The following is a 72,089-nucleotide window of genomic DNA, read 5'->3' as shown; positions in this document are numbered from 1 at the left end:
TTAATATGTACTTCATGTTTTCATGCAATACAAATTATCTACCCCACAAATATATATATTATTGTTCAAATTAAATAAAATGTTTTTATTGGATTTAGTATGATTGGTAATTATTATAGACTTTTAATAGTTTATGATAGATATTGTGAGACTTAATATATTATAGATATATAAAATAAAACAATCATATGAATAGTCCATTGTTAGGGTCTTATTTTGACCTTCTTCCTTTAGGCATTTAGTACTTAATCAATTAATGTTTGGGGTCATTTACCCATTAGGTGTATTTTAGTTGGTTTCATTGGGGTTTAGTCCCTACCAAGTCTCAAGTTTAAACCTCATGGGGAGGGGTTGATGTTGGGTCCTTCAATTTTGAAAGGATAATAGTTGTGAAGGACATTTTGGATGAAACTGTCAGAAACAAAGCATCGGAAAACCAAAATGGCAGTAAGATGGCTTGGATCTCACACAGCAGAAAATAAGGGAGCGTGCTAAAGAACTAGGAGTCGATTTTTATATTTTGATACAGTCAAACGGAAAACCAGAATGATGGCCCTAGGTATTGAAAACCATGGATCAAGCAATATAGGTGTCAAAGAAAGTGAGTGTGGTTATAAAAGAAGAAAGAAGGTAGCCAGAAACAAGTTTTAGATAGTGTCACATCAAGCCTGAAGAATAGATTGTGCTGTGCGTCCAGAGTTGTTTAGCTCTGAGATCTAGATTTGTAATGTTTTGCTTATGTACTACCTGTAGATTTCGATACTGCGTGAAAATTTGTAACTGTCCCAAGTTTTAAAGAAGTTGAATGTAATGAATTGTTTCTGCTAATGACTAATAGGAATTTTGGCATTTACCTATGTAATTTATGGGGCCCTTTAAAATTTTCTGCATTGGTTGAATTTCATGTTGAATGTATAACATGAATGGTTAAGAATGAATGTTGTGGTAGTTGCACAAGTTGTATAATTGGAAGATCTTAATCCCCCTTATCCTTCCATGGTTCTCGCTCGCCTCGAGTGAGAATCTTCTTCTTTTTGAAGGAGTGAAAATGTCGGCGAAGTGCTAGACTACGCGTTAATTTTGTTGAAACCCTCGGTCGAACCCTATGTCAGTTTCAAAGTAAATTTTTCTTCCAACAAATGGTTCTGTTTTCGGGGCCTTGAGTTTCTTGAAAGGGGGTTTAGATCATGCGACCCAAGTATGTTCGTCAAAATATCCAAACATGGTGGCATGAAAAGGTTGACTACTTTATTGTGCAATAGGCAGAGCTACGGTAGAAGAATCTGAATTGGGTCAAATAAGAAACGTTGTATGCTAAACCTGCATGTGAGCAGTACGAGATCTTTTGGTGCGAGTTTCCGAAGAATACATAAAATTGGTTGACTCAATATCACCATAAATCAAGGGTTCCCATACAGCCGAGATTGCGTAAGAATTGGACAACACCAGATCTAGACGATCTTCATTAGCTGGATACAGAAGTAACAAGAGTCGTTGATTTTTGGGTTAACGCAATGCTTGAAGGATATATTATTGAGTTTGCGGCTGAAAAGCATTATTCATTTTCACACCGAGAGGCTATATTGAAATTTATAATATGAGGATGGTTGTTGAAGGAAATCCCACTTTGGATTAAGATATTATTAGTCGAAGCGAACATGTTATAGTTTCAGCCAAATCAAAGGGTATCTTAAGTTACTTGTACTGGGGGAATGGATTAGGGGAAAGGGAGGTTGTGTCATTGCGGGAGGATGAAGGAATTCCTATAATGAATCAAGAAGAGTTGCGAAAGGAAAGGGAGTTTAGGGTGTTCTAGAGGGCAAGAATCATTGAAGAGTGGCATGAGAATAAGTTGCGAGAACTTAGAGCTAGACGAAGGGAACTATAGCACGTAGATGATACTGTGAGGAGTTCGACAAAGCACAAGAGAGAAATAGAGACTCTGGAGCTAAGGAAAGGGAGTGAGGGAGAGAGTTTTTTTTCTAGCATGATGGAAGCAGCCAGTGGAAGTAGAGCAGAAGTGGAGTGAAGGGATTAGGAGCATTACTCTGATGCATGAGGATGTATAAGGATTTCAGACACCTAAGTCAGGTGTCTAACTAACCAGGGCACCAGAAGATGATACGCCAGTAGATGATGATTTACATTTTGTAATGAGGCAACCTTTCTTTGAATATGAATCAACACCAGAATGTAGAATCATGCAGCATAGCATCACGACTATTCCTCCTCCACCTGACCTTCCCCTAGTGCTATATCAAAGTCCATATTTTCTCTTTTCAAAGGTATGCAAGTTTATTAAAGTCTAGTCGTCGCTTCAAGGTAAAAGTAGTTCTCGTGGTGTTATTCAATCAAGTTCAGTTAGTTATTCTCAATCAGTTTCACAAGGGTTCATACTTATTTCTACAACACAACAAACCATGGATAGGGTTACAACTAGGTCACTTACAAGATACCCTGAGTTTGCAGGAAGGGGCAGAGAATATTTTGAGTAGCACCGATATTTGTGTGAAGTTGTTCGGAGAAATAGTTAGACCCCTGATGCTACCAATCTCATTGAGTTCCAGACCACATTGCGAGATAGGGCTTTGAGGTGGTTCATAAAGTGGATTGATGCTAGCCCCAATTGTGGTATTGACCAGGTTAAGAAGAAATTTATTCAGGAGTTTGAGTTACTACAATCAAATCAATAGGGATTGGCATAGTTGTTGGACATTCGCCAAAGAGAGGGGGAATCAGCCTGGCAATGCATGCAATGATTCAAGGATTCTATTAGTAAATTATATTACCCTATTGGCTCTCATCACTATAGAGATTGTTTTATCATGGCCTTGTTACCAATGACCCGGATTCTATTATCTTAGCAAAAGGTTAAGGTTGGCACACTGCAAGATGCCCTGGAGACAAGCAATGCAAATAGAGGCTATGGTTGGTTATCCACAAGATCACAGATTTGGGGGATCTTAGACCTATCCTACTATTATGGGCCTCCAAAATCAAATTGCTATATTTACAGAAAGGCTAAAAGATCTAGTGCCCACATGTCCAGCAAGACCTCATGTTTGGTTTACCCACTGTTAGGTCGAAGGACACCATGCTACAGAATTCCCACGACTCAGAGGAATGGGATTGTGCAATGTGCACATGGGACCTCAACCGCCATAGACTCTAGGAGTTGCGCAAATCTCATCTACACCTCCTTATCTAAGTCATACTCAATTCCAGTTGTTTCTCAATCTGCCAGGTATGTCTACAAATGATTACTGTGAAATATGTCAAAGCTTTGGGAATCAACCTCGCATGTGTCCTATTTTATAGAAGTATTCAAATGTTCTGAATAACCTATGTTTTGAATTTTGTGGATCCCCTAATCATAATACCACCTACCACCATCTCTTTGATCTTCATGAAGCAATGCAGTAATATCATTTCCTAGACTGGGAAATTTGTCTTCCTTATGATTCGTCCTCAGTGCAAGAAAAATGTTGTGGCCACATCCACAACATCCAGATAGGGCTCCTCTGCATGGCAACAGCAAATGGATAAGGTCGTGGAAGAGTACAGGGACATCTTCACCTCCCCCACAGGGTTACCCATACACTGTTAGGTCAAGCACCCCATTGATCTGACCCTGGGCGCACCACTACCCAATTGATCAATCTATCGATGCTCTATTTTGGGGAACAATGAAATTAAGAGGAAGCTTTCGGAGTTGTTCCCGAATAATCATCATCAAAGATGGTCCACATGTCTGCAACAATTCCATCTCAACATCAAGTACAAGAAGAGTAGCACCAATAATGTTGCAGAATATCTCAGCCAACCACCAATTATGGTGCTGACCACTGTGTTTGAATCTTGTGGACACAAGACTTCGGGGTGGACGCATCTTTACAAGAGCGATCCAAAATTCGGCAACACATATCATATGCTCCTGGAAGGCAAGAAAATTCCTAATTTTCACCTCCAGGGTGCACTATTATTCCACTTAGGACACCTTTGTGTTCATTCAAGCGAGTGTGCCAAGATGATTTTGGAGGCACACTACAGTCAGGTCATTGGCCATTTTGGAGTGGAGAAAATAGTGGCAGTGCTACAGAAGTATTTTTATTAGCCAAACCTTCGACAGGATGTTAGGAAGTACATCAGATCATGCATTGCCTGTGCCATTTCCAAACCAACCATCAAGAAGAAAGGCCTATATACTCCTCTTCCTACTCCTAGTTGGCCTTTGGAATCCATCTACATGGATTACATGTTGGGCCTTCCTTCTACTAAGCATGGCAATGACCGCGTTTTCGTGGTCGTCGATAGATTCTCTAAGATGGTCATTTAGGCGGCCTATAAGAAAAGTATCATAGCATAAGACATTGTTAAGCTCTTCTTTGAATGAGTGTGGGTACACTTTGGGATCCCACAGTCCATTATCTCATATCGGGACAGCAGGCTCCTAAGTACATTTTTGTCAACCCTCTGGTCGATGCTGGATACCAAGCTCACTAAGTCCACATCCTTCCAGCCCAAACTGATGGTAAAATGGAGGTTTCCAACATGATGATCGGGAACATTGTACGCATGTACAACTCTAAGCATTTACACGCATGGGATGAAAGCCTCTCTTATGTCCATCATAGTTATAACAGAGATCTCCATAGCTCAACTAGCCATAGCCCATTTCAGATGGGATTGGGATTCCATCCACTATGTCCCATTGATGTGGCCATACCATTTGCAGCTACTCAGGTAGATTATGCTCATGTCCAGGCTGAAACTGACAGGACTAACAACTTCTTTGAGAGAATTCAGCACACCCCCCAACATGTCCATTACATATTGAACAGAGCCAATGCTAAGTACAAGCAGCGTCATGATCAACATCGAGTGCCACACAGGTTCTAGGTGGGCGATAAAGTTTGGTTACATTTGCAGAATGAGCATCTCGTTGGGGCCCACCACAAGCTTCGCCCACTTCGATATGGGTCTTACACTATCGCTAAGGTTGTGGGATACAATGCTTTTGAGCTCAGCATTCCCCCATTCCTTGGCCTGCACCTAGTGTTCAATGTGGACCACCTTCAGCCATAATTTCCACCATTACTGGACACATCAGACATTGTAGAACAACTCACCCCCATAGAGCTAAACCCAGACTGCATTGAACAGGCCACAATTGGTCGGCTCATGGACACAATCAAGAACACTTTCTAGTAGAAGATCCAATTGTATCAGGTTGTCAAAGCTAGTCAACTCCTCCAATAAGGCAAGTGGCTCACCAAGGACCAAGTTTAGTAGAAGTTTCCCCATCTCATGGAGGCACTCAACACAATGGGGACCATTCCTTCCTAAGGGGGGAGGATTAATCCATGTGGATATTGGTGGCCACCCACCTATTCCACTTGGATCCCCACTGTTGTTTATTTTCAATTTCCTTAATTGTAGCACAACTTACTATTGTTAGTTGTTTTTCGGGTCCTAAACTTCTAGAGCCATTTTGAGGGACTAAAAGACGCTTTTAGGGAGAACGGAGAGCCCATAAAAGCACTAGACCAATTTACTCTTTAGTTTTGTGCGTCCTCTTTGACATCTTTGAAAAAAGGTATTATGATAGCCAAATGGAGATTGTATGCCAAAGTTACGACCCCGGGAAGTTGACGTTCCAACTTACCCCAACAGGGCCCACAAGCTTTTGGCGCCTCATCTACTAGGGTTAGGTTTTTAGATGTTTAGGGTTTCTCATTATTTCTTAATGATAAAAAGATCATCAAGCCTCATTGTAACAGAGTTCAGAGGCATGTAGCCACCACATCTCTTCTTAGAGATAACCGACCATCACCCGAGCTAGTTTATTTCCATTTTGTATGTAAGCATATTTAAGCTCTTTGATATTAATGAAATGAAGTTTTATTTTTGCTCCATCTCTGTGTTTATGTTTATATTTGTATTTTATTGTGTTCGTGCATTAGTTTGGATCAGTGATATCAGAGTGGTCTGCTCTTTCTCTTTTTTTCTTTGCATGTCCCCAACAAGGTCAAGGTATAAATAGTTAGGGCTCGAACTGGTTGAACCTTTGCAAGACCAGTCTTGCAAACCCCGACGGTCTCCCATGGTGGAGAAAAAAAAGAAGAGGGAGCAGGAGATCCTTTCAAAATATTGCTCAAGGAATCCCTCAAGTGACAAAGGAATGTGATGATGGATAACTTTGCCCAAATCCTTTGGCGACTACCCACAAGGGATGCATCTTCATCCAACAACCACTCTAGAGGTGCCACTCCTTTTAAGGTACAAGTTAACTTTGACATACCCATATTTGAAGGTGAGATAGATGCAGATGTCGTATATAGATGGGTAAATCTATTGGAAGTATATTTTTTGGTTCATGAATTTTCTAATCGGGAAAATATTACTTTTTCACTCCTCAAAGCCAACCCCCATGTCAAGCACTGGTGGGAAGCCTATTGTGAACAAAAGGACGAGAGGGAATCCTCATTGTTTTCAGTGGCACCCACTTGGAATTATTTTTGAGATGCCATCAAGGAACAATTACCCTATCAGGATCTATGAATATAAATACATAAAGTGAACCATGTTGCAACAGGGAAGGAACCAAGATGGTCATAGTTCATAAATATTTTTCATACCCTTCGCACAAAGCTAAGTATCAAGGATTCTAAGTGGCATTTGATACTCAAGTACTACGACTATCTACACAAGTATTGACCCAAACTTAAATAGGAATGAAACAAATCACAGATATAACCATAAATAAAGAGATGCATAAGAAATAATACTTCATTTCATTAATACCAAATACTAAAATATGCTTACAAACATAATGGAAATAAACTAGCTCAAGCAATGGTAGCTTATCTTTGAGAAGAGATGTGGCGGCTACATGCCTCTGAAATGTGTTACAATGAGGCTCAAGGGTCTATTTATTATTGAACAACAAGTAAAAACCCTAAAAACCTAAAACCTTAACCCCAAGAGATGGAACGCCAAGAGTTTGTGGGCCTCATTGGGGTTAGTTGGGCAACCAACTTCTTGGGGTCGTAAGTTGGTCATATTATCTCTATTTGGCGCATATGATACCTTGTTAAAAATATCTCTCTAAGTACTAGAGGATTTGTGGCAGGCCCTTACCTATGGCATTGGGTTTGCTACGAACCTCAAAAAAACATCATTTAGGTGCTCAAAATTGCTTCGGAAGTTCAAGACCCGAAAAATTGCTAAAAATAGTAAATGCTGCAATAAACAAGGAAACAGATGAAACAGACTATAGGCGGGTGGCCACTAATATCCACCTAGATCATTCCTCCCTCCTTAGGAAGCAATGGTCCCCATTGCGTGCAAAACCTCTATGAGGCAAGGAAAGTTTTGTTGAACCTGGTCCCTGGTGAACCACTTGCCCTCGTGAAGGAGTTGGCATGCTTTTGTTGATTTATGGTATCATCGGATGTGCTCTAAGTGTCAAATTTTGCAAGGAGGCTTATAATCATGTATTCCCCAATACCCAGAAATCGTTTTGGGAAATTCCACTCGGGGACAGTTTTATTAAAATAAGTAATTATTTTTAATGGGACCCTAGGTCTAAACTTAGGAAATTAAAATACTTAAAGGGTATTAATAAAAACTATGGGTAAAAATTCTAGAGGAAGGCATAGATCAAGTCAATATGATCATATCCATTTATTATAATCTAATATGAGTCATTGATTGATCAACGAGAGGATTATAAGAGAAGGCTTGATGGGCACTTGGAGAAAACACATAGAGAGATCAGAAGTTTGATTTTCTGAAGTAGAGCAACTGCCAGAGAGATTTTCGATTGTGATCTTTTGCAATGAGGGGCAGAGATAGTATCCGAAAGAGGGAATTTTTCCTGGGTCTGAGAGTACGAGGCAGAGAGGGCAGAACGGCGTCAAGAGAGAGGTTGACATTGGCCCACGCAGAGCTGACGTAGTTGCAACGCAGAGCCTAGAGGAAGCTCAAATTCCTGTTGAGGAAATCGAGTTTCAGAAACCAGGAGCCGGGGTGTGAGGCCGGGAGGCTGGAAATCAAAGTTTCTAGGCAAAATAGGATCTAGAGGAAGACCAGTGCAGTCCCCCGTTGAGGTGACGCAGAGACTGCGTAGGGTTGACGCATATTTGCGCAGAGGATGATGCAGAAGAGAGGCAAAGCCTCCTTCCAGCAATATCAGGGTCAGATTCTTCTAGTGACAGGGTGAGATCATCTCACTAATTGTTTTTTCCAGTTTCTCTCTGTATCAGATATTCGGTTGGGCTTCCAATGAATTATACTCAGATTTACTACTTCATAATAATAATAAACACTCAGAGCTACTGCACCAATTTTTCCGCATTGGGTTTTTCCAGGTACCTTTGTCCAAAAATAACAGCGTCATTGTGTTGTATCTATTTCCTGTTCAGTTTCTTATTTTGGCATATTATTTTAAATAGTGAATGTTGCAGTTGTATTTAATTCGATATTTACCGTAGAACACAGTAAATAACTTGTATGGATTAACAAGTAGTGAAGTAACATAATTTTGTTGCAGTAGTGATTCTGGGTTTGGAAATTTCACATGCTATCAGATCTGCAGGTGAAGCAAGAAGAACGAAGTTGTAAGACCTAGTGTTGAAGGAAGAAGGGAAATTGAAATTCCTACAGAGGCAGCAATTCAAATCTCTAGAGGGTTTGCGCAGTTCAGGCCAGAAGGGCTACATTTTCATGGTAAATCTCTCTCTGAGTGAGTCAACAAAGAGGTAAGATTTCCAGATCAAAATCTATCACTAGCAAGGGAGCAACATAGCAGAAGCTTCAGCGAAGAAGGGCTTTTCTTGTGGGACGCAGTTTTCTGCAGCCAGTTGCTAGGAAGAAATTCGTCAGAGGGAAGAGAGAGAGAGATGGTTAAGGGAATTCTTCCTCAGAGGACTTCCAGCCAAGGAGTTTGAATTCTTACTAGCTGAGCAGCAGTGGAGAGGGGCAGATCTACAAGCTCCAAAAGGGAGTACATAGGCCAATCCAATGTTGCGTGAAGGAGAGAAGAGGTTATTCAACATTTTTATTTGGCAGAAAGGGCGGCCAGTGGATAGAGAGATCAGGATAGGTTGGATGGGGCATCCAACTATGTGATTTGGAAGGTAAGGATGTCATGCCTTCTAGATGAGAATTTTCTCAAATTTTACATCGACAATGTGGTAGCTAAGCCCACGGATCCATATCAACTCAAGAAGTACAAGGGAGAAATGGCGAAATAGATGGTAGAAATACTACCAAGGAGATGTGGGATTCATTTTTGATGTTGTATCAAGGATCTTACAAGCAACAGAATATGTACTTGGAGCAGAAGATGAGATCTACACAAGTGCAGAACGGGGAACGCATTGATCCATTCCTCACAAAGTTTTAGGAGACCCTATATGAATTGGCATCTGTGGGGTCAACACCTCAAAGTTCCTAGATGGCTAGACTGGCCCTCAACTCAGTCTCAAAGGAGTGGAAAGTCTTTGTCCAGAGAATCCTGGACAGAGTGACTTTGCCAAACTGGGATGAGATGTGGGCAACTCCTAAGCACGAGGAGCTGAGGAGGGACTTGTTCAAGTGTAAACTTGACGGAAGTAGAAGTAGTGGGTCGAAGTCCAAGGAGGAGAAAGAGAATGCAGCCCTCACATCCAAGGGGTAGCAGGAGCAACGAAGGTGGAATAAGGACATTTCGAGGATCAAATGCTTTAGGTCTAGTGAACTCAGTCACTACGTAACATAGTGTCCTCTCATGAAGAAGGACAAAGATGAGAATCATGATTCAAAGGTTGAAGCTGTGAATATTAAGGAGGATGAATTTTCCATGACAACCGAGAAACCTCCAGGAGGTAGGTGGGATGATTTAGAGTTGTAGTTCGAAAGAGCTACATATGGGCAGGATCCTTGAGGAGCCCACCTCTTGGACAAAGGTAGCAGGATGCATCATGCCAGTTGATGCAGAGCAGTGTAAGAGTGAGATTTGTAGTGGCTAGTAGCACTAGAGACTGAGTAGTGCAAAGTAGAGTTGGCAGCAGTGTAGATAGCATAGAGTAGAGGTCAATAGCAGCGCAAAGGCTTCAGAGGGTCGGCGTAGAGACTAGAAACAGTCAAACTCCAATAGTGAGATCCATTATATTGAACACCAGTTAAGTAATTTTGGATACTTTTCCTTTGTTGATGAAGTAGCAGCAGCAGTTGGAGAAGGTTGCAGTGCATATGCAGTTGGCAGTGGCAGTGTCAGCAGCAGCACAGATTTATAATTGAGAGGGAGTTGCAGTACGGATGCAATTTTGACAGTGGCAGGGTCAGCAGTAGTATAGATACAGCATTTTCGCAGTATTTTGTGGATAGAATGTCCACATGAGTAACGCAGAGGAAGATGTTACAGAACAGGGTGATGCTCCAGCAGGTTGCATTGTCATAGCACATTCCTCGCTAAGAGGGAGTGTTTATTTTTGGTAGAATTTTGCAAGGAGGCTTAGACACATGTATTCTCCAATACCCATAAATCGTTTTGGGAAATTCCACCTGGAGACAGTTTTATTAAAATAATTAATTATTTTTAATGGGACCCTAAGTCTAAACTTAGGAAATTAAAATAATTAAAGGGTATTAATATAAACTGTGGGTGAAACTTCTAGAAGAAGATGGAGATCAAGTAAATATGATCCTAGCCATTGATTAGAATATAATCTGGGTCATTGATTAATCAACGAGAGGATTATAAGAGAAGGCTTGATGGGCACTTGGAGAAGACACACATAGAGAGATCAGAAGTTTGATTTTATGAAGCAGAGCAGTTGCCAGAGAGATTTTCGATAGTGATATTTTGTAGTGAGGGGAAGAGATAGTATCCGGAAGAGGGAAGTTTTCTTGGGCCGGAGAGTAGAAGGTAGAGATGGCATAACGACATCCAAAGAGATGTTCACGCTGGCCCACGCAGAGCTAAAATAGTGGCAGTGCAGAGCCTAGAGGAAGATCGAATTCCTGCTGAGGAAATCGAGTTTCAGAAGCCGGGAGTCGGGGTGTGAGACTGGGAGGCTGGAAATCGAAGTTTTTGGGCAGCAAAGGATCTGGAGGAAGAGCAGCGTGGTCCTCAGTTGAGGTTATGTAGACATTGTGTATGGTTGATGCAAATCTACGTAGAGGCTAACGTAGAAGGGACGCAAAGCCTCCTTCCAGTGAGATCAGGGTCAGATTCTTCTAGCGACAAGGTGAGATCATCTCACTAATTGTTTTGTCCAGTTTCTCTCTGTATCGGATAGAAATTTGGGCTTCCAACAAATTGTACTCAGACTTATTACTGCATAATAATAAAATCCCTCAGAGTTGTTGCACCAGTTTTCCCGCATTGGGTTTTTTTGGGGACTTTTATCCAAAAACAATAGAGTCATTCTGTTGTATCTATTTCTTGTTTTAGTTTCTTGTTTCGGCATATTGTTTTAAATAGTGAATGTTGCAGTTGTATTTACTTCAATATTTAACATAGAACACAGTAAATAACTTGTATGGATTAACAAGTATGAGAAGTAACATCAGTTTGTTTCAGTAGGGATTCCGGGTTTAGGAATTTTCACTACGTTGACAACTAGATATAGTTGGATCCTCTGTTGGTGTGTGTACTTGATCTATGTGTTCATTATTTGATTAGTTGTGGCATGTTCCATGCGGTCTGGGTTTAGCTCTGTTGGTGTGATTTGTTCTACAATGTTGTATGTGTCTAGCAATGGTGGAAACTATGGTCGAAGGCAGTCTACATTGAACATTAGGTGCAGACCAAGGATAGATGGAATGTTGAGCTCGAAGAAATTGTCCCCTATAGCCTTGGTGATGGTATATGGCCCATATTGGAGTGGGTGAAACTTGCGGTGGGATCCAGTGAGGCGCTCCTTCTGTAAATGTAGCCAAATTTTGTCGCCCACCTAGAACTTGTGTGACACCCGATGTTGATCATGGATTTGCTTGTACTTAGAATTGGCTCTATCCAATATATCATGGACCTACAGGTGGACGTGTTGAATGCGCTCAATGAAGTTGTTAGCCTTGTCAGCGTCAGACTGGATGTGAGACGAATCTGCCTAATTAGCTACAAATGGTATGGCCACATCAATGGGACATAATGGTTGAAATTCTATACCTACCTGAAAGGGGTTGTGGCTCGTTGAGTTGTGGACCACTCTTTTGTAGTTGTACTGGACATAAGGGAGGATTTCTTTCCAAGTGTGTGGATGCTTCAAGTTGTACATGCGCAGAGTGTGTACAATCATCCTGTTGGCAACCTCTATTTGGCCATGAATTTGGGGGTGGAAGGTTATGGACTTAGTAATTTTGGTACCCGGCATCGACCAGAGACTTCAGCAAAATGCACTTAGTAATTTTTTTCCTAATCTGAGACAATGGACTGTGGGATCCCAAAGTGTACCCACACTCGCTCAAAGAAGATCTTAGTAGTGGCCTATGATATGATACTCTTCTTGTAGGCCGCCATAATGGCCATCTTAGAGAATTTGTCGACGAACACGATAACATGGTCGTTTTCATGCTTACTGGAAGGAAGGCCAGACATGTAATCCATGGAAATGGATTCCCAAGGTTGACTACTTGTAGGCAAAAGAGTATATAGGCCTTGATTCTTAATGGTTGGTTTGTAAATGGCGCAGGCAGTGCAGGATTTAATGTACCTCCCAACATCATGACAAAGGTTCGGCCAATAAAAATACTTCTGCAATACTGTCACTATTTTCTCTACTCCGAAATGTCCAAAAACCTTATTGCAGTGCGCCTCCCCAATCATCTTGGCACGCTCGCTCGAAGGAACATAGATGTGCCCCAGGTGGCATAACAGTGCATCTTAGAGGTAAAAATTTGGAACTTTCTTACCTTCCAGGAGTGTGTGGTATGTGTTTCCAAATTTTGCATTGCTCTTATAAAGATGTGGTCACCCCAAAGTCTCGTGCCCACAGGAGTCGACCACAGTGATCAATGCCATGATTGGTGGTCGGCTAACGAATTTTGCAACATTATTGGTGTTTCCCTTCTAATAATTAATGTTCAAACGGAATTGTTGTAGGTATGCTGACCATTTCTGATGGTGATCGTTCTGCAACTTCCCTTGTGTCTGTATCAACTGCAGGTGTCGGTGATCTGTGTGGATGATCATTTCCTTCCCCCATAATGTAATGCTTCCATTGACGGTAGGTCTGCACAATGTAATATATTTCTTTGTCATAGGTGGGACACTTTCAAACTATGTCTAAAAGTGTCTCACTATGGCAAGCCACTAGATGCCCCTGCTGAGTAAGAATTGCACTAATATCATAGTCAGAGGCATTTGTCTCAATCTCAAATGGTTGTTGTTGGTCTGGTAAATTGAGCATTGGTGGAAAGCATAGGTGTTTCTTCAACTCAAAAAATGCATTCTATTGCATTTCGAACCAAAAGAACTTTGCTTTTACTCTGCCCTTGGTGAATTTACTTAAATGCTAAGTGATATGAGAGAACCCCAACACGAACCTGTGGTAGAAATTGGCAAGGCCGAGAAATATGTGAAGCTATGTTAGAGTGGTCGGGGCTAGCCAATCCCGAATTACTTGTATCTTAGTTGGGTCCACATCAGAGGGTCATGCCAATAGTGAATTTCTACATATTGGCACACTTATGTTGGTGCAAGGTTTGGAGGGTGAATGTGGTGGTAACCAAAACTTCAAGTCAATCTTGTTGAAATATTTTGCCCCCTTGAGCTGGTCTAGAAAGTCATCAATTCATGGGATCGAGTACCTATTCCGAACAGTGATATTGTTCAATGTTTGATAGTCAATATAGATTCTCCAAGTCTCGTCCTTCTTCTATACCAATACAATTAGGCTCCCACAGAGTGATGAGTTTGGTCTAATGTGCCCTTTCTGCAATAGCTCTTGAATATGCCTCTTGATCTTATCGTTCTCAAGAACAGAGCGCCGATATATCGGTCCATTGGGTAGCGTCGCACCCAGGGTTAGATCAATGGATTGTTTGACCTGACAGTGTAGAGGTACCCCTGTAGCTGAGGCAAAAATGTCCTTGTTGGTGAGCTCCAGTATTGTAGCAATAATGCTACAACTCCTGGGGCTTCCTGTCTCTCATTTTATCAACCCGGTAGTTCGTACAAACTTGGAAGCGACGGTGCTATATGCACAAGTACTAGCTCTTGTCACAGCTGTCACTTGGTCAGCTGGCACAAGTCCGCTAGGGCTCAAGCCAACTTCTATAGGCTCTCGGAAGAAGCTTGCTAATTGATGGACGAAAGCTATTCTCAAAGGAAAACTACTCTATTTGACAAAATGGACTGAAAGCAAATCAAAGCATGTAAACCTAGGAAACCCTAATTTAACTAGTCTAACCTCTACGATGCAAAGAATGTGAATGAAACCTCTACCAATGTTGTTGTTACCTCTAATAAGTGGAAATGCATGGATCTAAGCTACTTGCATCATAAAAGACATGTTTTTGTATTTTTCCTTTAAGTGTATGGAATGATTGTGATTGTGTGCTAACTAGGGTTTGGTTGTGCAGATGGGATGGAGAAGGAAGGAAAGTGTGGGACAGGTTGGGGAGGCTAGGAGAGGTCCCTAGGGATCCTTAGCATCCATCCACAGAGGTTCCTCGCATTCAGATGCTCAGCAACCGAGTGAGTGGCCTCCTACAGGATGTCTGCAGGGGATCCTACAGGATACGCAGAGATTTCTACAGGATGTCTACAAATTGCTACAGGATGACCTACCGTGAGTGTTTGAAGTGATGGAGGAGTGATGGAATGGTAGGGGGAGATGTGTAAGGTAGGAATAAGGCTGGTGATGGCTCAGAAGTGGAAGAATAGGATAGGGAGTGAGTGTAGGGAGTAGGTTGGAAGATAGAGGACTAGGTCAACGAAAGGGCTAGAGAATGAAACTATGTGAGGAGTGAAAGACTTTGGGAGATAACAGAGCGGAGCAGGGGTCAACGATGTGTTTGCATGCGTGATCAAGATGGAGAATGAGGTAATGGAACGAGAGAGAGCAGTGTAAATGAAACAAATGCTTATGACTGTCACCAAACCGAAAATGCATTAACCTAAACTACCTGTGCGTATAAATTCAATGAACAGCAATCCAAAACGTGAAGAGAAATGTGTATGAAGCGGTGATGAAGGTGTGTGGTGCAGGTGTGAATGATATGGAAGCATCTAACATAACCGTGACTGTATTGCAGCAATCATCAAGTAAAGAAATGCGTATTTTTGGTGGTTAGTTATGGACTGCACCCCAATCTCTAAGGGAGATGGCAGTGAGCCTTAACAACCTTTTTTCTGGAGCTCCAATAGATTATATCTGTCCTCTGCTAACCTAAGCAACTGGAAACAAATTTACCATAAGCAAATCCTATCTAAACTCATGAAAAAGACTAATTCAACAACCTGTAATTCAAATTGCATGTGAAAATGAAAACTCAGAGTGCTGAAACGAAATGCAAACAACACTACAGCAGAGGGGATCTATGGCTCTCAGGTTGGGCCCTAACCTGAGAGCTATAGTCTCCTTAAGAAAACTCAGAGCTAGATCAAAATCTGCCTTCTTTATTCATAATCTGATGTTATGCCAAAACTGGCTTACAACAAGAACTAACACCGAGCTGTGCTCAAAAATTACAATAGTAATGCGAAAGTTTCAACAACCTATCAAAGGCTACGGCCTCTATACTTATGCAAAAACGATCATCCAACAAGTGTCCTTGATTTTAGGAGCTCGGCTGTCCAACTAGAGTTTAACTGCTGATCCTGTAGGACAGTCATAATTGTTGTTCCTGTAGAACAGTTGTAACTGCTGTTCCTGTAGAATAGCTGGCTGCTTCTAAGCTCGGAGGGGAGATGGATTGGAGCTCGGAGTTCTTGGTGGGAATCACGAGGAATGTCCCAAGACCGTGGACATCCTCTCCTAAAAACCAGCAGTGCCACCTCATTGTCTCCTTGTCTCCTTTTTCGTTGTCTTTTGCTCCCTTTTAATGCCAAAACCTGGAATCATAATGCATTAGTCACGTAGATAGAGTGCCTACCCTTCTTCCTACAAACAACATGAATAAACTAAGAAATGCATGCATAAGCAATAAAAAATGAATGGTTTGAGCAGGTAGAATAGGCCAAAATGAGCCCAAATTGTACCAAAATTGGGGCTCATCACTTGTACTCCTCCATGACCTTGTCCATCTAATGTTGTTGTATAAAGGAGCCCTGTTTGGAAGCCATGGACATAATATTCTTCTTGCCCTTAGGGTGAATCATAGGGAAAACAAATTTCCTAGTCTGTGAAATGATCTTACTCATTGCTTTGCAGAGATCAAAGAGATGGTAGTAGGAGGGGCTACCTCTGGTATCCTATACAACTTATTTCCTAAATTAATAATCACATAGCAAGGTCTAGACTCATATACAACATGTTGCTTCCACAAGTATGGTTGCCTAATAATACATCACAAACTTCAAGAGGAGAAACATCACATAGTACCTCATCTGTGAAGGGCTTGATGTTGTAGGGAAGGCAACATTGTTGGAGGACGCGGAGATCTTGTCCTTGGTGAAGCCACCCGATGGTGTACGGTTGTTGATGTGTTGTAGTCAGTAGACCCAGCCTCTTCATGACCTATGTTGAAATGAGGTTCTTTTGGCTCCTGTTTTCGACAAGGAATTGCAGCAGAGAACCCTTCACCCACATTTGTGAGTGGAAGAGGCGTACACCCTCCTCTGGATCCCCAGGGTCATTGTTATGGATCTTAGTGGTGGCCATGGTGGCACTGGGCTCTACGTTAATGATCTTCTTCCCTTTGTCATTCCCCTCATCGGGTTCTGACTCAGAGTCAAAACATGCGTCTGATTTGGAAGCCTTCATCTCGGCCACAAGTGACTACTTGGCCCCACACTCACTTGTGTTGTGAGTGGAGCTCTTATGGAATTCACACCATTTTCCTGTGTCCTTTTTTGTCTTCGGGGTGTTTTTTTTGCTTGCAGCTTCGTTGGGTTGTCCTTAGTTGCCGCGCCTTGAATTTTTCCTTTTCTCTTCCGTTTAGGGGCACCTTCCCCTTGCTTCAGATTCACATATCCAAAGTCTCACTTCTTCCATTTAAACTTCTGCTCAATCTTGACAACGTATCAGTATGTTGTGTCGAGCGAGGAGATGTCCAATAACTCCATCTCGTCCTGGATGTATCTATGTAGATAGTTGCAGTAATTGAGTACAAATGTCACCCAGAATCCTTGATACCCAACTACGTGCAAAGGGTATGAAAAACATTGATAAACTTCAGCATGTCTTGGTCCCTTCCCTGTCGCGGCGTGGTCTATTTTATGTATTTATTCTCATAGCTCCTAACAGGATAATAATTCTCCTTGATAGCATCCCAAAATGAATTCCAAATGGGAGTGGCTAAAAATAGTGAGGGTGTACTTTCGTCCTTCTTCTCATAGTAGGTTTCCCACCAATCCTTGACGTGGGGGTTGGTTTTGAGAAGTGCAAAAGTAATCTTTTCCCATATGGAAAAATCATGAATAGAAAAAATATCCTTCTAGCATATTTAACCATTTATCGAAGGCGTCTGCATCTACCTGACCTTCAAATATGGGAATGTCAAAGTTAACTTGTACTTAAAGGGTGTGGCACTTCCAGAGTGGTTGTTGGAAGAAGATGCATCGCATTTGGGTAGTCATTGAAGGATCTGGGCAAAGTTTTCCATCATCACGTTCCTCTGCCGCTCGAGGGCTTCTTCGAGCAAGAGTTTGAAAGGATCGCCTACCCCCTCATCTTTCTTCTCTTCCGCCATGGGAGGTCGTCAGGATTTGTGAGGTTGATCTTGCAAAGGTTCGACCAGTTCGAGCCCTAAGTCCTTATATCCCGACCTCGTTGGGGACATGAAAACAAAAATAGAGGAAGAGAAGACTGATCTGATACCACTGATCCAAACTTAAAAAGGAATGCAACAAATCATAGATATAACCAAAAATACAGAGATGCAGCAAAAATAACACTTCATTTCATTAATACCAAATATTGATATATGCTTACAAAAAGAATGGAAATAAACTAGCTTGGGCGATGTAGCTTATCTCTGAGAAGAGATGTGGAAAATACATGCCTCTAGACACTATGATAATGAGGCTCAAGGGCCTATTTATTATTGAACAACAAGGGAAAACCCTAAACAAACAAAACCCTAACCCCAGGAGATGGAATGCCAAGAGTTTGTGGGCTTTGTTGGGATTAGTTGGGTAGCCAACTTCTCGGGGTCGTAACTTGGTCATATTATCTTTGCTTGGCTCATACGATACCTTGTTGGAAATATCTCTTTGAGTAATATAGGATTTGCGACAAGAAAGGGCCTACTAAGAACCTCAAAAAAAATTGTTTAGGGGGTCAAAACTGCTCTAGAAGTTCAGGACCCGAAAAACTACTAAAAATAGTAAATGTTGCAATAAACAAGGAAATGGATGGAACAAACTCAATGTCTAGGTGGAATAGAAGGGTGGCCACAAATATCCACCTGGGTGAGTCCTCCCTCCTAAGTAAGCAATGGTCCCCATTGCGTGGAGAGCCTCTATGAGGTGAGAAAATTTATGTTGAACCTAGTCCCTCATGAACCACTTGCCCTGGTAAAGGAGTTGGCCTGCTTTGACAACTCAGTATAGCTGGATCCTTTGTTGGTGAGTGTGCTTTCTTTGTGTGTCCATGATATAATTAGTTTTGGCTTGTTCCATGCAGTCTGGGTTTAGCTCTGTTGGTGTGAGTTGTTCTGCAATGTTGGATGTGTCTAGCAATGGTGGAAAGTATGGTCGAAGGCGGTCTACATTGAACACTGGGTGAAGACCAAGGAATGGTGGAATGTTGAGCTCGAAGGCATTGTCCCCTACTACCTTGGTGATGGTGTATGGCCCATATCGGAGTGGGTGAAGCTGTGATGAGTTCCAGCAAGGCACTCCTTCTGTAAATGTAGCCAAACTTTTTCACCCACCTGGAACTTATGCGGCACCCGATGTTGATCATGGTGCTGCTTATACGTAGCATTGGATTTGTCCAATATATCATGGACCTATTGGCGGATGTGTTGAATGCGCTCAATGAAGTTTTTAGCCCTGTCGAATTCAGACTAGATGTGAGACAAATATACCTTAGTAGATGAAAACGGTATGGCCACATCAATGGGACATAATGGCTGAAATATCAACCCTACCTGAAAGGGGTTATGGCCCATGGTGTCTACATGCCTTTTAACTATGTTACAATGAAGCTCAAGGGCTTATTTACTATTGAACAACAAGGGAAATCCCTAAACAACCAGAACCCTAACCCTAGGAGATGGAACGCCAAGAGTTTGTGGGCCCCATTGGGATTAGTTGGGCAGCCAACTTCTTGAGGTCGTAACTTGGTCATATTATCTCCGTTTGTTGCGTATGATACCTTGTTGGAAAATATCTCTGAGTACTACAGAATTTGCTACATGCCCATATTTTGGACCTCAAAAAACACCGTTTAGGGGATCAACACTGCTCTGAAAGTTCAGGACTCGAAAAACTGCTAAAAATAGTAAATGGTGCAATAAACAAGGAAACATATGAAACCAACTAGAGGTCTAGGTGGAATAGATCGGTGGCCACAAATATCGACCTGGATCAAGTACGTCCAGGATGAGATGGAGTTCCTCAACATCTCCTCACTTAGCGTCGACTATCGATACGTTGTCAAGATCGAGCAGAAATTTAAACAGAAGAAGTGAGACTTTGGATCTGCGAATCTGAAGCAAGGGAAAGGTTACCCAAAACCGCAAAACAAAGGACAAAGCCAAGGCAGGGTGACCCAAGACAACCTGCTGAAGCTGCAAGCAAAGAGTAACACCACAAAGACAAAGAAAAACAAAGGGAAATGGTGTGAGCTACATAACAACCCCACTCACAACACAAGTGAGTGTCGATCCAAGCAGTGACTGGTGGTTGAGCTAAAATTTTCTGAATCAGACACATGTTCCAACTCTAAGTCAGAAACTAACAAGGGGAATGACAAAGGGAAGCAGATTATTAATGTGAATCCCAGTGCCATTGTTTTCACCACCAAGATACATAATATTGAGCTCGGAGATCCAGAGGAGGGGGAGCGAATCTTCCACTCATAGATGTGGGTGAAGGGTTCTCCGCTATAGTTCATTGTCGACAACGGAAACCAAAAGAACCTCAGGTCATGAAGCAGTTGGGCCAACCGACTACACCACACCCACAGTCGTACACCATCGGGTGGCTTCACCAAGGGCGAGATCTCCTCGTCAACCAGCAATGTCACCTTCCCTACAGCATAAAGCCCTTCATAGATGAGGTATTGTGTGATGTTGCTCCTCTTGAATTTTGTGAAGTATTATTAGGCCAACCATACTTGTGGAAGTGTCATGTTGTGTATGAGTCTAAGCCTCGCACTGTCATTATTTATTTGGGAAATAAGTTTTACAGGATTTCGGAGCGGACGCAATGTTGTAAGATCATTTCCCAGACCAGGAAATTTTTCTTGCTTATGATTCACCCTTAAGGCAAGAAGAAGATTGTGGCCACATCTACAACCTCCAGACAGGTCTCCTTTGCACAACAGCAACAGACATTAGAGAACTTTTGAGATCTAAAATGGGCCTCCTAAGAAAAATGTAAAACCAAAATAAACTTTATAAGAACCAATAGGATTCAAGATGATGATGTCAACCATGGGGATGATTCACCATTGTTGGGGTAAAAAAGTAAAAAGATTGAAAAATAATAAAATAATAAAACTATTTTTTCAACTTCTATTTTCAACTTATATCCCCAAGGTTTTACTCAAATTTCGAGCAAGGGTACTCGTTAGATGCAAAATTTAATTCTTCATCTAAGGAGTACCCATGTTGCATACTTTAGATGGACCCTACTACACGGAAAATGAGAAATACATGAAAAAGCATGATTGCAATCAAGTTTTTTATGTATTTCTAATTTTTCATGCAGCAGGGTCCATCAAAAGTATGCAACATGGGTACTCCTTGGATGAGGAATCAAATTCTACATCCAACAAGTGCTCTCACTAGAAATTTGAGTAGACCCATAGGGAGATAAGTTGAAAATACGAGTTGAAAAAGTAGTTTTTTCTTTTTTTCCTCTAAAATTTAATGATGTAATATAATCTTATTTTATTATTTCCACTATTATTTTATAATTTCCTTAGGAGGCCTATTTTAGACCTCAAAATTCCCCTAATGTGGACAAGGTTGTGGAAGAGTACAGGGACATCTTCACCTCCCCCACAGGGGTACCCCTGCATTGTTAGGTCAAGCACTCTATCGATCTGACCCTGGGTGCACTGCTACCCAACAGACCAATCTATCAATGCTCTATTCTGGAGAATGATGAAATTAAGAGGCAGATTTAGGAGTTGTTGCAAAACTATCACCATTAGAAATGGTCCACATATATGCAATAGATCCATTTGAACATCAAGTACAAGAAGGGAAACACCAATAATGTTGCAAACTATCTCAGCCAACCACCGATTATGGCGTTGACCACTGTGTTCAACCCTTGTGGACACGAGACTTCAAGGTGGCCACATCCTTACAAGAGTGATCCAAAATTCAGCAACACATACCAGATGTTCCTGGAGGCAAGCAAGTTCCTAATTTTCACCTCTAGAGTGCAATGTTATGTCACCCGGGACACCTCTATATTCCTCTAAGTGAACGTGCCAAGACGATTTGGGAGGTGCACTACAGTCGGGTCACTGGACATTTTGGAGTAAAGAAAACAGTGGCAGTGTTGCAGAACTATTTTTATTGGCCGACTTTCGATAAGATGTTGGGAAGTACATTAGATCCTGCACTACCGATGCCATTGCCAAACCGGACATTAAGAAGCAAGGTCTATATACTCCTCTTCCTACTCCTGCCTTGGGAATCCATCTCCATGGATTACATGTCAGGCCTTCCTTCTACTAAGCATGGAAACGACCGCGTTTTCGTGGTTGTCGACAGATTATCTAAGATGGCCATTCTAGCGACCTGTAAGAAAATTATCACAACAAAAGCCATTGCTAATCTCTTCTTTGAACGAGTGTGGGTACACTTTGGGATCCCATAGTCCATTATCTCTGATCAGGATAGCCAGTTCCTGAGTACATTTTTGTCAAGCCTCTGGTCAATGTTGGATACCGAGCTCACTAAGTCCACGACCTTCCACCCCCAAATTGATGGCCAAACAGGGGTTGTCAATAGGATGAACGTGCACATTATGCACATGTACAACTCAAATCATCCATGCACATGGGATTAAAGCCTCCCCTATGTCCAACACAGTTACAACAACCCCTTTCAGGTGGGATTGTGATTTGAGCCACTATGCCCCATTGATGTGGCCATACCATTTGCAGCTACTCAGGTAGATTTGGCTCATGTCCATATAGAAGCTGATAGGGCTAACAACTTCATTGAGTGCATTAAACACACCCGCCAGTAGGTCCATGACATATTGGACAGAGTCAATTCTAAGTACAACCAACGCCATGATAAGCGTTGAGTGCCACACAGGTTCCAAGTGGGTGACAAATTTTGGTTACATTTGTAGAAGGAGCGTCTTGTTGGGGCCCACTGTAAGCTTCACCTGCTCTAGTATGGGCCTTACACCATCACTAAGGTTGTGGGAGACAATTCTTTTGAGCTCAGCATTCCCCCATTCCTTGGCCTGCACCCAGTGTTCAATTTGGACTGCCTCCGGCCATACTTTCCATCATTACTGGACACATCAGACATTGCAGAACAACTCACACCAATAGAGCTAAACCCAGACTGCATGGAATAGGCCACAATTGATCAGATCATGGAAACGCATATCAAGAACACTCGCTAAAGGAAGATCCAATTGTATCGGGTTGTCAAATTTGGTCAACTCCTGCACCAAGGCAAGTGGCTCACAAGGGACCAAGTCCAACAGAAGTTTCCACATCTCGTGGAGGTACTCAACGCAATGGGGATCATTGCTTCCTAAGGGGGGAGGACACATACATATGGATATTGGTGGCCACCCACCTATTCCACTTGGACGCCCACCGTTGTTTCTTTTCAGTTTCCTTAACTGTAGCAAAACTTACTATTTTTATCAATTTTTCAGGTCTTAAACTTCTAAAGTTGTTTTGAGGGACTAAAAGATTTTTTTAGGGAAAACGGAGAAACCAGAAAAGTGTAAAAGAAGATGAATTGTTTTGGCCTCCTCTTCGAAATCTTCGAAATGATGTATTATGATAACCTAATGGAGATCATATGGCAAAGTTACAAACCCGGGAAGTTGGCATTCCAACTTAACCCAACGGGGCCCACAATCTTTTGGCGCCTCATCTCCTAGGGTTAGGTTTTTGTATGTTTAGGGTTTCTCATTGTTTCTCAATGATAAAAAGGCCACCGAGCCTCATTGTAACATAGTTCAAAGGCATGTAGTCGCCACATATCTTCTTAGAGATAAGCTACCATCACTTGAGCTAGTTTATTTTCATTTTGTATGTAAGCATATTTCAGTTCTTTAATATTAATGAAATAAAGTTTTATTTCCACTGCATCTCTGTGTTTATGTTTGTATCTATATTTTGTTGTGTTCCTACATAAGTTTGGATCATCTAATATTACAAAACAAAATTATAGACACTCAATAACATTATTACTAATATCAAACCATTATTAATAGTAAAAAGTAACTCGTAATTACCTATAATTATCTCTAACAATAAAATAATATTAGAGAAATGATTATATATATAGATATATTTTATATATGTTGATCTAATATGTTTAGTTTAAAAAGAAACCATAAATATCATATAAACATGGGCATAAATATCATGCTCAATTTCATGTAATCCTCCTACTTTAGTATAAACGCTACACATCATCCCATCCAAATTAAATGGTAATATGCAATATATTTATTTGAAAATAAACCATATTAATGAAATGATTCACTAGTTAAATCTCTTGCTTAGTCATAAACACTAGCTAATTTAAAAATAAACCATAATTAAATGATCCACTAAAACATAGCCATAAATGCTCCCCTCCATCCAATATAGCCCTCTTACTTGGTTATAAACAATGTGCTCCATTCCATGTACCAATCATTTAGATACGTAGCATTCTTATGCTTAAATCACCTTTCAAGTGCATGTCCCAACTAAATAATTTGAAAAAGCATGAAAACACTACACGTAGTGAGAAGTAATTACCTTTCAAGTATAAATGTTTTTTTAACGAAATTAAAACATTTGGGGATTCTTGCTAACTTTTTCAATGCAGATTTTAATTCATTAGAGCAATTTTTCAATCCTCTTTAATGTTAGGGAATATCTTCAATTTAAAAATTAATATTTGTAAATATTTATTTTAAATTTTTAATTATATATATATATATATATATATATATAATTATTTTTAATAATTATTTTTATATATATATATATAATTATTGTTTCATTTTTAATTTTAATTTTTATTATAAATCTATGTTATATTTATGGAAATGTATTGTTTCATTTTTGAAAGATTATTAATTTATAATTTAATAAAATTAAAATCTATTGTTATGAAATCAAACATGTTATGGATTTTGGAATTGTATGGTTTTATTTTTTGAGGAATTTATTGAATATAGGTTTTTTCTAAAATCTAAATAATATTGATATAGTTTAAAAGATTATGTACTAATCTTGAACGTAGTACTCAAACACTTGAACATTTAATTTTTTTTCTCGGATAGTATTCAGTAACGGTAGCAGGAAAATTATAACAAACAATCATATTTTAGTATATATTATCTATGATTTTTTTGCTTATAAATGCATCAGAATTACATATAACAGAGCACTTAAAAACCATGGAACATAAGCATATAAAATGAAAATAAACGAGACATAATCACACATAAGATCAAGACACAGAAATTTGATTACGGAGTTCATCTAACTTAGACTACATCTTTGGGCCTTGCTCAATAGTGGGGAGGCCTTCATTCATTAAATGGCATGGAAAGAGAGAAGTACAAGCAGATTTTTACATAAACATCCTTATACCTCCAATCTGGAAGATAGATGATAAATGGAGAGCCCAGCTCTAGAAAACAAACAACGCCACTGACTTCCTGGCGAAAAATCATGCAGAATTACCTATCCGAACACCTAATTCAGATAATCATGCTTTCTACACCCTCTTGGAACCTCCCTACTACTCAAGGCGAGGTCACGGCCTGCTGTCGGGATGGGTTACTGTTGTGCGCAATATTCTATGCCAGTCTCCCCCTTTTCTCTGATGTGGGAAGTCCATTAAATAATCGGGTGGCTACTCCTCAATTCTCGGGCAGTTCTCAACCGATGACAAGTATAGCCACGGGTTTGTTTTCAGGCAGAGATTCTCGGACCCCTGCGGCAACAATCCCTGTCAAATATAGTAAAACCGCTATCAAACAGTTCACGGACTATTTTCACATTTAAACCTGAAATGGCAGGATACTACAAAGAATCGACGTATTTCCAATAGAGGTTCTCAGGTCGGAATAAGACACAGAAGCATACCTTACAAATATGGCACGAAGCTTCTTTAACTACGCGTTGAACTTCGCAGCTGATACTATCGGCGGTTAGACCCAAAGCCATACATCAAGCAGCTTGTGATACAGTGGACCCATCGGGGTGACTAAGCACAGTGTATAACATATCACATCCAGAAGCCCATCACAAATCGCAATCGGCACTTTCCACTAGTGGATACCAAAACCCACACAACTGCGGACCCATCACGATTATCAAACCTAGTCCATAAAATATCGGGTCTGAAGCCCCATTGCAAATTTCAATCAGCGCTTTCCCTCGGCGAATATCAATGTCCATATAACTGCGATAGCAACGAACCCATCAGGGTTATAAAATATCATGTATAAAAATATCGGGCCCGAAAGTCCTCCATCGCAAATCGCAATCGATGGCGGACAGGGTGATACTCCATGCTCCCACTGCGATCTGTGATTGTGATTTTATCACATCGCAACTAGCTCTACCGGGGGCCGATTCTTAAAACACTTGTCCACCTCCTATATAAGATATGTGACATCGCAATCGCAAATCAGAAATGATGGGGGTTGATTCCTTAACCCGCGACCTCTGTGTTTCTCCGATATGCGATATGCGAGATCCAATGGCAGCCTGCCACTTGGCGCTTCCCCCATTCGCTGAGATTTTTTCCACGTCAACTCCTCCTGCCACTTGGACAAGTCAAACTTGAACTTTGACTTGCTCTAACTTCTTCATATGAACTCGGATTTGAGTGTCATTCGCACCGTTGGAATCAGGATGACGAGCACTTCCATCTGATGTTAAGTTTATCCAAATTATGTTGCTCTGAGTTTTGAGCCTTTTACCATGCCACTGGTACTTTCTAAAGATCCACCTGGATCAATCCTCCTAGATTCTCCTCGATCAATCCTCCTGGATCCTCCTGGATCAATATGATATAGTGCAACTAAAATGATAACCATAGAAACACCATAGCGACTCTCTCTCGGATAACAAAATATAATGTATTATAGGGAATAATGAGTATTTAAGAAGGATTCACCTTGAAGAAACCTCCAACTAAAGAAGAAATTTGTAACAGTATGATAGGTCACCAAATTTGAGCTAGAACATTAGGAATATTAGTTTGGAAGAATCTACCCTACCCCACCACAATATCGTATTCATTTCGACCCCAATAAACTGGCCCTAACTTCATTTGTTTTGGACTATGCAATTCAATCAATGAAATAGCAAAAGAAAATAAGCACCAGATATATGGATTTGTTCGTCCTACACTGGGCGGCAACAGTGACAATATCATGTTACCGCTTCATTTCATTAGCCCTTTATTGGTTATATAGGTTGTTCAACATCACTCACAAGACCTTATCATTGGTTGCCTAGAAATGGATGGGGATGGCTCTTCAGGTGGTTGTGTGAGTGACGAGTGGCTCTTTCGTGTAACATGCTATGGTCCTACCTTCATGCAACAAACAAACTTCCCTAGGGTATTACCAAATCACAACATAAGTTCCTTACACTATATTTCTTCCCCTCAAAGCTTGAGCAGAAGATAAGGAAGGATGGCTCACATGAGCCTAGAGGCATGCTCGTAAGTAATATGCTAGGGTGGGCATGCATGGTAGTAGTGCCTAGTCTAGTATGCCTAGATGGTAGGTGGGGTATGCCTGGATTGTAGGTGGCGTAACTATGTTTGGTTAGGTAGGATACCAGGCAAAAATGAGAAGGCCCAACGATGGATAGGTAAATGACCATCAGTAACAGGCCAAGTAGTTGGAGGAACCAACCCTGTAGGATGACTTGAATCTGTCGAATCATCATCCACCATGGAACCTATATAAATCACAACTGAAAGTGTGGTCACATCCCAACCATGATACATGTATACATAAATAGAACCACAGTGTATGACCTCATTACCAAGTTGTCAAACCTATTCACTAGAACAATAATTCGATGAATTCTAATAGTGAATCTCTAGATTTCGACATAGGGTGCAAATTGTTGCTAGATAGTAGTTATAGTTAGGGAATAGAAGATTATTTAATCAATTACTATAGTCACAACAATAGTTTCACCATTTGAGGAATTCTTGGGACTTCAACTTTAATCTCCTTTGGAATTTGACTATTCTATAACAAACACTTAGAAATTCCAAAGGATGCACAACATCAAGTGTTTTAATTCATTGAATGTAGTAAAGTGGCAAACTCAATTACAAATATTTGTATGAGACACAAAAAAATAACAAGAGGGGCATATCAAGCATAATGTGGACTGCACCTTCCTAGTAGGAAACCTGACCACACAAGGTGTTATAGGCCATTCTATCGCATTTGATCAATAGACCTACAAAATGGATCAATCAACATCCATGAACACCTTGTCATCATCCCTACACAAAGCCCTAAGCATGACTCTTCCAAATCCCTAAGTTTCTAGGTCTAACTGCTTCAAATCAATGCTTTTAAGGCCCAACGCACCCTGGCCCTTTAGGGACCTACGTTCAGCAGCAGGTTGCTCACTTTTTCACCATCGCTGATCAACAACAGGTTTTCCCTTGTTGGAGGTGCGCTAATTCTAGAAATTTGGGAAAAATAAAAATAATACCGAAGGTTCCTCTCCCATAAGCTTCCAAGAGTTGTTGTAACCATTTACCTTGGATAAGAACTTTGTATCCTATCTGATCCTACCTTGTAGATTTCACCTCTTATCCCTTGAGCTCATCCTCTCATCAAGAGTGGATCTCAAGCCTAGATTGGTAAATGGATAATAATTCCTAAACTACCACACTCTCCTATAAATTTACAACCATCTACAACATCAGGGTTGGATTTTGGAGACTAATCATACCCTCATGTTGCTGCCTTGAACCTAAGAGAGTTATCATCTTCATGCATTAGGCTGACATTGAGGTGTTCTTTGAGACAAGGAAGGACAAGTCAAATTGGGGATATCTCTACAAGGATAGCTAATATTCTTGGTTGTAAACTCTCTCCTATTCATATTAATACAAAGAGTGTATTATTTTCCTATATATGTCATGTTATGTTTACATTCATATATTTCAATACTTTGTTGATCCATTGCATAGAGTAATTGGATAATGCTACATAAATGTTGCAAATCTTTGGCTTGTGTTGATTGTAAATGCAGGTTCTAATTATAGCAATTAGCTACAATTAGATCTTACAAGCCAAGAGGAGAGAAGAGATTGTGACGGATCCCAAGTAAGCCTCTTTCCATTCCTAATTTCTCTAAGGGAAACTTTATATTCTTTACTTTCTATTGTTCTAAACCAGTCCACTAGGTCTAGGGAAGATACTTCTATCCACAGTCGTAAATTTTGCATAACAAATTGGTGAATCAACTTGGGAATGATTCATTCCCTTAGTGGTTTCTTTGACCTTTTTGGGTTGTGTTATATTCTTTCCATGACTAACCTACATAATGAACTGGGGGGTTAGAGGGGCGGTGGAGCCCCCCCTTCGTTGTGCCGATTGTGTAGCGGGGGGGTCAAAGGGGGAGCGGCACCCTCCTTGTCCAGGGGGTTCGAGGGGGGCGGGTAGGCCCCCTCTACGGGGTCTGGGGCAGCGCTCGGGAAAAAAAAATTGGACCCTATATTAGGTTGGGCGGACCTACCTATGGTTTTCAGTCCATGGTTTTGGACACAATGGTTTTCGGTCCATGGTATTGGATGCTTCGGCATGTATAAATATGTATTGTAACATTGAAAGGAATATAATGAAAAATCAAGCTGGTAGTATCGGTTTTGGGATCCAGGGGAAAATCTCTGTGTATATGTGTTTTATGTGTTATGCTCTCACATTGTTTATTTTCTATGTTTTAGAATTTGTATGCAGGTAATTTCTGTACGGGGTTAAAACCTACATTTGGTATCAGAGTTGTTTTGGCTTCAAGGGGACACCTTTGTTGCTGAGGGGTTTCGCTCAGGCCTGTGGTAGACCTTGTTAAGTGGGAGATCTGTGGGATCGATTCTGGTGGTGAAAGAAGATGGCGAGCAGTGGAAAGACAGAGATCGATAAATTTAATGGTCAGAGTTTTGAGTTATGGAAACTCAAGATAGAGGATCTGTTGGTGGATAAAGATCAGTGGATCGCGATAGATCCAGGTACCAAACCAACGGGAGTGTCCGATGAAGAATGGAAGAAGTTGGATAGGAAGGCAAAGAGCACAATACGATTGTGTGTCTCAGATTCAATATTGCCGAATGTATCAGGGGAAGCTACGGCGAAGGCTTTGTGGGACAAGTTAGGGACTTTGTACCAAACTAAGTCTCTGGTGAATAAACTGTTCCTACGGAAAAAGCTGTATAACCTGAGGATAAAAGATGGAGACTCGGTGACAGAGCATCTGAATGCATTTAATACTATGGTAAGTCAGTTATTATCTATTAATATTAAAATTTTAGATGAAGATAAGTGCATCAGTTTGTTGTGTTCTCTACCAGATTCGTGGGATAGTCTGGTTATTGCAATAGGTAGAAATGCAACTGCCTTGCAATTTGATGAAATAGTCTCATCCTTGCTAACATAGGAGATGAGACGGAAAAATATGGAGAGGCAAAATGGTGATGCCTTGTCTGTACGAGGACGGTCCTAGAACAAAAACAAAAATAAGTCATCGAGTGGGAGATCTAAATATAGAGGGAGATCTAAATCTCCAGGAAAACCTGTAGAGGTGGTGTGCTGAAAATGTGGAAAGGAAGGGCACTACAAAAGAGAGTGTAAATCTAAAGCACCTGACAAAGGAAAGGGATCTGATGATGCTTCTTCTACAGAGGCGAAAACCACCTCAGATGAAGTTGGGGGATGTGTACTTTTCTTCTTCAAGTACACATGTAGATCATGAGGCATGGTTGATTGACTCAGGTGTATCCTTTCACTTCACTCCTCATAGAGAGTGGTTCTGCGAGTATGATAAATACGATGGTGGTGATGTCTTCTTAGGGGATGATAGGAAGGCTAGAATCGTTGGTTGCGGAAAAGTAAAGTTGAAGTTGCAAGGTGGAAGGGTTAGAACACTTCCGGGTGTTCGGCATATTCCTGCATTAGCCAAAAATCTTATTTCTGTAAGCAAGCTGGATGATGCATGTGTAAAAATAGTGTTTGAGAAGGTTACCTGCAAGATGGTTTGAGAAGCAATGGTATTGATGTGGGGAGTTCGGACTGGAACTCTATACAAGCTGCAAGGTAGCACTGTTGTTGATGGGTGCAATAGTTCTGTGGTTCCTGAAAGTGGAGCAGAAAATCTAGTGGTCTCTGGAGAGAAGACCATGTTGTGGCATCAAAGGCTTGGACATATTGGAGAGAAGGGCCTTCGAATACTTCATGGTAAAGGTATGGTAGAAGGTATGAGTAATATCTCTCTGGATTTTGATTTTTGTGAAAATTGTGTATATGGGAAGCAGAATCGGGTGAGTTTCCCCTCTTGTGGTAAGAGGGCGAAATAGATATTAGAGCTTGTGCATAGTGATGTGTTTGGACCTGTGAAGGTTCCATCACTGGGTAAGTCTGTGTACTATGTATCATTTATAGATGACTTCTCAAGGAATACATGGATATATTTCCTTAAGAAGAAATTTGAAGTCTTTGACAAGTTTAAATAATTTAAGGCTGTGGTGGAAAACCAGACAGGGAATAAGATAAAGGTGTTGAGGACAGATAACGGTGGAGAGTTTTGCAGTAAGGAATTTGAAGAATTCTATAAGAAGTGTGGTATAGCACGGAAGAAGACTACTCCATATACACCTCAGCAAAATGGAGTTGCAGAAATAATGATCAAGACGTTGATGGAAAGGGAAAGAATCATGCTCATTGGTGCCAGGTTAGGACAGGAATTCTGGGTAGAGGCGGTGGAGACAACATGTTACCTAGTCAACAGATCACCTTCATCATCGTTGGGGGATAAGACTCCACAAGAGGTATGGATTGGTAAGAAACCCTCTCTTTCACATCTGAGGGTATTTGGATGTGATGCATATGTACATTTTCCAAAGGAGAAACGAACCAAGTTGGATGGTAAATCTGAAAAGTGCATCTTTATAGGGTATAAGGAAGGTTTAAAGGGTTATAAGCTTTGGAACCTAGAAACAAGGAAGGTTGTGTACAGCCGAGATGTGGTGTTCAAAGAGGTGAAAGATGTTATTAAACCTGAAGTCCAACCAAAGGAACCTGAGAAGATATAGTTTGAGCTAAAGGAGGAAGAATCAGACTCTACAGCAGAGGAGGAATCAGAACATGAAGAGCCACAAACTCCGGGTGTAAGAAGATCAATTTAAGAAAGAAGGCAACCAGAGAGGTATATTCCATCTGCTTTCTATTCAAATTTTGCTTTATCTATTACTGATGATGATCCTAGAACTGTGAAGGAAGCAGTAGATTCAGAGGATGGAAAACTCTGGAAAGAGGCCATGGTTGATGAAATGGCATCTTTGCACAAAAATGATGCTTGGTATTTGGTGGAGTTGTCGGCTGGAAGGAAACCCATTGGCAGCAAATGCGTGTTTAAGAAGAAGACAAATGCAGAAGGAAAGGTGGAGAAATACAAAGCTCAGTTAGTAGCAAAAGCTTATTCCCAGGTGCCAGGAATTGATTTTGGTGATATTTTTTCTCTTGATGCCAAGTTAACTTCTTTTAGATTACTTTTATCTATTGCTGATGCTTTTGATTTTGAGGTAGAATAAATGGATGTGAAGACAACATTTCTTCACAGGGATCTGGAAGAGGAGATCTACATGAAGAAACCTGAAGGCTTTGCGGTGAAGGGTAAGAAAGAACTAGTATGCAAGTTAAAGAACTCTTTGTATGGGTTAAAACAGTCACCAAGGATGTGGTATTAGAAATTTGATACATTTATATGGGGACTTGGCTTCACCAGAAGCAAAGCAGATCACTATGTGTATTTTAAATTAATTGGTGACCATGTTATTTATCTGGTCTTGTATGTGGATGATATGTTGTTGATTGGAAATGAAAAGAAATTATCCAGGATTTGAAGACCCAATTGTCCTCCAAATTCGACATGAAAGATCTTGGTGCTGCAAACTTTATTTTGGGCATGGAAATTAAAAGGAATCGGCTAAAGAGGAAGCTCTGGTTAAACCAGAGGAAGTATGTTGAGACAATATTGCAAGGGTTTAATATGCAGGATAGTAAACCGGTGAAGGTTCCTATTCCTGTAGGTGTAAAGTTATTTGTTGAACAGTGTCCCAAGACACAAGAAGAGGAAGAGGATATGTCCCGTGTTCCATATGCAAGTGCAGTCGGTAGCCTGATGTATGCAATGGTATGTACTAGACCAGACATTGCACATGCAGTGGGAGTATTGAGCAGGTTTATCTCAAAACCAGGGAAGGAGCAATGGACAGTAGTGAAGCGGGTTTTCAAGTATTTGCGTGGCACTAGTGATTATGGTTTGTGCTACCAAGGAAGACCAAGATTGGACCGATTCTTGGATATCCGTGACTTTGTTGATGCAGACTGGGCTGGAGATTTGGGTCAGAGAAGATCTACAAGTGGGTATGTGTTTAACCTATTTGGAATTTAGTCAGTTGGATGAGTAAGAAACAATCTGTAGTGGCACTATCAACTACAGAGGCAGAATACATGGCAACCACTCATGCAAGCAAGGAAGCAGTTTGGTTGCAGAGATTGTGTTCAAGTATGGGGTTACTACAGGGAGCTATAAGGATAGACTGTGACAGCCAAAATGCAATTTTATTGGCAAATAACCCTGCTTATCATTCAAAGACAAAGCACATTGATGTTCAGTATCACTTTGTGAGGGATATGATAGAAGACAAAAAAGTGTTGCTGGTAAAGGTGGACACTTTGAATAATACTACAGATGCATTGACAAAATCTGTGAGCTCTAAGAAGTTCTCTTGGTGTAGAGAAACAATGGGCGTTTCAGGGCTGGAAAAAAATGATTAAGCTCTCTTGTGGCCCCTTGTGGAAAGAAAACAACAAGCGGGAGAATGTTGGGTTTTGTTATCTTTTTTCCACGAATAACCTACGTAGTAAACCGGGGGGTTAGAGGGGGGGTGGAGCCCCCCCTTTGTTGCGCTAATTGTGCATTGGGGGAGTCACAGGGGGTTTGAGGGGGGCGGGTAGCCCCCCTTTACGGGGTCTGAGGCAGCGCCCCGGGAAATTTTTTTTTGGACCCTATATTAGGTTGGGAAGAACTACCTATGGTTTTCAGTCCATGGTTTTGGACGCAATGGTTTTCGGTCCATGGTATTGGATTCTTCGGCATGTATAAATATTTATTATAACATTGAAAGGAATATAATGCAAAATCACGCTGGTAGTCCGGTTTTGGGATCCAAGGGAAAATCTCTGTGTATATGTGTTTTATGTGTTATGCTCTCGCATTATTTATTTTCTATGTTTTAGAATTCGTATGCAGGTAATTTCTGTACGGGGTTAAAACCTACAGACCTTAGCCCTTGTTACACCTCTTGAATAGAGCTCCAGTGCCTCACTTAGTCGGAATTTACCCTAGGAAGGCCTTTTATTAAGCTGCATTTTATTTTTTGTGTCGGAAACCGGCTTTCTCTTGATCAGTGCTCCCCCTGGTCTACTAACAGAGTGTTGCAGCGCTCTCTTGCCCTCTCTTCACCTGCATTGCATAGCACCAGCCTATCTACACCTGTGTTGACCCCTATTTCATGCAAAAACTTGCCTTTTTATGCTTTTCTCTCTAATTAAATTTGTTCCAGTTGGTCTTCCTTGTGTCCCTGAGCGTGTCTTGGTATCTTAGAAGCCTTCATCTTGTTTGTTTTTTGTTATGAGTGCCTTTGATAAGATTTTTTTTAGATTTTTCTTTGTCTTGTCAATTAGGTAATTAGAAAATTGATTGGTTGATCTTTGGGTTACTTGAAGGAATTGGTGTTTTAGTCATCATTCTGAATAGTTTCTTTTATCAATGATTAGGCAAATATCTTAATTTTCATCTGAAAATTAAGTGGAATCAAAAATAAAAATCTTATGCATCATGCATTGCATCTAGGGTTTTGTATCTGAAATTGGAATTAGGAACAATTGCATTAGGGGAATTGGTTAACAATCTTGTGTGTTGTGTTGCATATTCTTTGTTCTCTTCCCTCCCATATATATATTTTCATTGAAATAAAAGTTTCATTTCATCATGTTAGCTTTCATCTTTAGGATATTCAGGGGAAATTCGTGGTGAGCCTTGAAAACTAAAACTTAACTCAAGATAAACTTTAAAATTTATTGAATCAATATTAAGGAGTATTCCTAACATTAACGCAAACACCTAGAGGTCTAGGCTGGAGATGTGTTATCGTGTCTATACACATAGGAACTTTCCTTTTTTACTAGCGTTGCATTTCGAGAGTGATATCTCGTTCCATGTACGTAATTGTATCAAACCATTCTCCACATACCTCTGGGTATATTGGATGGTGCTCCACGCATGAAAAGTATATGGGAAAGCTCTCATCATACGGTTACACATTAGATAACACTAACACATATTGCACTTCCACATACTGTTGAGTATATTTTGGAAGTCCACCATAGGTTGCTATCCTCAGCATAGGTAACCAAGTAGACCACCTTGTATATTGTGATACACTGAACATGACATTCGGGGAAATTTCCTGTCCATACCTAAATCCTTGGTTTTCCAAGGTGGTATATTGCATTTCACAGTTTCTTGGTAAACCTTTATGCCTAGTTAACCCTTTTTTATTTACTTGTGTTGTTAATTTCTAAAGTTAATTGATTGTGGAACAACATCCTCCTCTTGTTGAATTTAAGCTTCTGCGATCCATAAGTTTAATGAGAAGATTTTTCGACGGAAATCACATTATAGTATTTTTTACTATGCGTTTCAAACCAACAAGTGTGGTTCATCGTCAGGACAAGTTGAAGAACCAGATCATGGCTACAGGTTAAATAGGGATAACAGATCTTCCAACGGCTATATTTGACTACGAAACAGATATTTTGACTAAGAAACGGTTAAATTTGGTTGGCCAAATTGATCTGAAAATCACTCGTGAGTGATCCCAGTTAATTAATTAATGAATTAAGGTATTATAGACTCATGTGCTTGTGTGTGTCTATGTTATCTTAGGCAATGAATAAATCAGATTGCAAAATACACATACACTGGAAAATGGAAAACAGTAAGAGAAACATAGTATGAAATGCAAGAACACAACAAATTAATAAGGATTTCACCCTATCCTCCAGGGCTACGTCTCTAGTCCAGCTTTCAGTGGTGGCCTTTACTTATTGTGTCTTTATAGCAAAGTTTTTACAATGAGGAACACAATTTTGAGTCTCCTGAAACAAATGATGCTTAGTAGGGTGGTTCTTGGATTCCCCAAGCCACTGGAGTGCACAGACTCTTTCCTTACCAGGTCTCAACCTCTCTGGTCTTTAATGGGATGAGTCCAAGGTGGTGATCAATTCCTGACAGATATCCTCACCGGGATTGCTTGAACCTCTCAAGCCTGGTTCTGTCTGCTCGATGTTGCCTTAACTCTGCAGGTCAGCTCGGCTCTCTGTTTTCTTCTTCTGCTTCACTGTCTCTTTCTTGCTTGTCTCTGTTCTCCTCCTCCTCTTATTCTGTTCTCTATTTTTTCATGGCTTAAAGCCAATCCCCCTCATGATTGTTTGCTTCCTCTTCCGCCCCTTCGGATCACCTGCTGTTGTTCGCTTGGAGTTCCTTGCCTCTACGTCATCACCACTATGTAACATCTCACAAGGAAGTGGCCACTTGTCCTCTCACGAACTGCGCCAGCTCTTCCTCCAATGGTTCGTATTTCGATTACGCTGTGTATCGATTCATCCGCCAACTCAACGGTCAAATCGGACTTCAGACTTTTATACTCCGCAACTTAATTCTCCCTCCAAATCCGGTCATTCATTGGGCGCAATCTCCGCCGTCAAATCTGGAGCCCCTAGATCCTACGGTGTTCGCTCATATCGCACGGTTAACTTGCTCGGACGTTAGCCAGCGATGAGAGGCGGTTTTCTCTCTCATCCGCTGGACACGCGTCGTGCAATTTATGGAATTGCTCATTCTCCTACCAAATCCGCTTACCGCCCAACATGCCTATGATATTCCTCTTATTTTTGGAGTGCGGGGCCCACCTTTTTCCTTAGCGCTTTCCCTACGGTTTTTGGCTTTCCCTTGTGACCGAGCGCTCGGGGCCTTTCCTTATCGAGGGGTTTTGCTTAGCACTAATCACGCATCAGAAACGGCCTTCGTTTTCCAATCCGAACTTCCCAACTGCTAGTTTGCGTCCTGCGTGGTCTCCATGGGCCTCGGTCAGCGCACTTTGACCGAGGTCCTCGTTGCTCCTTGCTGGCTACAAACTGCCACTGTCCTGATAGCTCTTTGTTCACAAGTTTTTGAAGTCTGTCCTGATTTGATACAGTCATAGAACTTTGAGAATTTTTATGGATCCAATTCGGATCACGACCTTCCCACTGAAAAAAGCTTTTGGACCACCAAAAGTTGGTTTTCAAGCATCGACTAAGTGAGGGTACAATTGTCTCATTTGTCCAATCTCTATCCACTTTGCACTGCTCGGCTTTGAACCCTTGAGCCCAAATCTGAGGTACTCAACATCTCCCCTACACGTCGTCCTCACCTTCCTGTCCAGAACTATGTCTTCCTGTAATTCATTAAGATATTCAGGTAACAGGTCATCAATAGAAGGCAATTGACTCTGCTCTTTAGGATCTTCAATCAGTGAAGGTTCAAACAATCTCAAGCAATATGCATTTACGACTAAGTAGACGTGCATGTAAGCTGGTAGATCAAGGCGAAAAGCATCCTCACCAATCTTCTCAAGTATCTTGAAGGGTCCATACCTGATAGGCTTTAGCTTTTTACCTTCACCTTTCATCCTGTCCTTGCTGATATATAGCCAGACTTGGTCACCAACTTGGAAACTATGCTCCATCCAATGCTTGTCATGCCTTGCCTTGTATTTGGCTTGGCTCTTTTCCAGTTGTTCTTGTACTGCCTAGTGGATCTCTTGGATTTGTTCAATGAACATAGTTGCCCTATCCACATCATTGTGTCCCTCAACTATGGTGTCTTTACCAAAGACAAAATCCAAGGGATACCTTGGTGTGAAACCAAAACAGGTCTCAAAAGGAGATCTCTGTGTAGAAGAACATTTTTCTCTGTTGTAAGCATGCTGCACATAACATAAATGTTCATCTCAAAGCTTAGGATGCTTGCTGCAATATCCCCTTAGTAATTGGATCACTATCCTGTTAACTACTTCTGCCTTGCCATCAATTTGTGGATGAAAAGTTGTGCTTTTCTTCAGTTTGGTGTCCATCAGTTCCCACAGACTTGACCAAAACTTTCCCACAAATCGGGTATCTCGATCAGATACAATGGGAGTGGGTAATCCAAAATGAACCCATACATGTTGAAAGAACAATTTTGCGATTTGTTCAGCTGTAATATGTTTATTACAAGGTATCAAAATACACATTTTGTTGAACCTATCCACAACAACATACAGATAATCATGACCTTTCCTAGATTTAGGCAGTCCTCCAACAAAATCCATGGAAACACTTTCCCAAGGGTGAGGAGGAACTGGTAATGGAGTGTACAAGCCTAGTTTTCTCTTGCTGGGCTTGCTTTTAGCACACATAGGACACCCTTTTACATATCTAGAAATGGTCTCGTTCATTTTTGGCCAATAACAAAATATTTGCAACTATGCAACTGTTTTACTTACCCCAAAGTGACCTGATATTAGAGAAGTGTGTGCTTCTCGAATTATCTTTACTCTTTCAGTTTGTGGAATGCATAACTTCCCACAATGGTATAAGAGTCGGTCATTTACATGATAATCCAATTCTTCTACTCGTTTGCCTTGACTTAAAGTTGCATATACATCTTTAAAGTCTATATCTTGAGCATATTGTTCAATGTAACTCTCATGTAACACAAAATTATGCTTAAGTATAGTAGATGCATTTATAATGGGTCTAGATAACATATTTGCAACTTTGTTATGTATGCCCTTTTTATTTCTGATGACTAAATGAAACTGTTGTAGAAAACCCATCCATCTATAGTGCCTTGATTGCAGCGACTTAGATTGGGAGTGTAGATATTGAAGTGGTTGATGATCAATATGTATTAATGTCTCTTTGCCCGTTAAGTAATGTTTCCACTTTTTCACACTCTATACTAATGCATACAATTCTTTATCATATGTAGGATAGTTAACCACTGCAGAATTAAATGTCTCAGAATGATAATATATGGGTTTACCGTGTTGTGTCAACACTGCTCCCATGGCATAGTCACTGGCATCCGTTTGGATCTCAAATGGTCTTTGAAGATCAGACAGTGCTAGTACAGGTGTTGTACTAATCTTTTCTTTCAAGGTGTTGAAGGATTTCTGTTGTTTTCCTCCCCACCGAAACACCTTGTTCAATCCCGTTAAAGCGTGTAAGGGAGCTGCAAGTAAGGAAAAGTTAGAAATAAACTTTGTCCAATATTGTGCTACTCCTAAGAAGCTTCTAACTTCTGTAGCAGATTTGGCTTTAGGCCAGTTCACAATGACTGCCACCTTAGAGGGATCTATCTTCAATTCACCACCCCCTACTATATGACCCAAATAATTCAAAGATGTTTTGCCAAATTCACATTTTGAGAGTTTAACATAAAGTTTTTCTCTTTTCAAAACATCTAGTGTCTGCTTAACATGCTTTAAGTGTTCTTCCCATGTTTTTCTAAAGATCAGAATGTCATCCAGATACACAATAACAAAATCATCAAGAAAAGGTCTGAGTAAATCATTCATTAATCTCATGAAAGTAGCAGGAGCATTAGTTAAGCCAAAAGGCATAACCAGCCACTCATACAACCCCTGCTTTGTTTTGAAAGCAGTCTTCCATGCATCTTGTTCTGCAACTTTGACCTAATGGTATCCACTATGCAAGTCTAGCTTGGAAAAATAAACAGCTTCTTTCAATTGATCTAAAAGATCATCTATGCGAGGAAGGGGATAACGATTTTTTATTGTTATCTTATTCAGTGCTCAGTAATCAATGCACATTCTCCACGAGCCATCTTTCTTTCTCACCAAAACGATTGGTGACCCACATGGTGATGTGCTAGGTCTGATGAACCCCTTCTTGAGCAACTCATGTACCTACTTCTTGATTTCAGCATTCTCTAAAGCGGACAACCTATACATTCCAATGTTAGGCAATGGAGCATCTTGCTGCAAAATAATATCATGCACTATTTCCTTTTTGGGTGGCAGACCTTTAGGTTCTTGAAACAAGATATCATACTCTGAAACAACCTTTTCTAAATCAGCTTGCTGTTTAGCATTACAACCCTCAAATACATTGGTTTTATCAGGTTTCTTTTCCTTTACAACCATCAGTAAGAATTGTTTGCATGAATTTATCATTTTTTTCATCTGCCCTGAGTTTATGAAAGTATAATTATTCTTGAGCTTATGAGCTCTTACAAAGTATTCGATTCCATCTTTAACAAGTAGATACTTGTTCTCAACTCTATAGAAAATAGCTTTTCTTTCATAAAAGTAAGGACTTCCTAAAACAATTCCACATATATCCAAAGGAATTATGTCTAACTCAACCTCATCTACAAATGCTGATCCAAAAGAAAACTTGAGTTTGCATTGTCTAGTCACTTGTAGTTGTGCTTTATCATTTAACCATCCTAATGGGTATGGTTTCTTGTGAGGTGTAGTCACTAATCCCAGCTTCTTTACAATTGCTTCAGAAATTAAATTTACTTGTGAGCCACTATCAAACAAAGTACCTATCTTTTGATGTTTGGAAATAACTCGAATATGGAAAAGCTCATGTCTTTTTCTCTGGTTTTCTTCATCAATAGTAGATTGTGCAGAATTACTAGTAGATGCTTCAGAATTCTTACCTCTTATACCTATGGCTGCAATAGTTGTTTCATCTCCTGAGTCTGACCCCAAATCTTTCTGAATAGCTGCAGTAGTCTTCTTCTTCTTGCCCTCGAACTTCTTGGGTCTTAGCTCTGGATGTAGAATCCAACAGTGCTCATCATCATGCCCATCCTTTTTACAGTGAGTGCATGAAGCCTTGCTTTTCTGTGCAGTGTTAGCCTTCCTTGCTTTCCATTTCTGCTTTCTTTTCTCCTTGTTCTTGCTTGCAGTGGGTTGGGATGATCCCCCAACTTCTGGACTTCCATTCTTTCCTCTAGCTTCTAGATGAGTAGCTTGTACAGATACCTCATCTATACTAGTGGGATTAAACATGAGGATAATGTGCCTCATGTAGCTGTGTAGACCACCAATGTACTTCAACAGAGTCTCAGGTGAGTCTAATGAGATTCCTAGAATCAATGCTCTCTTTCTAAATTCTTGAGTGTATCCATGTACACTTTTCCCTTTCAAGTGTTGAAGATTTTTCCAGCTCATCATGGCTTTCTACATGTAGGCCAATGGATAGAACTGCTTTTTATTGCAGAAACAAATTCACTCCAGACAGAGATAGTCTTACCATGTCTCTTCAGGTCAGCTTGGGTCCTGCCCTCCCACCAAACCAAGGCAGTGCCTCTAAGGCATAGGCTTGCCAACTAAATCTTGCTCTTGTCTGAGTCAATACTCTGCACTTTGCAATAAACATCAATTTGTCTAATCCAATTGTCCAGCTTTTCTTCTTTCAACTCTCCATCATATATAGGCAAATCAAATTTGACATCCAGTTTAATCAAAGATGCTTTCTTCTTATGTTCAGGGCTATTAGGAGGTGTGAGAAAGCTTTCCTCTTTCCCTTTGCCTTTCGAGTGGTCATGGAAGTGAGACTCATCTTCTCCTTGATCTTGTTTGGAGCCTGATGCATCTTCATCTTTATGTTTTCTAAAGTCCCTATACATTTCCTCTACCATGGACTTTATGGCTAGGAAACTATCTATGAATTGAGGGTATGGCCCCGTAGAACCTTCCTCTAACATTGTCTTCCGAGGATAGACTCTCCCAATTTCAGGATTAGTTTCGACCAACTCTCCTTCTCCTAATTTGAGCTTTGATCTAGTTAGCATTCAACAGTTAAATCCAACACAAGCTTGTATAACCTTAACAGCCTTGAGCTCTAATACCACTTGATCTGAAAATCACTCGTGAGTGATCTCAGTTAATTAATTAATGAATGAAGGTATTACAGATTCATGTGTTGGTGTGTGTCTATGTTATCTTAGGCAACAGATTCATCAGATTACAAAATACACAGACACTGGAAAATAGAAAACAGTAAGAGAAACACAGTAAGCAATGCAAGAACACAACAAATTAATAAGGAGTTCACCCTATCCTCCAGGGCTACGTCTCCGGTCCAGCTTTTAGTGGTGGCCTTTTCTTATTGTGTCTTTAAAGCAGAGTTTTTACAATGAGGAACTCAATTTTGAGTCTCCTGAAACAAATAATGCTTAGAAGGGTGGTTCTTGGATTCCCCAAGCCACTAGAGTGCACAGACTCTTTCATTTCCAAGTCTCGACCTCTCTGGTCTTTAATGGGATGAGTCCAAGGTGGTGATCAATTCCCGACAGATATCCTGACTGGGATTGCTTGAACCTCTCAAGCCTAGTTGTGTCTGCTCGATGTTGCCTTAACTCTGCAGGTCAGCTCGGCTCTCTTTTTTCTACTTCTGCTTCACTGTCTCTTTCTCACTTGTCGCTGTTCTCCTCCTCCTCTTGTTCTTTTCTCTATTTTTTTACGGCTTAAAGCTAATCTGCCTCATGAATGTTCACTTCCTCTTCCGCCCCTTTTGATCACTTGTTTCTGTTCGCTTGGAATTCCCTGCCTCTGCGTCATCGCCACTTTATAACGTCTCGCAGGGAAGTGGCCACTTGTACTCTCACAAACTACGCCAGCTCTTCCTCCAACGGTTCGGTATTTCGGTTACGCTGGGTAATGATTCATCTGCCAACTTAGCGGTCAAATTGGACTTCAGACTTTTATACGCCGCAACTTAATTCTCCCTCCAGATCCGGTCATTCATCGGGCGCAATCTCCACCATCAGATCTGGAGCCCCCAGATCCTGCGGTGTTTGCTAATATTGCGCGGTTAACTTGCTCGGACATTAGCCCGCGATGAGAGGCGATTTCCTCTCTCATCCGCTGGACACACGTCGTGCAATGTATGGAATTGCTCTTTCTCCTACCAAATCCGCTTACCGCCCAACATGCCTCCAATATTTCGCCGGTTTTTGGAGCGCGAGCCCCGCCTTTTGCTTTAGCGCTTTCCTTACAATTTTCGGATTTCCCTTGTGACCGAGCACTCGAGGCCTTTCCTTCTCGAGGGGTTTTTGTTTCTGATCGGACTTCCCAACTACTAGTTTGCGTCCTGCACAGTCTCCATGGGCCTCAGTCAGTGCACTTTGACCGAGGTCCTTGTCATTCCTTGCTGGCTACAAACTGCCACTGTTCAGAGGTCCTTCCTGATAGCTCTTTGTTCACAAGTTTTTGATGTCTGTCCTGATTTGATATAGTCATAGAACTTTGAGAATTTTTATGGATCCAATTCGGATCACAAATTGACTGGACCGAGGGAGAGGAAAAGTTATTAAACTTATGATTATTATCAGAATTATTGTTATATATATTACGAGCATTTGAATAAAAGTAAAGTTTGTATTCAAAATTTTTGAAAATTAATTTTAATAACTTTAATAACTTTTCCTCTCCCTCGGTCTAGTAAATTTGGCCAGTCAAATTTAACCGTTTCTCAGTCAAAATAGTTGTTTCCTAGTCAAATGTAGCCGTTGGAAGATCTGCTCTCCCTATTTAACCTGTAGCCATGATCTAGTTCTTCAACTTTTCCTAACGATGAACCACACTCATTGGTTCAAAACGCGTCAACAAAAATACTATAATGTGATTTCTGCCGAAAAAACTTCTAATTAAACATCCTCCTCATGGAACAACTCCTTAGCGGAACTTAGGTTGAGACTAATGGGGACAATTCCCGAGTCTACCAATCAAGGAAACCCCTCTAACGAGAATCCTGGTCCTTTTCCTTCTTTTGGAAATATTGGTTCTCCTAATATGGCAATTTTGTCCCTTCATGTATTTACCATTGGTTTTCTAGTTTAGTTATTTTTGACCTCCTTGGTTCTGAATGTCCAAATTACTCCTCAACCAATTTCTCCTCCACCTAAACAACATCAACCTCAAGTTGATCCTAAATTTGACCATTTTCCTTCTTCACTTGTTGTTTCTTCATCCCTTTCTTCCTCCTCGCTTGGTGAAATCATTTATTTTAGTAACCAGGAAGCTAATAATAAGAAGAAAGGACAAACAAGAAGAAGCAAAATAATAAAAGGGACAACCAAGCATCCATTGCCACTGATGCAACTCATGTTAAGAAATCTTTAAAGCCCCACAAAGTTAAATTCCCTTGCATGTTATGTAAGGGTAGCCACTTTCTTAGAAATTTTCCTAGTATTCCCAAGGTTTTAGAAGTGTGGTCCAACATCCCACATCATCCTTTGTCGTCAGCTTCTGGAGATCATGCTAGTGACAAACCATTGACTAGTGATCATAAGCTTCATAGAAAGAAGGGTAAAGTTAAGTTTCCCTATAGTTTATGTGAATGGAATCATCCTATTCACCTTTGTCCTTATGTGGATGAAGCCTCAAAAGTGTTGGAAAATATTATTGTTTCTCAACCACAACTTTTGACTGGCTACCGAAAGCTTTCCCCAATCCTCCACTAGTTGATGAAGTGATTAATTAGAATCCATCTCCAGTCAATACCACTCTCTCTAAATGTGAATTCCATGAGTCTGTTCCCAGCCAACCATTGCTTGAGAAAACGATTGACTCAATTCCACCTTCAGTTGATCATACCTTTCCCATAGAGAGTGAACTCCATACCACTCAGGTTCTTCTCATTTCTTCAGATTCAAATGAATTGGGGGGGAATCCTCTTGTTCCAACAGCACAAGGGGACAATCCTCTCGTTCCAACAATACAGGGGAGAATTTATCCCATTCCCATGGCACAAGGGAGCAGTTATCCCGTTCCCATCACACCCTCTCCAAGTAATATGGCCACTTACTTTGATTGGAGTCGACTGGAAAGATATCATCTTCCTCCTTACATGCATTTCCAAATTATAGTACAAACTTATGATGTTCCCGTACCTAGCACAATCATAGATGAAGGTGCGTCTATTAGTATTCTATCCTCAACTACTCGGCAAGGTTTCGTTTCTCTACACCTTGTGCCCGTTACCCAAAATTTGTTAGCTTTTAACAAAGGAACCAGTCAACCATTAGGGATCCTTACTCAGTTGCCTATTACTTTGGGAGGAAATATTTTCTATAAATATGTGATGGTATTCTAAGGCCCTTTGGATTTTAATTTACTCCTTGGGCCTGACTATGTTTTCAACATGGGAGCTTTTGTATCTTCATTCTTTCATGTGATGTGTTTCCTGCACGAAGGAAGAATCATGACCATTGGCCAACTTTCATTTGTTAGTCCTAATTGGACTCCCATCAACCAGCTTCCCTAAATGGTCCTTATATGCAAGTGGTATGTTCCCCATCATAGATTAATTATGTGACCACATGTTCCATGTCGATGTCCACTGATGATTTAGACAGTGATGTAGTGCATCATTTACTGGGGGAATTAGAGTCTGGTCTTTCCATTGGAACCTTTGAAACCTTCCAAAGCATCGTTCCTCCATCTAAAGAGAACCTCTTGGGAGCCATGGCCTCCTAAAGGTCATGATCAAGGTTCCCTGAGTAGAGTTTCTTTTCTTGTGTCAAGCTTGTTAGAAAATGAAACAAGGTTCGAAGCAAAGTTCCTTTTCTTGTGTCAAGCTCCTCAAAAAATGAAACAAGTTCCTAGAGCAGAGTTCCTTTTCTTGTGTCAAGCTCCTTAAAAAATGAAACATGGTATCTGAGCAGAGTTCCTTTTCTTATGTCAAGCTTGTTTAAAAATGAAACAAGGTCCCATGGGAAAAGTTCTTTTTCTTGTGTTAAGCTCATTAAAAAATGAAACAAGGTCCCTTGAGCATAGTTTTTATCTTATGTCAAGCTCGTTAAAAAATGAAACAAATCCCCTTCCAATTTGAGTCTTTGATTAGATCTCGTAAATTCCCAGTAGATTCTTTCACTTGATCTCATAAATGAACCTTCATTCTATCCGTCTCTTAGTAAACAATAGTCTACTCAGGTACATGAAATGAAGCTTGGGGGGCATGTGTCTCGAATATATTCATTATGTTGGGGGCATGCAAACGTATTTCAGGCATAGTTTCCCATATTTCAAGCTTGTGTAAAAATTAAACCACTCTTACTTTAAACATAGTTTTTCTCCTTCAAGATTGTGTAAAATGAAACCAATTTTGGGCATAGTTTCCCATGTTTCAAGTTTGTGTAAAAATGAAACCATTCTCATCCTGTTTAGGCCAAATGAACCTTGATTTTCTCATTACATCATCACCATTTGCTTGGTTGGTCATACAATTTCACTTGGTTGTTTTACCATTTCCTGAGGAACTAATGTGATGAGTGATCTCATTAGCCAACCTCTTAACCTCTACATGTTTTGAGCAGTTCCATCATGACCAGAAACAATTGCTCCCTTTTATACCACTTGTTCCTCCAGGAGGAGTCCTCTTTCAGCTCTTTTCAGACTCCCTAAACATCAAAAGATTGTCCAGCAGTTTTCTTTTTGAACTCATTAAAGTAAATGATCCAAGTGGATATTGGTGGCCACCCGCCTATTCCACGTGGACCCCCACCATTGTTTCTTTCAGTTTTTTCATTTTCCTTAATTGTAGCACAGTTTACTATTTTTGGCAGTTTTTCGGGTCCTAAACTTTCGGAGCCGTTTTGAGGCCCTAAACAACGTTTTTTGGGAAATATTCCATCAAGCGATTTTTTTGAAGGCCTATTTTTAGTTATATTCCTCGGAGAGATCTTTCCAATGAGCTATCATGCACGTCAAACGAAGATAATATGACCAAGTTACGACCCCAGGAAGTTGGTTGCCCAACTAACCCCAACAGGGCCCATAAAATCTTGGTGTTACATCTACTCGGGTCAAGGTTTTGGTTGTTTAGGGTTTTCTCTTATTGTTCAATAATAAAAAGGCCCTTGAGCCTCATTGTAACTTAGTTCAGAGGCATGTAGTCGCCACATCTCTTCTTAGAGATAAGCTACCATCACCTGAGCTAGTCTCATTTCCTTTATGTTTGTAAGCATATTCATTATTTGATATTAATGAAAGATAGTGTTATTTCTACTGCATCTCTATATTTTTGGTTATATCTGTAAGTTGTTGCATTCCTATTTAAATTCAGATCAGTGGTATCAGAGGGGTCTGCTCTTTCTCTATTTTTCTTTGCATGTCCCCAACGAGGTCAGGATATAAGGAGTTAGGGCTCGAACTAGTCGAACCTTTGCAAGACCAGCCTCAGAAATCCTAATGGCCTCCCATGGGCGAAGAAAAGAAACAAGAGGGAGCGGGAGATCCTATCAAAATATTACTTGAGGAGGCCCTTGAGAAACAAAGGAACGCGATGATGGATAAATTTGCCCAAGCCCTTCAAAGGTTGCCCACCGACGGCGCATGCACATCCAACAACCACTCTGGAGGCTCCACACCTTTTAAGGTACAAGTAAACATTGACATTCTCATATTTTAGGGACAAATAGATGCAGACGTGGTAGATAAATGGTTGAATCTACTAGAAGGATATTTTTCTGTTCATGATTTTTTCAGCTGAGAAAATATTACTTTTGCTCTTCTCAAAGTCAGCCCCCACATCAAGGACTAGTGGGAAACCTATTGTGAGCGGAAGAATGAAATTACAACCTCACTATTTTCAGCCGCTCCCACTTAGAATTCATTTCGGGACGCCATCAAGGAGCAGTACTACCCTGTCAGGAGCTACGAGGACAAATACATAAAGTGGACCACGCTGCGACAGGGAAGGGACCAAGATGTGTCGGAGTTTACCAAAGTTTTTCATACCCTTCGCACGAAGTTGGGTATCAAGGATTCTAAGGAACATTTGATACTCAAGTACCACGGCTGCCTACATAGATACATCCAGGTCGAGATGGAGTTCCCGGACATTTCCTCACTCGGCACGACGTACCGATACGCCGTCAAGATCGAACAGAAGTTTAAACACAAGAAGCGAGACTTTGGATCTGCAAATCCGAAGCAAGGGAAAGGTACCCCAAACCGCAAAACAAAGGACAAAGCCAACGCAGGACAACCCACCAAGGCCACAAGAAAAGGACAACACTGCGAAGCTGAAGAAGGACACAGGAAAGTGGTGTGAGTTCCATAAGAGCTCCACTGACAACACAAGTGAGTATCGAGCCAAGCAGTGACTAGTGGTTGAACTGAAGGCTTCAGAATTAGATGCATGTTCCAACTCTGATTCAGAACCCAACAAGGGAAATGAAAAAGGGAAGCAGATTATTGATGCGGAGCCCAACGCCACCGTCGCCACCACTAGAAGGAGGAACCCGAAGATCTAGAGGAGGAGGAGCGTCTATTCCACTCCAAGATGCAGGTAAAGGGTTCCCCGCTACAGTTCATTTTCGACTAGGGAGCTAAAATAACCTCATTGCAGCAGAGGTCGTGAAGCAGTTGGGCTTACTAACCTGAACACATCCACAACCGTACACCATCAGGTGGCTTCACCAAGGATGGGATCTGCGTGTGAGCCAATAATGTCGCCTTCCATACAGCATCAAGCCCTTCACAGATGAGGTATTATGTGACGTTGCTCCCTTTGATGTTTGTGTTGGGTAGCGGATCCCCCACGCAACGGTTTTGGGGCTCAAAGCCCATAATTTTGGGTAAAAGTATGGTAAAGGTTCCGTGAAGTGTGCGGAGCGCGAATTGTAATGAGTCAAGTCAAAGGGTTGTCCGCCCGAGAAAAATGTAAAATAATAGAAAGTGAGTCGGCCTGCCCATGGTCCGCGGACCAAGGAAAGGTATAAATAGAGCGAGGCTCTATGGGTAGGAGGTAGCTTTTAGGGGAAGATCTGATGTGTTATGGATTCGTGAATGCAATTTGCTCTGAATCTGTAAGTTCGAGTCGTGGGTGGTAGTAGTTAGAGTAGGCTCTGCAACTGTGTGCGCAGAGGCCTGGTAGAGTTTGAAGCTGTGTGCACAGAGGCTTGGTAGAGTCTGAAGCTATGTGTGCGGACCCCTGCAACTGAGTGCGCAGGGTGGAACTGATTGTACTTGACAGAAGATTAATAAAGATATGTGTTTCTAAATTATTGTGCCTTCAGTCGCAAATCTATATGTTTATGCTTATGTTTTGAATTGATGCATATCTTAAGATTTATGGTTATGTGCGCGAGTTATAATTGTAGAATTCTTGAATAAAGACCTTAAGCTGTAGATCTGATCTATAACAACACATTAATCATAAGAATCTGAGTACCTCGTAGCCGAGTTATGCGAAGGCCAGACTGCTGAGCAGAGTAGCGCGAGCGCGCAGATCGATTTGCAACCCTTCAAGTCCTCATCAAGACATTCCTAGGGTGCAGAAACCTGGTTCCAGCACCCTCCCATACTACCTCAGGTGAGACTTCAGTCCGTGCTCCGCGGATTGTTGCCAAAAGGGCTAGTAGTGTGGGATTTGCTTGGCTAAAACACTTCTGAACCTGGGTCAGGCCCCAATAAGCCAACAAATGGTTCCATTGTCAGGACTAAGATCTGCCTAAGGGATTTCTGATGTTGGAACGTTGGAACCCTACAAAGAAAGAGATTGAAGATTGGTTGGATCAGAAGCTTCACGAGTTCGTGGTGTAGGAAAACAAAACCCCACAAATATGTGAGAAAAGGTGGCTGGATCACTACATATACACAGAGATCCACGATATCTTCTTCGCGTCCTTCTCGTCAGAATTGTATGAGTGGATCACGAGGCTAGCAGATGGCCAGGGAAGGTGCAAGCTTGATCAGCACATAGCATGGACTCCAGAGTTGGTGCGCAAGCTAGAGGCCTCTGAAGATAAGATTGCGCGGGCTGTAGATCATTAGCTGGATCAGATAATAGGAGGGTTTATCACTGAGTTCGCGATAGATACAACCGTGAGCTACAGCGAAGCGGAAAGACATTTTCTCAAGGGACCGTGAGGTAAGTACATCAAATTGTTGAATACCTGGATTAAAATGTTGTTATGTGAAAAACGAGTTATGTGAATCCATTGATGTCTAGGGTAACGTGGAGCGGAAGAGGCTACCAAGGGATCGAAGGATTAGAAAACAGTCCCCTGATTTCACTTTTGCGAGAAAGTGAGGAGGAACTCGTTGGGTTCTCTCTGAGAAGTGCGGTCCGGTTGATAAAGCAACACATTCCATAGTTACCACCTCCATCCATGCCATCACCCACTTCATCTACATCAACCCCATCTTCACCTACCCCTCCTCCACTGCCTCCAAGGGTTGGAATGGCGAGTGCAATCAAGTTGCCCATATTTAGAGGCGTAGGAAATGAGGAACCAAACCAGTTCTGGTTCGTGGTAAAGGCAATATGGAAAGCCTAAGGCGTTACAGATGATAACATTAAAAAGGCTACTTTAGTGAGCGCGTTGTAGGATCGCGTGTTGATGTGGTATATTAAACACTCTAGCGATCATCCAAATGCAGGAATAGCGGAGATCCAGGATGCATTGAACAAAGAGTTTAGCTTACCGAAATTAGAAACTCAGTCAATCATCAGATTTAAGGAAATTTTGATGCTTCCAGGCGAGACTCCATGGGATCTGGATCAGCGCTTGAAGAGCATGATCTGCACAGCTAACATGATGTTGACGGATGTGCAGCACCGCGCATGGTTTGTGGCGTCTTTGACACCACATCTGCAAACGGTGTTGTCACAACAGAAGATCTCAACCCAGGCTAAAGCATTAGAGATAACGATAAGGTTGCATGAAACTCCAATACAGGATCCTGGGTTGGGAGTTCAGCAAATCCACGTGCAACTACAAAACCTATGTTTGGAGATGCAGAGTTTGAAACAGGATAGGGCACCCCGACCGAAAGCGCAAGAAGAAGTGTGGTGCATAAAATGTAGAAGCCAGGGCCACGATAAGGATCATTTTCTGGTATTCGCGAACTATTTGGCAGGAGGAGGGCCAATGCCATTGAGACCAGAGGCACAGGCAGGACCAAGTGCGGTGCCCGTGCTCTGGTGCGCGATCTGTCAGGTGGGAGGAAAACACACAACGAACAACTATCATCTATTGCAGAAATTTACACAGACCCCCCAGCAGCTATTTTGCAATTTTTGTAGATCGGTGGGTCATGATGAACGAAACTGCTGGAGTTATGAATTTTTGATGGATCAAACACCTGCCTACAGGATGCAGACTGAGACGCGAGGCCAGGACCCAGCTGCTGCAATAGCGCGCGGAGGATTCTAGGGATGAGGACGGGGACGAGGAGGAATGGGACCCGGACGAGGCCGTGGACAGTTAATCTACTACAATTGTGGAGGACCTAGGCACTACGTGCGTGACTATACGAACCCGACCAGAACCTGTTGTCCGTATTGTTATCAGTTTGATCATGAAGCGGTAGAGTGCCCCACTCTAATTGCACAGATGTGTGAGAAAAGAGTGCTTTAGAATACTCCAATGCATAACATCCAAATGATGAGATCTGAACTGTTAGAAATTTATATATTACGGAGCAATGGAACACATAAAATATTGCAGAAATATAAACACAGAAAACGCACAAAACAAGAGAGACACAGATATACGTGGTTCACCCAGTTTGGGCTACGTCCACCCCGAACAGCCAGTCCTTCCTTTCTATTATCCAGCAAAATGAAGAGACACAACCTACAACAAATCCGCTGTAATATCCTCTGTTTTCTCTCACAGTCTCACCTCTCTGTTTCTCGCTCACAGAATACACATCTATCACACAGCCTCAAATACAATACCCTCATACAAAGAGAGGGGTTGCCTTCTAGGGCAAAAAACCCTGAACTAAACATAAGTTCTACCGTCAGATCATCTGCCTAATGAACGGCCCAGATTGACTAGAAATTACTATACTTTTACAAGGCAATTTTATAGCTGTTTTTAGCTTCAGGGGCAGAAACCCCCCACCAGGGGGGGCTCCCAAAGGTCGCAGCCGCCCCCCCCTGGACTCCCCCTACAGCGAATATTTTACGGGCGGCATTGCCGCCCCCATTTCGAACTGGGGTCCTATGTGGCGATACCTTTGAATATAGAAGATAATTAGGCTCCACACCCAACATGAACTGCGCGAAGAAGACCCCAATGTGAACATGGTGCTCAGAAGCAGTGCAACCACAGGGGAAGATAAGGGGAAGCAACCTGAGGAGAATACATGGGTTCGCAAGGCCCCTACAAAGCAACCTGAGTTTGACTTGGAACGCGACAAGGAGACGTTTATAGAGGCTAAGAAGAGCCTCGCGGAGGCTTCTACTTCAGGTAGTAAGGATCAAACAGAACCAGAAATGGATCCTTCTATGCTAACTACCTTTTTAGAGACATGCATGAAGCTACTACGGGACAATAAAGCAGTTAAGGGACTACAGGAGCTAATAACTAGGTGCGCAGGGTCGGGTGAACCTCGCATGGTCTTAAAACTAGGGAAGCATGCTTTGCACACCGGGCGAGAAATGTGATTGACAGCACAGATTGGTGACTTTGAGATGGATCAGGTCATCCTGGACTTAGGTTCGGATGCGAATGTGCTACCTAAACAAACATGGGAATGCATGGGCAGGCCTGTGTTATAATAGTCTCCTATTTAATTAAGGATGGCGAACCAACAGAGATCTTTCCCATGGGGAGATTACAGGGAGTCACAGTGGACATCGAAGGCACTAGCACACAAACAAATTTTGAGGTAATAGAAATTTTGGATGACAGTAACCATTACCTCGTATTGTTAGGGATAGACTAGACCATGGACATGAATGGAGTCATCAACCTAAAGAGACGAAAAATGATATTCGAGAAAAAATCTCTACGTGTAATAGTTCCACTGGACCCTGCCGAAGGAGCGCGCTACACTGAACCTGTGCGCGATGAGGACAGTGATGATGAACTGGACTGCATCTACCAGATAACATCGCAAGACTAGGATCGAGTGAATCTGAAAGCGGACAAGACAATCTCATGGGAACGCGACAGTTCCTGCACGTCGGATTCAGATGAAGAGATAGAGCGATGGCAGAACCGATTGCATGAAGTAACAACGCTAAATTGTAATATGATGGTTAGATCACTGCGACATGTGACAACTGAGGCAAGGGAACTTCCAACTGATGAGGGCGCAATGAACGTGGAGGAATCTGTAGACCGCTGTGAAAAGGTGATACTAGAACGGAAGCGGCACAGTGCGCAAATAGGGGCACTGCGCACGACAACTGCAAAGGGGTGGAATACACGTCAGAAGACTAGGTGGACCTGGCGCGAATGTAGAAGGCAGGCACGTGCATGATTTGGAGGACAAGGCAGTTTGAGCGTCCACTAGTGGCATAGGATGCAGATGTATGTTATCCAACCACCTACCCGACTAAGAATCAAAGGTCAGAACCTGCCATGACAATAGGAAAAGCGATGCATTCCAACAGTTGTTCACAATAAAGCAAGCAGAAAAACCAGTGAGCAGGACCAGAGTTCGCCAGATAAAACAAACCAATAAGGAACTGAGTGTACCAAGGGTTTGATGGGCATATAGGACCATAAGTAAAAAGAGGAGTGCGAAGGTGATCCTATCATTGATAAGACGAGATGAAATTAGGAGGACAGTGGAATCTCCCCAGACCATAGCCCCCGCAGTTCAGACAGGACGCGAGGACCGGGGTAGAGGAATTCGGCAGTTATAGGAAGCCATTTGGCGCGAGAACTTGAAACTTCGTGAACTTGATGAAGAATGGGCACGATTGAGGAAGAAAAGTGTGATATTGGACGAAGAAATCAACAAACTGAACACCAGAGTCGCACAAGTGGACCGCGCGGAACTAAGGGGACCAGGCCTGGCTGGCCCTATTACTGAATTAGAAGAAGTTGTGACCCTTCTATCATGGCTGCGACCACACCTTGCTAAACAAAGGAGGGTAAGACGCGATGTGCTACTGAATACAAAGGTACTTGAAGGGTGCCTGCAGCCCGGGCTAGCAGGGAAGCGGAAGTCTCGCACGTGTGGTGCGACCACCTGACTATCTATGGAAAGCATAGTCTCGGCACTCCAAGCAGCTGAAAGGAAGCGGGCCATTAAGACAGGAATTTCGAGATAGATACGAAAATATCTATCGCCAAGGAGATATTAATGACTCAGAAGTGGAGGGAAGGGTCGAATTCAAATTCACACGTTCCTATAAAAACCCTTAAGGTAGCCCCACAACAACACTTGGATATTTGCTATTCGAGCCAGTACAGAACAACAAGCACCCAGCTACCTGGCCACCCATGAGTACGTACCCGAGCAAATCCAGGATAGAAACCATGTCTAGAACCAGGGTAAGGTTCGCGGAAGAGCCCTATCTGACCCAGAAGGAGCCGGGAGAGGTGGCCGCTGCCCCAAAGGTTCCAAAGTCCCCACGCATGCTGCGACCCCAGAAAGACAAATAGACTATGGGGCCAGTCCGGGCATCACCGCGATTCAGTAAATTGTCAATGGCAGAAAAGGGCGAGGCAATCACAACTAAACTCGAGGAGGAAGAGGAAGATTTACAAGCCCTCATAGCTCAGATTGAAGCACAGGATGAGGAAGCAGATAATGTTTCCCAAGTACCTTTGGAAATAACACTACCACCATATATCTCTCCGTGGAAAGGGACGTCCAAGATATCGAAGGACCTGGAGGCCACGAAGAGTACACTCCAGACCCCGCTTCTTCCGGATGAAATAAGGTTTGACGATCTGCCGTTGGGATGGGTACTGAATATCAAGTTCGAAGATTGGGATCTCGTGGACAGTGAGAAGTTCCCCCAGTTGGCCGTGGAGAGATTACTATAGCATAAGTGGTTAAGGGGTGTGGAGAAAGCGGGATTACTCAATCTAAGGTGGATACCCCACTATCACCGCGCGGCCATCACAATTTTTTTTATCCGATAGTTACTATGTCTAGTACATGATGGGTATCTTTGGCTGGAGGAACCGATTCCCATCACGACCGATTTAATACACCGAATTTCCCAGCTGCCTACTAAAGGAAACGATCCTGCAGAAATAGCCGGAACGAGTAGCGACGTGGGCCTTGCAGAAGCCATGAAGGTTAAATATAAGCTGGAAAAGTGGAAAAGAGGGTGTTTAATAGCAAGAATCAAAGACTGAGGGGTGTGCATCGCCACCCAATTACTGGCCAATAAGCTCATGAGGAAATGCCGCGCAGACGAGGTGCCAGCCTCTGTCATTGCGCTCGCAGAGCAATGCGTAGAAGGGATTCAATTCAACTAGGTGCAGTTTCTCTGTGACGAATTTTTGATGAATTGTCGGGAAGCCCAAGAGCAAGGTAAGACTTTCCATTACACATGGTTGCTCCTAACAATCCTACTAGTTGCAGGAGAGCAGTCGAAGGGCAGCCAGTTTCCCGACATTGAGAAGAACCTACCTGAAGCCATGTGGTATAACTCGCTCTGGGCTACGAAAGATGCCACGAGGATTCGTGAGATCAAGGTGTTTTGGATATTCATGGAGGCAAGTATCCGAACATGGATCAACTGCAGACCGCGGTTATCCCCGACAGTATACAACCGTTTGCAAAGCATGACCGAGTTCAAGGTGGATATACATAATTTGTATATTCGGGCGTGAAAGGATCCCACTCGAACATGGGTAAAGCTTCTGTTCATTGCAACAGATGATGCAATTTTTGAGGCAATGGCGGCATGGCCTCTAGAGTGGCACACTCCGGACTTGGCCGAATTAGAAAAAATTGCAGCTCAGCAGCGGAAGAAGGAAATCAAGTTGTGCATCACAAAGTTGGCAGAAAGAACGCGCCAGGAACAGAAAACACCCATGCAGCGGGAGGCGACCGAGGCAGTAGCAGAGACCATCACTGCGCCCGTCAAAGAGACTATGGAGGAAATGTCCATGGAGCAAGACATACAGATGGAAGTGGAGACACAGGAATGCATGGGCCTGACCATAGCATCGACTCAACTTAAGAGACCGTGTGTCCAGGAGTAGCCACCAACAAGCAAAAAGACGAAGATAGCAAGGATTTTGGAGGGAGATCTTCTTGCCAACAGGGAACCAGTGCGTGCTATCACTAAGGGTGCTACGGAGGAATTGATGATGAAGTAGGCAACTGTGTTGGGGGCGCTCAGAGCGTAGCTGCAGGCATTGCAGGTGCGACCCCCAGGAGGGATGATACCGCACGATACATCCGTGGCTGAGCAGATGATGCGCGCCCACGCAATGAACACTTTATTGTTACGAACAGGTGTTGTCCTAGCAGAAGCCAAAGGTGACATGAGGAGTTGGGGGTTGAGTTTGGCCGCCCTTCCCAGAGAGACCCTATACCAGCTATAGGATGGGGTAACCGCTGAGCTCTGTGCCAGGGAAGGCTGCGCCCTCCAGGTCTTGATGGAGCAAAAAGGAAATCTAGAGCAGGTCAGTCTACAGCGCGATAACTTGACCGCACACAACCAAGAATTGGAACATGCCGTGACAGAGGTCTATAGTAGTGTACCAGAGCTGGTTGTGCCAGTGAAACTCCCAGCCACCGCAAAGATTCATCACATGGCTGCAGGATTCCGTAAGGCCCAAGAGGAGGCTGCCAAAGCTCAGTGGGAATTGAATTTGCAGATCGCAGAGCTAAGGCTGAAAGCACAGACCACTACACCACTGGAAGTCAGAGAGTAGCACCGTCGCGCCCTTCAAGTAGGATTGGAAGTGATAGAGCGCGCTATACAGGATTGCACAGGATTGTTGGATAAGTCAGTCCTTACACTCACATCACTACAAGAAGACCCAACGCTGCAGAAGGTCGAGACAGAAGTAAGAGAGTTACAACAAGCTTACGACAATGTCCAAGGGACTGCGCAAACGGTCGCCCTCACTCATCTCTTAGCCAAGATGAGGGAGGCCCAAGCTATGAACGAACAGGTGGACGCTGCACGTTAAAAAGAAGTGGGCTTAAAGCATGCATCTAGCCTTGGCTGGAGGAAGCATTCACGATCCCTACTACGATTGAGGGGAAGCTGACTCAGCTACAGGACGCATATGCCCTAGGGCAGGAAGGTGCCTTCGACATTGCATCAGAAAGCTATGCACAAGTGATACAGCGGACAACGAAAGAATGTGTGGCAGATATCAACACAGCACGAACATTGCTGGATGGACTCCGAGCCAAGATCACCGTACCAGTCGAGTGACTCAGGACGAATCACGATGATTGTGTTGGGGGCCTGTTGGGTAGCGAATCCCCCGCGTAACGGTTTTGGGGCTCAAAGCCCACAATTTTGGGTAAAAGTATGGTAAAGGTTCCGCGAAGTGTGCAGAGCGCAAATTGTAATGAGTCAAGTCAAAGGGTTGTCCGCTCGAGAAAAATGTAAAATAATAGAAAGTGAGTCAGCCTGCCCATAGAGCGAGGCTCTAAGGGTAGGAGGTAGCTTTTGGGGGAAGATCTGATGTGTTATGGATTCATGAATGCAATATTCGCTATGAATCTATAAGTTCGAGTCGTGGGTGGTAGTAGTTAGAGTAGGCTCTGTAGCTGTGTGCGTGGACCCCTGCAGCTGAGTGCGCAGGGTGGAACTAATTGTACTTGACAGAAGATTAATAAAGATAAGTGTTTCTAAATTATTGTGCCTTCGGTCGCAGATCTATATGTTTATGCTTATGTTTTGAGTTGATGCATATCTGTAAGATTTATGGTTATGCACGTGGGTTATAATTGTAGAATGCTTGAATAAAGACCTTAAGGGGTATATCTGATCTATAACAACACATTAATCATAAGAATCTAAGAAGTACCTCGTAGTCGAGCTACACGAAGGCCAGACTGTTGAGCAGAGTAGCACGAGCGCACAGATCGGTTTGCGACCCTTCCAATCCTCATCAAGACATCCCTAGGGTGTGGAAACCTGGTTCCAACACCCTCCCATATTACCTTGGGTGAGACTTCAGTCCGCGCTCCGCGGATTGTTACCGAAAGGGCCGGTAGTGCGGGATTTGTTTGGCTAAAACACTTTCGAACTTGGGTCAGGCCCCAATAAGCCAACAGTTTGTGATGTATTATTAGGCCAACCATACTTGTGGAAGTGACATGTTGTGTATGAGTCAAGGCCTCACAATGTTATTGTTACATTAGGAAATAAGTTGTATAGGATATCGGAGGTAGCACCACCTACTGCCATCTCTCTGGTTGCTGCAAAATAATGCAGTAAGCTCATTTCAAAAATCAGGAAATTTGTTTTCCTGATGATACGCCCTCAAGGAAAGAAGAAGACGGTGGCCACAACCTCCAGACAGGGCCCCTCCGCACGAAAACAGCAGATGGACAAGGTCGTGGAGGAGTACGAAGACATCTTCACCTCCCCTGTAGGGGTGCCTCTCCACTGTCAAGTCAAGCACTCCATCGATCTGACCCCAGGTGCTTTGTTATCTAATGGACCAATTTGTCGATCCTCCGTTCTGGAGAATGATGAAATCAAGAGGAAAATTCAGGAGTCGTTGTAGAAAGGTCACATTCGGTCGAGTTCATCGCCCTGTGGGAGCCCAATTGTGTTGGTACATAAGAAGGATGGGACTTGGAGACTCTATATTGACTATCGGGCGCTGAACAAGATCACTATTCAGAATAGGTACCCGATCCCACGAATTCATGACCTTCTGGACCAACTCAAGGGGGGGGGAATATTTCAGCAAGATCGACTTGAAGTCCGGATATCACCAAGTACAAATCAAACCCTCTGATGTGTGGAAGACTAACTTCAAAGCCAATGAGGGCCTTTTCAAATGGTTGGTTATGCCTTCTGGGTTGACAAATGCTCTTGCAACCTTCATGAGGCTTATGTATGACATCTTGTGGCCATTCACCAACTCATTTGTAGTGGTATACTTGGATGACATCCTGATCTTCATCCAGAGTTTGGAAGAGCACCTCCACCACATCCAATAATTTCTCCAAACACTGCGGCAACACAAGTTGTGTGCCAATTTGGAGAAATGCACTTTTGGCATGACCCAGGTTCAGTATCTGGGATACATTATTGATGAACGGGGGGTGCATGTGGATCCAGCCAAGATCCAAGTCATTCGGGATTGGCCAGCCCCAACCACTCTGACGGAGTTCCGCAACTTTCTGGGTCTTTCCAATTTCTATCACAAGTTTGTGTTCGGGTTCTCTCATATCACTTAGCCCTTGAGTCAAGTCACCAAAGGACAAGTGAAAGCAAAATTATTTTGGTCTAAATCTCAACAGAAGACATTCGCAGAGTTGAAACACTGCCTCTACTCTGCACCAGTGCTCACATTATCATACTTGCAACAACCATTTGAGATCGATATAGATGCCTCTGACTATGGTATTGGGGCAGTCCTTACTCAACAGGGGCACCTAGTGGCATATCACAGTGAGACACTTTCAGACACGGTCCGGAAGTATCCCACTTATGACAAAGAGATGTATTCCATTGTGCAGGCCTGCCGACAATGGAAGCATTACCTTTTGAGGAAGGAAACAGTCATCCACATAGACCACCGATCCCTGGAGTTCATACAGACACAAGGGAAGTTGCAGAATGATCACCATCAAAAGTGGTCCACATACCTACAGCAGTTCCATTTGAATATCAAGTACAAGAAGGCCAGCACAAATAATGTTGCACACTGCCTCATCCGACCACCGATCATAGCGTTAACCACCATGCTCAACTCTTGTGGGCACAAGACTTCTGATTGGCCACTTCTCTATAAAAGCGACCTAGAATTGAGCCACACATACCATACGCTCTTGGAGGGTCAGCAAGTTCCAAATTTTCACCTCCAGGATGCTCTATTATGCCACCTGGGACACCTTTGTGTTCCTTCAAGCAAGTGTGCGAAGATGATCTGGGAAGTGCACTACAGTTGGGCCGCTAGGAATTTTGGGGTCGAGAAAACGGTGGCAGTACTGTAGAAGTATTTCTATTGGCCGAATCTTCGACAGGATGTCGGGAAGTACATCAGATCCTGCACTGCCTGTGCCATTTCCAAACCGACCATAAAGAAGCAAGGTCTCTATACTCAAATGCCTACCCCTAGTCGACCTTGGGAATCCATATCCATGGATTACATGTCAGGCCTTCCTTCTACTAAGCATGGAAATGACTGTGTTTTTGTGGTCGTCGACAGATTCTCAAAGATGGCCATTATGGTGGCTTGCAAGAAGAGTATCACAACAAAAGCCACTACTAAACTCTTCTTTGAACGAGTGTGGGTACACTTTGGGATTCCAAAGTCTATCATCTCAGATTAGGATAGCAGGTTCCTCAGTACATTTTGGTCCAGTCTCTAGTCGATGCTGGACACCAAGCTCACTCAATCCACAGCTTTCCATCCCCAAACTGATGGCCAGACAGAAGTCGTCAACATAATGATCGTACACATTCTGCGCATGTACAACTCAAAGCATCCATGCACATGGGATGAGAGCCTCCCCTGTGTCCAACACAACTACAACTAGGCTCTCCGCAGCTCGACTGGCCACAACCCTTTTCAAGTGGGCTTGGCATTCCAACCACTATGTCCCATTGATGTGGCCATACCATTTGCGGCGACTCAGGCAGATTCGGCTCCTGTCCAGTTCGAAAACGACAAGGAAAATAGCTTCATTGAGTACATTCAAAACATCCGCCAATAGATCCATGACATATTGGACAAAGCCAATGCTAAGTACAAGCAACAACATGATCAACATCGGGTGCCACACAAGTTCTAGGTGGGCAACAAAGTTTGGCTACATTTTCAGAAGGAGCGCCTCGTTGGGCCCCACCACAAGATTCGCCTGCTTCGATATGGGCCATACACCATCACCAAGGTTGTGGGAGATAATGATTTTGAGCTCAGTATTCCCCCATTCCTTGGCCTGCACCCAGTGTTCAATGTGGATCTCCTTCAGCCATACTTTCCACCATTACTGGACACATCCGACATTGCAAAACAACTCACACCAACAGAGTTAAATCCAGATTACATGGAACAAGCTGCAACTGATCAGATCATGGACACGTAGATCAAGAACACTCGCCAGCAGAATATCCAACTGTATCGAGTTGTCAAAGTTGGCCAACTCCTGCACCAAGGAAAATGGCTCACTAGGGACCAAGTTCAGCAAAAGTTTCCTCATCTCATGGAGGAACTCAATGCAATGGAGACTATTACTTCCTTAAGTGGTAGGAATGATCCAGTTGGATATTGGTGGCCACCTTCCTATTCCACGTGGACCCCCACCATTGTTTCTTTCAGTTTTTCAGTTTTCTTAATTGTAGCACAATTTACTATTTTTGGCAGTTTTTTGGGTCCTCAACTTCCAAAGCTATCTTGAGGCCCTAAACGACGTTTTTTTGGAAATATTCCTTCAAACAATTTCATTGAAATCACATTTTTAGTTGTAGTCCTTGAGAGGTCTTTCCAATTAGGTATCATGCGCGTCAAACAGATATAATATGACTAAGTTACGAACCCAGGAAGTTGGTTACCCAACTAACCCCAACGGGGCCCATAAACTCTTGGTGTTACATCTCCTCAGGTTAGGGTTTTGGTTGTTTAGGCTTTTCTCTTATTGTTCAATAATAAAAAGGCCCTTAAGCCTCATTGTAACTTAGTTCATAGGCATGTAGCTGCCACATCTCTTCTTAGAGATAAGCTACCATCGCCTGAGCTAGTCTCATTTCTATTTTGTTTGTAAGCATATCTCATTATTTGATATTTAATGAAAGATAGTGTTATTTCTGTTCCATCTCTGTATTTATGGTTATATTTGTAAGTTATTGTGTTCATGTTTAAATTTGGATCAGTAAATGAAAAGACTTATGCCCAATATAAGTTTACCATTTTTCGAACTGGTATAGACTATTTACGAAAAAGGAATACCTTAGTTGAACATGGCTAAGAGGTTCTCCAGAGTATTGTTTTCTACCTTTTTGGACTGAAGACACTATCTACGAAAAGGAACTTTTGGAGTTTTTTTTCCTCTTTTTCAAACTCTTTAAACATGAAAAAGGTGTCAAGTTAGACTTTCATTGGTCTCATAAAAGCATCAAAAACGATGGACTCATTGAACATGACGGGACCGAACCACTCCTTCTCAGGTTTCGTTAAAGATACTCAGAGGGATTCATCTGAAGGATGGACTTACATATCAAGCATATGTTATCCTCCTCGAGCTTGTTAAAAAATAAAGAGGTACTGACCAGAAATGGTTGGGAAATTTTGGGAAAATGGGATACTCCACCTATTGATGGCAGCGAGTTTCTCTTGAACATGACACTCTTCTAGTTCATCTCTGTGGTTGTTGGGTTAGGAAATTTTCTTATCTTTTGGTTCATTGCAGCATATCAAAGCCTCTGTTTTTTTTTTTTGCCAAAGTTGTCAACTCTATTCAATGCCATCGACGTGTTTAAGAGAATTCATTCAGTTGACATCTGTTATGATACTCTTAAGCCTTCATTCCATGTTTTCCATTCCTGAACCAGTTCCATTCTGTCTCAAATCATGATACCCGTGTCGTGTCACTTATTGGGAATACATCAAGGCCCTCCTGCGACGGGTCACTTCCTGTTGACATTAGCTTAGTATCCATGAAGTTGACTTAGAAACTCTTCCTTTAGTACCTTGGGACCTGTATACATCAATGGCAAGTTTCCTCGCTCTCGGTGGTAGGTTTTCATCATTAGCCTTCAGCCGAAAGATTATGCTTGGTGTTCGACTTCAACTCATCCATTCACACCATATGGATTGTACTTTTATACCTTGAGAACCATCAACATCATCGGTGGTTTCTCTCGCGTCTATTAATGACTTACATCATTGGTTGGTAATCAGATGGTGTCTTCCATGTTCGACTCTAACTCATTTATTCACATGGTTAGACTTGTATGTTGGATGATCAAGTGAACGAGATAGAATACCCTAGATTTAGTTCCATCCATTCGGGTTGCATTTTCCGGATTAAGGCAAGATTACAAAGCATGATGGTTATGATCATACACACAATCATCTAATCATGGATCCACACTTTATCATCAGTGGAGACGACTTTTTGATCGTTGTACATGTAATGTTAGCTTATGTGTTGAGCATGGGTATGCCTCCCTCAGCAAAGATGTCATGATGAAAATGTATTATAACAAATGATGATCTTGACCAATTGTTCTTGATCTGAACTTGTCACAAGGTAAAGCAATTCAGTCATCAATTGTCGTTTTTGACTTTGTGCTTTAGGGGGGAATCTGTTATAGGAAATTTTTTCCCATCTGATCAATAGGCCTACAAACTAGATCAATTAACATCCATGAACACCTTGTCATCATCCCTACATAAAGCCCTAAGCATGACTCTTCTAAATCCCTGATTTTCTGGGTCAAACTGCTTCAAATCATTGTTTTTAAGGCCTAGCACATCTTGGCCCTTTAGGGACCTGCATTCAACAACAGGTTGCTCAGTTTTGCACCATCGTTGATCAATAGCAGGTTGTCCCTTGTTGGGGGTGCACTAATTCTAGAAATTTGGGAAAAATAAAAAGAATCTCGAAGCTTCCTCTTCTAGAATCTTCCAGGAGTTGTTGCAACCATTTACCTTGGATAAGAACTTTGAATCCTATCTAAATCTTCCTTGGATATTTCACCTCTTATCCCTTAAGCTCATCCTCCCATAAAGGGTGGATATCAAGCCTAGATTGGTAAATGGATAATAACTCCTAAACTACCACAGTCTCCTATAAATTTACAGCCATCTACAACATCAAGGTTAGATTTTGGAGACTAGTCATACCCTCATGTTGTTGCCTTGAACCTAAGAGAGTTATCATCTTCATGCATTAGGGTGACATTAAGGTGTGCTTTACGACAAAGAAGGACAAGTCAACTTGGGGAGATATCTATAAGATCAGCTACTATTCTTGGTTGTGAACTATCTCCTATTCATATTAATACAAAGAGTATGTCATTTTCCTATATGTGTTATGTTATGTTTACATTCATATATTTCAATTCTTTGTTGATCCAATGAAAAGAGTAATTGGATAATGTTACATAGATGGTGTAGATCTTTGGCTTATGTTGATTTTATATGCAAGTTCTAATTATAGAAATCGGAGCTACAATTGGAGCTTACAAGTCGAGAGGAGCGAAGAGCTTGTGTGGATCCCAAGTAAGCCTCTTTCCATTCTTCAATTTCTCTAAGGGAAACTTATATTCTTTGCTTTTTGTTGTTCTAGACTAGTCCACTAGGTCTAGGGAAGACACTTTTGTTCGCAGTTGTAAATTCTGAATAACACAAGCAGTAGTCCAAGAAAGTCGAACCCAATCAAATATGGATCCTTCATGGTTTTGGAGCATATGGGTATCACATACAACAATTTCATGGGGGGAAAGCAAAAAAAAAAAACTTATTTTAATACAGAAGACCAACCCAGAAATAATAGTTCCATTCAAAAAATTGAGAATTTTTAAGGAAATATGAACCATTACTTGAAACCAATGATACCAAGCCCAAAAGATAACAACACCAAGTTTGACAGCAAACGAATTCAAATTCAATCAACTCACCTTGAATTAACAGAGTCACTTTTTGTTTATCTTTTTGTAGATGCCTATGCAAAATAGAAAAGGAAACCTTGTTTTTAATACAGAATACCAACAAGGAAATAGCAGTTCCATCCAAAAACTTTGGAAGTTTTAAAAAAAATACTAGCTATTACCTAAAATCAATGATGTGAAGCCCACAGGATAACAACACAAATCTTGACAGCGGACGAATTGGAGTCATTTTTTGTTTATTTTTCGCATATGGCTATGTAAAATAGGTGGTTCTTCCCTATAGACAACTATGGAACAAAGGTGGAGCGCAAAGCAACACACCGACATCAAAACTGGTTTCTATGCAATTAAAAAAAAACAACCAACCTGGTACTTCATTTACTCAGGCTTGGGTTGACAATCAATTCACAACGACCTTTATGTACATCACATCTACTTGCAAACCTTAACTAATAAGAATTTTTTTAAATGTTCTTGCAATTTGTCAGTGGTTCTATTCATTCATGTTGCCCAATCGTGTAAGAAACAAATTCTTATTTATTTACCGTTGAAATATAGACCAACAAACCAATGTTTACGACCAATCATGCTATATTTTTTGACTTGATTGTAAGAGTAAATGAAAATATGTACATCAAGAAATTTATGTCATATAAATTAAACTAATAAATAACATTTTGATTTGGATTTATTGAGATGTAGGATGATATATTTCCTGCTTATAAAAAATCAATTAGTCTGTAAGTACGCATTATTAACTATCTAAATTCAATGGCTAACGATAATGATCATTGTTATCAAATTTAAAAGATCGTGCCCTAGATTACAAAGAATATGGTTGAAACAAAGTCTAACGCCGCATGTGAATCGGATAGCCTGAGTATACGCTAATGTCCTTACGTCGTTGATTGGATAATCTGTCGAGCGTTCAACATGAACATACCACTGACATGAATCTAGAAAATGAGGACCCGGGGTCTCGCAAAGTGAAGCGACCGTGGCAGTTGTAAGTACTCCATCCATGTGACGTTGAGTCAGTCTTCCACGTCAGTCTCTTGGACGGGGGACATGTCATCATCAGTATTTCATGGTAAGAGTTAACGAGTTTGTCATAGGGCATTAAATGTCGGCTTAGTTGCATGTTCTATAACACGATAACACACGCACGTAGTGAGTAAATAAATAAAAAATAATAACAATAGGTTATGGTGTTATGAAGCATGCAGCTAAACAAACATTTAATGCCCTATAACAAGTTCATTAGCTCTAGCCATCTCAGGGTAATAAGGGTAATAATTGTGACGCGATAATATATTTAATGGGCATGTACACCCAAGAAATCTACAATCAAGGCTAGAAAATGAAGACCATGGGGTATTATTATTCGCTGAGTTATTATGGTAGTATGCCATACATAATATATGCTTCAAACAAAGTGTAACATCGTAATTTGTCGAGGGTTCAAGCCGATAACCTGCATAGAATACATAAACGAACTGTTAGTCAGCGGCGACCATACGTCAGCCCAAATATTTAATACGAACAACCCAAAAAACCATAGCGAACATTAGAACCGAGGAAAAAAATTATGTACAATTGTCAAACTAATTACATAACACAGGCATTACATATCATTGCGTAACGACAGTGACATAATAAAATTCATGTACCTACTGTCTCATAATACATTTTATATTGTTAAAAAAATTAATCATAAAAATTGAGATAAAAATAGTTAAATATCAGTTTATTCTAAATTTATTATTATTATTATTATTATTGATTATAAAAAGAATTAATATGATGATGATCATTAATGTCTATTAAGATCAATATGGTTTATCAAACCTTAAGAAAGTAAGAGTTTAATTGAGATTTTTTAATATTTTATTTCTATGATCGAAAAGAAGGGAGGGAAGCATTCCTATCTCACCATAGTTTTTTTGACTTAACAAGTCAAGAAGGTTGGTAGTGTGGCAAAGATTTTAAAAATTAGAATATATGTGAGTAAGAGCCACACAATCCAAGAGAAAGTGTTTATCATCTTCAATCCTCTTAGTATCGCAAAGGTGACATACTCTTTTTTATCCCAAGGTGTTTTGGGAATTGACCAAAGCTCGATTTTGCTTTGAAGCTCATGAGAATTAGTTCTTATCTTAGCAACATTCATTTTCTTCTTAGCATTAGTTAAAACAAGTTAAACTTATATACATCTGAAAAACATATAACAATAAAGACATAGTAAAACACCAATAAGCAACAAGAGTTCAATGATACTTGTGGACATGATATCATTTTAACTATATTGAAAAGAAAAAATGACATAACTACCTTTGAGATAAATCTCAATCATTTATCATGACTACTACTAAAAATATTAGGCGGAGGTTAAATATATGCCATCCACTTAATAATTAATGATTATTAAATTAATATTGTGGAAGCCATATTCCAAAATAGATACGCCTATCACGGTAATTAGAAAAAACTGCTATACATGTGCGCAGGAGAGATACAAAAAGTATTTGCTTCATAAATTTAGAGAGAAGATGGACCTGTTAATATAAAAATACGAAGGGATCCAACTCTAAACCATTCAAAAATTAATCTTACCGCTTCTTAATTATAGGAGTATATTCTTACAAATTGCTTACACAAAATGATACAAAAAACAGAGCAAATCAAGAATTGAACAAAATTCACCCTACACTAAAACCAAGGGAGTTTAGAGTTTGTTGAAAGTTGGGATTTCTTTCTTTGCAGTATTTCTTGCCTTATGCTAGAGAAGGGGAGGGGCGGGAATTTTTCTTTAATAAATCTAAAATGGATGGACAGGATGGGGCATTATCATCTTCCTTTTGTTTCTTAATTTTCGTAGGTGAATGTTATTTTTCCAACATCAAGGCCTTATCTAGAGAAGTTTATGAAGAACCATGAATGGGAATTGCATCCGCTTTTGAAGAATTTGTACTCTAATTGCTTTGGAATTGATAATGGCTTGGGTCCTAAACCTCTTTTACTCTCTCTTGCGATTGCAAAGCTCCAAATATGTTATTGGAGTGAGATTCAGGTATGGAGGGAGGCTGGGGCTTGGAGGGAGGCTGGGGCTTGGAGGAAAGTTGAGAACCCCTTGGAGCCTGATTTTTTCTCTTTCTTGAAACTTGTTTAAAGCCTTGCTCATCATTATTCTAAGGAGTTGGATTTGAATTAGAAAGTGATGGATAATCTATGATGATTAACAATTTTTTGCAAAGTGTCCATACTCACTGTATTACATTTAAAGGGAACCTACTCATAATCAAGAGATTGGAGATGGCTCCAAACCTTCAATTCAGGTTGGATTGCCTCAGGCAATTGCTTATCAGGATATATTTCCATGCATATTCTAGCACAAGTGTTATTACCACCTTTAGACTATGCATGACTTATATAATGACCCAACTTGTTTTTAATTGCTTTGAAGGTATCCTCACCCTAAAAGAAAATAAAGAGATGTGGAAGTCTAATCCAAATAGGATCGAAGAGATTTCCATGTTTAAATTGAAAAAAAAAAAAAATAATAAATAAATAACAAAACAAAAAAAAAACATTCCCTTAAAATCCACAAAATAATAACCAAATTTGAAAATCAAATTTCTAATATTTTTACTTATGAAACAAAAAAACAAAACAAAAACAAAACCACTTCATTGCACTAAAACAATCACGACCATCTAGAATTTTCTATTAATCATTAAATTATATTAACAAACAAAATTAACTCTCCTTCATTATAAATAACTACATTAAAAAATGAAAATCTTAATGGACGGCATATAACTTTACTGGTTAATTTTCTTTTTCTAAAGTATATGAGCTAACTAAAGATATCAGAGTTGTCTTTAGTGCGACTTTTTGGGCTTTCTAGTGCCAGAATCTGGTGGAAAATTTTGAGATGAAATCTTGATTTGTGTTATTCAAACTGATTTTTTGACTGTATATATGGATTCAGCACCCTGAAAAACTCCTAAGGCACTTGTATTGTGTAGGGTTTACCCATCAAACCTGTGATTTCAATAAATTCCTGCCGGATTTTAGAGAAATTAGACTAGAAAAAACCCACCGGAAAAGCTTCCAAAAAGTCGCACTAAAGACAACTCGAAAAATATCACATTATGATGACTAAGAATACTAATAACTTAGGCCTGAATAAAGTGTTGCTGCTATCAATGCTAAAGGAAACAAGTCCATCGGAAAAGTAATAATTCATCTTACTTTCTATTTAAAATATTTAGAGTGATATAGATATCCATAAGAAAAATAATAATTCACCTTATTTTATATTTAAAATATTTAGAGAGTGATGTAGATATACATTGGTGGGACTACTTGCAAATTCACCAATTTCACTAATTCCAGAGGTTGGAATTGGTGATAGAGAAATATTGTTTTTAATTTTTACTATATTATTTATATTATTTGTTATTTTAATTTTTGTTATTAAAATTTATTGCATGAATTTTTATACAGTGTGATTTATTATAATAATTTTTTTTGTAAGCTTGGTAGATCTTTCCATTTTCATTAATAAATAAGCAAGTTACAACCACATAAAACAAGTTAGGTGGCCGTAACTTGCCCTACAGGAAACCAACTCTGTTGGGTACCTAACCACATGATAAGCCATCCAGTAACAAAAAGTAATAAGTCTTTCTACCCAAGCTATATAAGTTTGTATATCATGTCCTTGCCCATACTCTATTTGCCTATAAACATATATGGCTTCAAACTGAAAAGTAAAATCTATCCGCATATGTACTAATCAAAATTGAAAACCAGCTAACATTCTAATCATCCTGCTCAGTAGAGGTTGATTCGATCGGAGCCGGATCCTTGGCATTCGAACCAAGTATCATTGTCTGTGAGAACATACAAGGGAAGTGTTTCTCAATGCGGTCGAGTCGTCCATCCTATTTTTGCATTTGGAATTGCAGCTTCTGTAAATCCTATTTGTAGTTGGTAAAGTCATGCATTGTTGTCGCCATGCTCACTAAAATTTGCTCCAGGGCCTTGCCCAGGAGGCTTTTCATAATCCAATATAGGTACAGGATCTCCTTAAAATGTGTACCCGCCCTCGAGTATGCCCAGGGTCCGGCACCATCATGCGTCAATCCTCCATCTCTATCTTTGTCGCACTCGCCTGATGGTTTAGGTCAACTTCTCATTCCTCAATCAATCTTCTAATCTCTTCACTGGCCCACTCTCGGTGTGATGTGGTCACTTCATTAATGAGGCTAGCGACTGGTTTTCTACCATTTCTCCCGCTCGAGGAGCCAGGCTCATCCTCTTGCTCAACCTCTCAAGGCCTTCTGCCTCAACCCTTAGCCTTCACTGCTCTTGCCATCGCAACACAATCCCGATGCCTGGTAATGAAATAAGAGTTGACAAATCCCTGTGCAGGTGAGGGTGTGAGCCTAGAAACCCTTTGCGTCTAGGAGAGCCTTTCTCTTTGTGCACCTGCCATGGGAGAAAGAAACTGTAATTGACTTAAAATTATGCATTGTCTCTCCACCACTCGTAGACCCTGCAGCCACTTGAAGTCCGCTAACCCACCCAGACATTCAATCCCCTAACCCCCAGGCCCCTTTGCATAAAAACCAGAAACAAAAGTTTTTGAGCCCATTATAGCTAGCTCCCGCACCTTTATGACAATTCCCATACCCAAGGTGATGCAACACCTCAACAATGACCTCATAGATGCTTTGACATAGGTTGTGGGTGCAAAACCTTAAAAGTTAGCTAGCCACAGGCCCATTTGCATAACAACCAGAAACAGGGATTATGAGCCCTTCATAGCCAACTCCAACACCATTATGACAATTCCCATAACCCAGGTGACATAGCACCTCAACAGTGACCTCGTAGATGCTTGGGTGACACAACACCTCGACAATGACCTCGCAGACGCTTCGACACAAGTCATGGGTGCGAAGCTCCAAACATCCAGCTAGAGGCCCATTTTCATAACGACCAAAGACGAAAATTTCGAGCCTATCATAGCCAGCTCCAACACCATTATGAAAATTCCCATAACCTGGGTGACACAACACCCAACAGCAACCTCGTAGACACTTCGACACAGGCCAGGGGTGCAAAACCCCGAAATCCAGCCAACCAAGTCATTACCATAAACCATAGTAAAGAATACCCTAAAAGTAAAGCATAAACCGACAGCAACGTAATCCCAAACCCCCTGGTCTTCGAACCAAGCCAAATTGCAACATTCCCCAGGGTTAACACCCCTACCCCGTAGCCCAATTAACCCCATTCGAGAGAGGAGAATTTCATAGCTAATCGACGCTGAGGTGATTCCGGTGAGGATAAAATACTACTGCCAAACTACCAGCGCCAAACCCTTCCACCAACTCAATTTACCCCCACCCGCAGGCAAATTACCCCCATGTAGAACCCAATTCCAAAACCAGACACTCGAATGCATGAAGAAGGGGGGGGGATCAGTTTACCTACCAAATTACCCTCGCCTGGAGCTGAAGAATCCATCGTCGCTTCTGGAGACGATGCGCTTCACTGTTCGCGGAGTCCCTTCGCCGGAGTCACTGCACTACAGTCGTTTGGGTGCGGAAACGACCCACAACCCTCTCAGAACACTTGCCACTGGACTGAAAACTTAACAAAATAACTCAGTCACCTTCCACTATGATGATATCCTTAAGCATATAGAGACCCACCACACCCATCGCCTCAAGCATGTGGGGGGCGGTGGTGGTGTACCTCGACGTACTTGACATTAAAACTGCCTTGATGGGTCACCCTCTGGCTCGCACCCCGATCTGGGGGCTTTATTATAATATTTAAAATCAATAATATTTATAAAAATATTTTACTTTATAGAATTTAAAATTATATATATGCACTTAGAGGAAGGACAACTCGGTTAGTTTTATACTTTAGTGATATAGGGTTTATTATGGTCATTACCACTATACCTTTGGGGCCTATGACATGTCCTTCTCTTTGTACTTAGATTATGTAATTATAATTATTCTATTATAATATTTAAAGTCAATTATATTTATCAAAAATATTTTACTTTAATAAAATTTAAAATTATAATTATAATTATATTTTACTTTTCCTCCTCTTCATAGATCATATCACAACCAGGGATTGAACGTTGGATCTCTTAATTTGCACGATTTCAGCTTAGTTCAATCAAAATAATATAAATATAATTGTTTTGTTATATATTATAGAAAAAAAAAAATTATCAAAACTTTTTTTAAAATAGTTCAAAATTACAAAATTTAACTAATTAAAAATAAAATAATTACATTGATATGTCTTCGGAACAAAAATTAAAAAATAAATAAATAAATAAAATAAAATAAAATAAAATAAAAAATAAAAAAAAATTGTTAAAAAATCTCCTGAGTACAATAATAAAAGTAGAATTTCTAAAGCATTGTGGGATGAAATAGTCTTCCTTAGACTGAAATAGATTGAAAATGAAAATCATTTTTTCTTAAATTTCCTTATACTCACATCAAATCTAAATTTCAAATTATTTGTTGCACTATCAACTTTCTTGATGTTTATGTCAACAAAACTATGGTAATCTTGGAACACTTCTTTTAATACTTTTAAGGCATAAAAATAAAATATTAAAAACTTTTTA

Source organism: Pinus tabuliformis, chromosome 5_1 (assembly GCF_031772625.1).
Source record: "Pinus tabuliformis cultivar Carrire ecotype Pingquan chromosome 5_1, CPIR1, whole genome shotgun sequence".
Taxonomy (NCBI): domain Eukaryota; kingdom Viridiplantae; phylum Streptophyta; class Pinopsida; order Pinales; family Pinaceae; genus Pinus; species Pinus tabuliformis.
This window is presented reverse-complemented; position numbering follows the sequence as displayed.